Source organism: Gossypium raimondii, chromosome 13, assembly GCF_025698545.1.
Source record: "Gossypium raimondii isolate GPD5lz chromosome 13, ASM2569854v1, whole genome shotgun sequence".
In the NCBI taxonomy this organism is placed as follows: Eukaryota; Viridiplantae; Streptophyta; class Magnoliopsida; order Malvales; family Malvaceae; genus Gossypium; species Gossypium raimondii.
The window spans coordinates 30,008,165-30,061,413 of NC_068577.1; the positions used below are offsets into that span (position 1 = coordinate 30,008,165).

General features: G+C 31.9%; 1 protein-coding gene, 1 long non-coding RNA gene and 1 other non-coding gene across 3 annotated transcripts; 2 read left to right on the forward strand and 1 right to left on the reverse strand.

Moving 5' to 3' along the window:
• Nucleotides 1–6,686: 6,686 nt before the first annotated feature.
• Nucleotides 6,687–16,388, forward strand: LOC105783297 (uncharacterized). The gene is made up of 15 exons (XM_012608671.2): nt 6,687–7,061; nt 7,145–7,375; nt 8,413–8,727; nt 9,435–9,542; nt 10,305–10,491; nt 10,649–10,911; nt 11,658–11,787; nt 13,072–13,124; nt 13,392–13,652; nt 13,727–13,803; nt 14,327–14,418; nt 15,352–15,434; nt 15,670–15,741; nt 15,895–16,020; nt 16,105–16,388. The coding sequence occupies exons 1-15, from the start codon at nt 6,924–6,926 to the stop codon at nt 16,144–16,146; spliced, it is 2,178 nt and encodes a 725-aa protein (XP_012464125.1). The 5' UTR covers nt 6,687–6,923; the 3' UTR covers nt 16,147–16,388.
• Nucleotides 16,389–23,241: 6,853 nt separating this feature from the next.
• LOC105784207 (uncharacterized) lies at nt 23,242–24,520 on the reverse strand. The gene is made up of 2 exons (XR_001130384.2): nt 24,098–24,520; nt 23,242–23,570 (listed from the first exon to the last, which is right to left on the reverse strand). It is a non-coding gene; the product is annotated as an uncharacterized LOC105784207 (long non-coding RNA).
• Nucleotides 24,521–41,297: 16,777 nt separating this feature from the next.
• On the forward strand, nt 41,298–41,492 carry LOC128036487 (U2 spliceosomal RNA). The gene has a single exon (XR_008193282.1). It is a non-coding gene; the product is annotated as a U2 spliceosomal RNA (small nuclear RNA).
• Nucleotides 41,493–53,249: the final 11,757 nt, after the last annotated feature.

A 53,249-nucleotide genomic window follows, 5' to 3' on the forward strand; every position in this document is an offset into this window, starting at 1 on the left:
TACCGAAACATTTCCCAATGAGTCTCTTGTAAAACATGCTTCAAGATTAACTAATTTCCAGCAAAACTCAATATAAAACATAGTCAAAATGGAACAGAACTTGTCAAACATGCAAGATTCATACAAATATTCTAAGACACATATTGAACCATCCAAATCTAAGTTCAAATAAGGCAATTATTGGCATGCATACCACCATATCAAAAATCATAAAATTTTGGTTCAAAGCTATTTAAAACATGTTCAAAACATAGAGATAATCTAATAACCATTAGAAATTTATAGTGATATGAAACAAACATATATGCATTCCTAAGGGTTTGTTTAGTACTGTTTTTAAGAAGTATTTTTGGAACAAAAACATTCTTAAATAATTTGTCTCTTGAGAGAAAAGTACTTTTCCTAAACCAAAAAATGGTCCAAAAGCAATTTTTTCAAAACTGAAAATATTAGCTTCTCCTCAAAAGTTTTTTTTTCCCAAAAGCACTTTTGAGAAGCAATGCTAATGTAACGACCCAATAGTTAGGGTGTCGAAAAATGAAATTTGGGACTCTGTTTCCGTAAAACGAACCCGTAAATATTTTTATTTAAATATTTGTGAGGTTAGTTAGTAGTGAATTAGATTTTGATAAAGTGAATTTTGAGAAATTAAGAATTACTAAGGTATAGGGACTAAATCGCGTAAGGGTTAATAGTTGAATTATAGAATAAAAATTAATAGAGGGACTAAAGTAGTAATTATCCAATTACCTAAGGTTAGTGGACGGCATTAACAAGTATAATATAAATATTATATTAATAATTATTATGAAATGTATATACATATATGTTATTTTATAATAAAAATATAATAAATAAATAATAAAAAGTAAGTGGTAGCATGCAAATTAATAGAAAAGAAGAAAGAAGAGAAAGAAAATAGAAAGAAAAAGGAGTGACCGATAGCACCTTAGGGATTTATAAGTTTCAAGTTTAATTGGTTAGTCAATTTACTCTATTTTTTGTAATTTTATATTTTTAAAATTTTAATGTTTGAAGCTATTTGACCAATGTTGAAATTTTAGCATTGATTAAGAGTTAGATGTTGTTATTGTTGAATAGTTTTAGTATTAGAGATTAAATTGATAGATTTTAAGTTAGAAATAGAAAAGGACTAAGTCGTAGAACAAATTATAAATTTTGAGTAATAAGGACTAAATTGTGAAAAATTCAAAATTTAAGGGTATAATTGAAAATAGGAGTTAAATTTAGCTCAATGTGAAATTGGTATAAAAATATAGGATTAAATGTGGAAGTTAAAAATTAGTCTCAGTTTATGGACTAAATTGGAATTTAAGCAAATATTGTGTAAAAATTGAAATATTCAATGTGGAATTGAATTGTGTAGTATTAATGTATTTAATTGTTTTAATTTCGTACCTAGCGTCGTACTGAAATCCTCGACTAAAAAGGGAATTGATAAAATTAACGTCGAATAGCTTGGAATCAACGGTTTGTGTTTCTATAATCTGAACTAAGTTGTAAATTATTGAATTTTGAATTATTGCATATGGTAAGCATTGGAGGTAAGAATTATGGTGCTTTACAATTGAATTGAATTCATAGTTGATTGAATTGGATTAATTTGGTATATGTTATGAATGTATTGAGTATTTGAAAATTGAAATAAATATATGTTTAAATGTGATATTGTGCAAATATGAGAATTGGATATTGGTTGTCTTTGTAAGTGATATGGAACCCTATTAACTGTTTCGGGCTAAGTCAGATATAGATGACATGCCATAATATAGGAAGAGTTCAGGGATTTCTTCGACTTCGAGTTGATGAGGCACTAGGTGCCAATTTATTTCGGTTTAACTGATGAGACACTCGGTGTCAATTTATATAGCGCTGGGTGCAGTTATTACTTTGGATTTATTCGATGAGGCATTGGGTCCCAAACTGGTTTATTAGTTGAATCTGTGTATCCGTTCGAGTCTGAGTCGTGTTAATAGGGGTAATTAAATAATAAAGTTCTATAGTTGATATTGAAATGACATGGTATATGAAATGGAAATGAGATAGTTGATTGAAAAATGAAATATGAAATATGTTGTGATCAAATGAAATATATGAGTTATGTACTCATGAATTGAATATGGAATGGATAATGTCATTGTATAAGGAAATGTGGATTGATATGTGAAAAGCTATTTATATAGCAAGTGATGTGAATTGAGAGATTTGTTATAAACAATCAAGTATGAAAACATGTACATATTGAGCATAGTATAAAAATGATGTGATGATATGTATGAAATTGAAATGATGATATATTGTAATTGTAAGCTTAGACAATAATGTGATTGTACAATTCAATTTGAGTATTCATGTATCATTATGTCTTTAAATGTTCGGATTATAGGAATATCACTGATTTTACTTGGCGTGCGGTTTTGTTTTTCGTGCGCAGGTTAGGTACTTCTCTTTTGATCACCGACTCAACATCCAACAACGATCCTTGATATCAAGTGTGATAATGTTTACTTTTTGTAATGGCATGCACCTAGGATGTGTTTGGTTGTTAGTGATTTTGTGAATGGGATGTAAATTGAGTTTTAAGTATAATGTTGGTTTGGTATATAAACATATTTTTGTGTTGAAGCCATAAGTTTGGCATGTTGTTTGAACCAAGGCTTCATAGGTGTGTGTGAACTTAAGCTTGATGTTTTTGGTAGATATATGTTAGGCTAAATTGAGTGATTTGGTATGCTTGAAATCTTGATTTGAATGTTGCATTGGTGATATAAATTGTGGTACCAATGAGGGTACATTGGTTAGGCACCTAAGATGATTATTTCGGCATGTTTTAAGTATGTTTGATCGTATTTTGAATAGGTTAAATGATTTGTTTTTGAGTTAGTTAATACCCAAACAAGTAGGAAATGGTAAACTTGTTGTTTAAGGTACATTTTAGGTCTACATGGGAGTGTGACTTGGCGTATGAGACACACAGCTTGGTCACATGGACGTGTGTCGCCTGTTGAGTGCTTATGGTGCAAGTCAGATAGCACACGGTTTGACAAACGGGCTAGGACACGACCGTGTGTCCCTATTTCGATTGTTGCACGGGCGTGTGTCTCAGCCGTGTGAGGCACACGACCTAGCCACACGGCCGTATGACCCCTGTTTTCAAAATTTTGTGAATTTTTCCTTGGGTTTTCAAATGATTTCAAATTGGTCCCGATTTGTTTCTAAAGTATTTTTTAAGGCCTCGAGGGCCCGATTTAAGGATGATATATGTATGTATGAATGGTTTGAGTTATGTTTATGCTATTAAATGAAATTAAATGTAAAAGTTCTGATTGTACGGTAATGCTCGTAACCCTAATCTGTGACGTAGAGGGGTTAGGGGTGTTATAGCTAAACTAAGCCTAAGAGACTGTAATACATCGCATTAGGAGTTGAATTACATATACAATTGTTTCATACTCTTGAATGATCATAATGGTGTATGATGGTGATCTGATGAACAAATCGAGCTCCAATTCAGAAAACCTACGTGTAAAGACAATGGCGCGTTAAACATAATGCTTAGTCAAATAATATGGAAAATCTCTATATACTTACCTTTCAAACTATGGTTTAGACTCCGTACAAAAGACTAATTAAGAATTTAAAACACAACAATGCTAATGACATTCATTTCACGGTTTAGAAAACAATGATCAATTTAGTTTCATATAGTACACACACACAAATATATATATATATATATATATATATATATATATATATATATATAAAAGAGCACTTGACAATTTTAAGAATTCACTCATACAATGATAAAATTAGTTTAAAAGATAAAATGAGTGACCAAAATGAAAACAATTGTTAACGATAGTGCGAAAAATGCAAATTTCTTTTTTTCCAGTGCCTAAAATAAATACTTATGAAAGTTGGATGATTAACTTCGTAGTTTATCTTAAATCCTAATATCGTTTAAATTTTTGTTTAAATATGCCAAAGGTCCCTATACTCTTTCAAAATTAAAAGTTAGCCCATATACTTTAAATTTGAGATATTGAGTCCTGTACTTTTTATTTAAAAATCTTAGTCCCTCCGTCTAATTTAGCCATTAAAGTTAACCATGTCAAAGGTAAAATAAGTTTTTCAACCTTTAACATTTACAATTTTTTTATCAATTTGATCCTTACCAATTAAAAGTACAAAAACATTTAAAAAATATATTTTTCCATATTTTAAATAAAAATATAAAAATTATGAAAAATATAAAAAATCCTGAAAAATAAAAATAAAAATGAAAATGATTTAAAAAAATATTAAACAAAAATTACAAGATTCAATGTTATCTAAATCAGATCGGACCAACCAGCTGAACCGAGAATCGATTGGGGTATCGGTTTGGTGACAGGTAAAAAATGGTTGACCCACAAATAGATATAGATTGGTTGAACCCTGCTAAAAAATCGATTAAATCTACAGTTAAACTGATTTCAAACTAGTTTGACTAATTGATTTCCAGAACGACTAGTCTGACCAATTCAAAGCAAATAAATTACTAAAAATTAAAAATTAAAAATATTCTAAAATTATAAAATCGATTCAATTGACAATTTAATAGATTTTTAGGCTAATTCAACCAACCCATACCATTTTGTGGATCAATCAGTTTTAAAATTTTAAGTTTTTAGCCCTCAACATTTAATTTTTTAATTATCCATACCCTTTAAAAGTACATGCTTTTTAAATTAAAATTTTTTTTTTCTTATTTTAAACAAAATATTTTTAAAAACATATATTTGTTAAAGAAATGAAAAAGAACTCTCTAAAATAAAAAAAAATAATAATAAAGAAAAAAATATAAAAAAGTACAAAATTCAATATTATCTAAACCAGACTGGATTGATTAGATCAATAACTAACTGAGTTATCAGTTCAATGAGAGATAAAAGCTGGTTGACCTGCAAACCAGTACAGATTGGTTGAATCAGGCTAAAAAACCAATTGAAGTGGCATTTGACCAATTTTTATAATTTTTATTTTTTTAATAATTTATTTGCTTTCAATTGATCGAACTGGTCGTTCTGAGAACCAATTGGTCAGACTAGTTTAAAATCGGTTTAATTGTAGGTTCAATCAATTTTTAATTTGGTTCAACTAGCCCGTACTAATTTGCGGGTCAACCTATTTTTTACCTCTAATAGGAGTGATACCCCCATCTGATTCTCAGTCCGATTGGCTAGTCCGATCCAGTTTAGATGAACTTTGAATTCTTTTAAATATTTTTAAAATCATTTTTATTTTTGTTTTTTTAAAAATTTAAAATTTATATTTTATTTTTCAAAAAATATATTTTAATTACTTTTTATTTAAAATAAAGAAAAAATAATATTTAAAAAAAATAACTAATTTTAAAGGTAAGGACCATATTGACAAAAAAATATAAATATTAAGGGCTAAAAAAATTATTTTATCTTTGACACAGTTAATTTTAACTAAAAAAATTAAAGAAAGAGACTAAGACTTTTAAATAAAAAAATACAATGATTCAGTATCTCAAAATTAAAATATAAAGAATATATTTTAAAATTTAAATACTAGGGAGACGTTTTTTGTCCGCTGCCTTGAACCGCTTTATAATATGCAGTTTTGTAGTCGCTTCATATGAGCCATTGTTGTTCAAATGGGCAGTGCTCCATACATTGGTTTATTTTGTAATCTCTTTATAGGTCTTATTTGGGCAGTGGGCAATTGATTGGCTAATTATGCTTAGAAGTCATGCACTGTTTATTTTGTAACAACAAACAATATGTCTGTTTTCTCATATATTATATGCAATTCAGCGTAATTTTAACAATAAAAAAAAACACGATTGTTCCATTAACCACTAACCAAGTTACCAAAACCCAAACCCTAGATCAGTTATCCTACACCCGTCTCCCTTTTACACAAACAACACCTAAGTTTTGGAAACCAAAACCCACTGCATAAATACACACACCACTACCATAGCAACCCAAATCATTCTCCCGCTCTCTCTTTCTAACTTTCCTTAGCATTCCAATTTCCAACCAACACCACCCTTGAATGTGGGGTAACAGGAGGATCGAACTAGGTAAAAAACCGACAATTACCTCTTTTATAGTTATCATCATATTGGCATTTGAAAAATTTCTTATTTAAATTTTCGTTTGATCAAGACATTCTTAACGGAACTTGGGAATCACAATTACATATAGGTATAACATTAGGTGCTTCCATCTCTTTTTCTTCTTTTCTCTGTCGTTTGCTTAAAACAATGAGAGGTTTATTTTTTTTAATTCTTTTTTACCTTAATATGTTGTATATAAAAGATTTAAGATATTTTTATATTATAAATTCATTTAAAAAAGGGGGAAATAGGCTCAAAACATGGCGATGACATGGCAAAAACGTCTGCCATACTGCCAGCTCTGACTTCCATCCATCACTTAACGGGTACTAACGGCCCAGTGATGAAATCGTTACAATTGAAACATACCAAAACGTAAACTTAAGCATAAATACATGACTATTTTTGTAGTTTAAATTAAAACTTGGTTTAGTTGGGCGGTTGGGCTTGGCCACCGATTTTTGCTTATCAGTACTGGAGTAATATATCAGGCTTTCTATTCGGACCTAACCCTGTAAGAACTAAAGATCGGAGATCCAGACCCGATCCGACCTTCCCCTAAAACCCCCCAAAATCTCTTCCTTATTTCTTTCTTGCTGCTACTGTTTCCCTGCACTTTCAGTTTTCAAGCTTCAGCTTTTTTTTTGTTGATTATTGATATTATATATTTTAATTAATTAGGGTTTTCTCCCTCGTTTTTCACTCTATTAACTGAATAAGTTTCTGCGTTCCGGTTCTTTGTTCGGTAAGGACAAAGACTGGAAAGATGGGTGCACAGAAAAAGGGTGCTACTGCTAGGGTTTCAGAAGACCCAGAGGAATTAGCACGTCATCCATTACAAGCCATTCTCTTAGCTGATAGCTTCACCACCAAGTTCCGTCCAATAACTCTCGAACGCCCCAAGGTATCCGTGCAGACATTTTTTTTTTCAAATTTTGTTATATGTTTTGGTTTAATTATAAAAATTACCTACCTCTTTGATTGAAGGTATTGTTGCCTTTAGTAAATATTCCGATGATAAATTATACATTAGCATGGCTTGAATCGGCGGGCGTAGAGGAGGTTTTCGTGTTCTGCTGTGCTCATTCGAAACAAGTGATTGATTACTTGGAGAGTTCCGAATGGTCATCTCAACCAAATTTTTCGGTTACTACAATAGAATCTCACAATTCCATCAGTGCTGGTGATGCTTTGCGTTTGATTTACGAGCGCAATGTGGTAATGGTTTTTATATATTTATATATCTTTCCACTAATTAAAAGTGTGTACGAAGAAATATGTTAATAAGATAATTCATTTACTTGAAATTTATACCGTCTTAGAAGGAGGAACAAGCCTCTAGTTGAATGTTCTTTCTTTTGGTCAATACAATATTGGTGGAGGGGGAGGGGATGACAGGGTTTGAACTCATGTCATGTAGGTGTCAGATGGGGGCTCTAGCCACTGGCTCAAGCAAGTTTTGGCTCCTCTAGTTGAATGTTGAGGTTGAATATTAGTGGGCTGGTTAGTTGGTTTCTTTAGTTTGTAAATACAGGAAATGGGTTGCTTTTTCTTTGTTATTGAATTATTGTGCATTTGGGTACGAACTCCAATTTTTGTAAAATCTACTCTCCCAAAGTTGCTGAAATTAAAATAATCATCTCACCAATTTGTTCAAAGGTGTTTCTCACAAATTGATTATTGAAGTAAATGTTGTAGAAAGCAAATTGGTAGTCCACCAAAACCCACTTGAATAGTCTGTGAAAACCCATGGGAATAGATCAAACTCCAAAGGCTTGTGTTAAAACTAGGAATTGGACTATAGTTACTACTTTGATGTGACTTAAAGATCCAATGAGGTAGTACCAGCTTGCCTCATCTGTCATGTCTTGCTCCTGGGCATTTGTCTTCTAGGCTTAATGGATGGGTGAGTTTTGGAGGAGCATTGAACTGTTGATCTTTGAGCGTCATGGATCACCTCCATTAAAGTTCAAGCTGGTTTCTGCAATTAATTGTTCCTGCAGGAAGTCTTATTTATCTTTTAAATGTGCTTATTTTCAAAATAAAGGAAATGAGGACAACATCACTAGAATTCCTTTTTATTGAACTTTGTTTTCAATATGCTTAAATCTTTTGTAGAGTTCTTGGTTGGGATGCCTTATTCTTTTTTGTAGATTTTTGGCAATTGTAATCTCATGTTTGGAATTTATTTACGACCATCATGGTTTGGAGCTTGTTTCACTCAGTATGCGCTGTTTTTCTCCTTATCTTTTCAGATACATGGAGATTTCGTTCTTATTAGGGGAGATACAGTGAGCAACATGTCGCTTACACAGGCACTTCAAGAACATAAAGACAGAAGGAAAAAAGATGCTAATGCTATAATGACCATGGTTGTTAAACAGTCAAAGCCTTCACCGATCACCCAGCAGTCTCGACTTGGTACTGATGAACTCTTCATGGCTATAAATCCTGTTACAAAACAGCTTCTGTATTATGAGGATAAAGCGGAATATTCAAAGGGTTTTATATCTCTTGATAAAACATTGATAGCTGATAATCCTTCTGTCATTCTGCACAATGACAAACAGGTTTTGTTCTTCAAATCATCTGGTGAAATTATCTGGTTTCTTTTTATATTACCTATTTTGCCATCATTATATATATTCACACGGACACTTAAAAAGGAAGATATTAATATGTTATGATAAATTTCCTTCTTTTGTGGACGTGGTGTAAATCTTTACAAATTTTAGTTGTGTTTCTCGGTATTGAACAGAGATGTTTGTAAATAATTATAAAATAGATGTAATGAGTGTGTACTTTTTCTTGCTTGGCAAGTGATTGATGCCTTAAAACTCTTGCTTGTTTCATTTGATGGGTAGCAGTCAAAATCTCTGTTTTAGTGCTATTATAAACTTGTTTGCTCTTCTCCAAACTCAAATGGCTCTTTACAACATCACTTTGTTCTTCATTTGTTATTTACTCTCAAAATATTTTTGCTTTTTATTTATTGTACGCTGTCTTTATCCTTTTTCTCTGTGTATTCCACTGAAATCATTGATTGTCCATAATCAGAAAGAACTTTAAACCTTGACCTCAACTCTGGGTCCATTATAAGTTTCAAACTTCCTTTTGCTACATGGCTTGAAACCTTTTGCTACTGGTTCAGCAATCTCTTTCAGTTAGTGGCTTGATTAACACATATTGCCTGGATAAATATTAAACATATATGATTTATGCTACTTGTTTTTAGTCGAATGATATTTTACTAAATAATTTGGGTTTGCTCTTGCAGGACTGTTATATTGACATATGCTCTCAAGAAGTACTAAGTCTTTTCACAGACAATTTTGACTATCAACATCTAAGACGTCATTTTGTAAAGGGACTGCTGGTTGATGATGTATGTGTTACATATCATACACTTATATCATGTTGTTTTAAAATATTTTCTTATCACTTTTCACCCTTAATAAAACAAAATTGTGTGCTTGCACATCCAAAGGCAAAGTTTAGATAAAAAAGAAAAAAACTGGGTGGTTTGTCCTTGTACACTCAAATGTGCATTGTCAGTCTTAGCTGACCCTTCTGTCCGAATGATGTAGAATTGTCTGCCAGTCTACGGGAAGCTTTAGTCTAGATCCATGCTTTGGAATTCGCAAGCCAGCCTTTTTTGTTTAGTAACATGCATCATAATTCGTAAAACATTATGCTTTCCTTTAATTGTAATTTAAAAAAAAAAAATTCAAGAAGCTTTGATTATTTCTGTTTCTGGGATAGGTGGTGTTGCATGCGTAATCATCAAAACAATGACTTATCTATTCTTTACAAAATGTAGACATTTGTATTCATTACCCTAAAAATATAAACATCGTAAAAAAATTTACAGGATACTAGTTAGAACATAGAAATTTTGAAAGGAAGTTTGGTTATCCTAGTAAATATACTTATCATATATGCGTATCTTAGCATAATACTGTGCATAACATCCAAAATATAATATAGGACGATGTAGTTGATGATGCTGTTATATGTTATCTAAACTTGACATCTGATAATAAACATAAGAATAGAATTGGAGAAATATTACAATTGCATATTATTACCGGGCTGAATATGATAAGATTTTGTATCATATTGCTTCCACTTTTATTTATGGCTGCAGATCATGGGTTACAAGATATTTACTCATGAAATTCACTCAAGCTATGCTGCTAGGATAGATAACTTTCGAAGTTATGATACCATAAGCAAGGACATAATTCAGAGGTGGACTTATCCATTTGTTCCAGATGTGCTCTGTGGAAGTTCTGCAATAAAGGTTGAGAGGCAGGGAACTTATCGAGCATCTGGTATAGATTGAAACGAACTAATGATTATTACGTATTTCATTGCCATAAAAGTTTCATGCTTTAAACATGTAACATCTCATCATTTATGCTTGTACCTATTTAATTTGTTTAGTTCAGGACTTTCCTTGGAAGTGATTTAATCAATTTTTATTTTCAGATGTCACACTGTCACGTTCTGCACAATTAGGTTCATTCATTTTCATTGGACAAGGCACCAAAATAGGGAATGACACAAAAATCTCTCATTCTGTTATTGGAGAAAGGTGCACTATTGGATCAAATGTCACAATAGAAGGCTCTTATATATGGAATAATGTTACTATTGAAGATGGCTGTCAGTTAAGGAATGCAATAGTATGTGACGGTGTAATACTGAAGTCAGGAGCAGTTTTGCAACCTGGAGTTATTCTATCTTTCAAAGTATGCATCCCTTGGAGCACTTTAGACAATTTTTTAAGTGTCAAATGTTGTCATTATTATTACGGTGATTAGTTTGAATACATGTCTACATGCAGTTATATGAATTTGCATCATGCCTCAAGACACATACTGGTTCAAATATCTATAAATGTGATAGACTAAGATTTTATGATATATTATGGTGACACCACTATGGGTTGTCTCCCAACTAAAGTAACTCAAAGTTGTAAGTTTTCTTGGCGGTTTCTGATTTCTCTCTGGACATGCAGCTTACAATTTCTTGTTACCATTGATAAACAAGTCAACCAGATTTTCTCTTTTGGGATTTGAAATGTTTTACTATTTGCTAAAAAGCTGTATCTCAAACGTTTGTAATTGCTATATGAACAATAGTCATTTCAGTTATTTTTTTCTTTCTTGTACTTGTGCTTCATCCTTATTATACAACTTCCTGTTTTATTACAACCATCATTCCCACATCCCCACCCTACCTGGAGTTCTAGCTACCCCCTTATAGTGTGATCAATTATAAGTCTGTCTTGCAACCTTCCCCATGGTCATCCTCAATCTTCTTTTCAGGTCTTTATCTTAATTGGAGCTGGAAATTTGAAACAGCATACTCAATTTTGAACCTTGTATTTTTCTTATTTATTCCTTAATTACAATATTTTCTCTGGTTAATAATACTTCTTGTATGGCTCAAAGTTATGTTCTTTGCAAGAGATCTGAACATTTCTTTTCTCCAGGTTGTAGTTGGACAACAGTTTGTTGTTCCTGCCTACTCAAAGGTTTCTTTACTTCAACAGCCAACCCAGCAAGATAGTGATGAGGAATTGGAATATGCTGACAGTACTAGTGGCACTGGGGAGCTTCGATGTAAGTTCCTAGAGCTATATGAATTTTTAATATCTGTTTTTTTTTTAAATGTTTCAGGTATTTAGCGAATGTTGTAATATTGCATTCTTCATTTTATTTAAACATAGTATATGAAGGTTGCACCTATTTTTCTTCTTTATATCGTTGATATCCAGGTTAATATATTACATGTCTAGATTCTATGGTAGGATGTAATGAAAGGCTGTACTTTATGCTGTCGAAAGAAGAAGCTTTTGGGAAATCGTGCTAGTTTATGGATTTAGACAAACCAGTCAGAACTAGTTTCTTCTTTGATCTATTCTTTTCTGAGTGCATTTTTGTTAAAAAAATTCTGTCCATGTGCTTTTGTTGTCTTGTGTATCCTGCATATCCTTTTCATCAGTGTATAGAAATATTGGTTAACTTATTTCTTGGAAATAAAATTTTGCAATTACTTGATATCTGGTACGCAACCAGAGCCTTATGTACTTATCTTAACAAAAAAGGATGATAAAAGGTGAAAGTTTTTCAAATTTATTTTAGACCAACTTTTTCATTATTTATCCTCTTTAAAATTCTCTCTTGTATTTATGCCTTTTATGAATGTTCTCTTGAAGGAGAGAAAAAAATAAGAGAGAAGCAATCGATACACATATAACCAAGAGAAGGATACATGTCATGCCAAAGAAATTCTATGTTGAGTAATCATAGTTAGAATATTGTATGTGCTGTGTGCATGCTGTAAATGTGGTGCTTTACGGACGGCAGACTTTGGAATATGCTGATGAGGTTTGGTTGAATTGGAAAAAACTACTGATGGAACAAAAGTCATTTTGGTTAACTTGTGAATGTTTTCATTCTGTCAGATTGCCTCCCCGGTTTCTCTCTCCCAGGACAAAGAATATTTTTCCATATCTTTGAGTAGAGTTGAATCTAATTTTTCTTTCATTTCCTTCATTTGATTTTTAGATGCTATAAGCTTTCTTTTTTTTTTTTTTTCTTTGTTTATACACTACAACATTTCTTGGTTAGCACTCTCTTTCTTTCTCTCTTCCTCTTCTCTTTGCTTTGAAGCTTGTAGAAGCAAAATTTAGCTTTTATGGAAGAGTTCTTTGTATTTCAGCACTTATATAATTGTTTATATGTTATTTTCTTTTTGGTGCATATGGTTTAATGATTGGTAATTTGTGCCTGCAATCTTTGTTCTTTTATTTTTGTGATAAGCTACCATTTTTATCTCTAGGAAAGGGAGATCTTCATTATTATATGTGCTTACAGAAGTTAACAAAGCAATTTTTGGTGCAGCGGATAAATTGAACGGGGACATTGCACCTGATTTATCTGAGACAGCATCTGAGGTTGGTTCTATGGCTTGCTTCTAACATTATTTTATGTTATTGCTGCCACTTTTGCTTGCAAGGTGGTGCAGAGTGAATATGGAGAAAATAAGGACTCGTAAGCAATTCAACATAATTATAAAATAGGAAAAAAAATTATGATATATCTTTGTTGATATAATTAAATAGCATGAGGTTGAGTATGAAATGAATCTTCAGTCTCTCTCTCTCATACTTCTCTGGCAATTAAATAATAATTTGGATGATGCAATTGTTTATGGTTATCAGCTTGGTACTGGCGGAGTTGGTTATATTTGGAAAGTTTTTGAAGGAGCGTATGATGAAGAATGGAGGCATTCAGTTGCACCTATTCCCACAGATAAACTGGTTAAGCTAATGCTAGATAGAGATGAGGATGAGGAACTGTTAACTCAAGATGGGAATGTTATTTCAGCTTCAGGAGAGCTGAAAACTGATTCTGATGGTAATGGTTCTGAAGATGACGATAATGAAGACTCTAGAGATGACTATGTATCCTTTGAGAAAGAGGTAATCTGTGACTATATTCATGGTGATAATATGTAGTATAGAGAACTATTTATAGTTTCCATTCTGATTGGCAGGTTGAAGCTACCTTTTTAAGGGCTGTTCATGAAAATGTCAAAGTAGACCTTGCAGTCTTAGAGGTGAATGCACTTCGGTAAGTTACATTCATTTTAATTCTCCGAGGCCTGAGCAAGCCGGGGCCATTAACCTAGTTGGTGGGCTCCTTGACTGACATTTTTCTTAACCTTTTTTTTTCCTAATTGTAAAAATATATGCTGGCCTTTTTACATTATTTGAAAGTATAGAACCTAAAATCTTCAGCAACAGATACAGTTCATCACATGACTTTTGCTGTTTAACTGTTGCTCTTTTTCCAATTGCTAATAATTGTTTACCACATCCTTCTAATTTATGCTTCATCAGTTTATTCAAATCCAGCCTTGTTTGCTTTATCCCCTTTAGTTTGATGCCTGTTCAGCACCTGAATGGTGCTCAAGAGCATTAGCGAAATTACCACCTATCTCTAGCAGACCATCCTTGATGCTTTCTCCCTACGGAGATCTTCAATCAGCACTTAAATTTTTGCTTCGAAGATATGTTCAAACAGAGCTGCTATTGTATTTCTCAATATGGGCTAATATTTTGCCTCAACCTGTTTCCTGCCATTATTTCTTCAGGTTGTCTTACAACATGGCATCTGTTGACTGTGGTGGAGCAATATTTTACTCAATGATGAAGTTGGCAGTAGAATCTCCACATAATTCTGCAAGTACGTGTGCTGCTTTTTATTATGTTTCCTTTTCATGATTATTCTGGTAGTTATATATTTACACTGCACTGATATGAAGAAACTTTTTTGTTGTTTTACCATGCATCTCTAAATGATTGAATTCAATAAATATTCACATATGCATAGCTGTCACATAAGTGGGCAGTGAGTTTTTGCATCAAGTAAATTCTGATAAACTCTTCAATCTATTGAAGCCCCAAACTTATAGTATTTTCCAAATTATTAGAGCACCATTAGCTAATTCCATCTTGCTATTCTATGTTGAATCTCAGTGATTTGTATTCTTAATCTTTGAATTATGTAGTTCAAAGGTTGCACATCTCTATGGTTCATATATAATTGTCTTATGTCTATTCATGATTTGTTCAAAACGAAGATGGCACTTTAATCTTCTCAGAAGTTCTGTCCAATCTTTATTAATGACCTTAAAGTGCTGTGCTGTTTATTGAGGATTTTTATTGGTCTGCTAGAGTGGCAACACTTGCAGACTGTAGTGTATGTCTTTCAGGAATAAACTTAAGAAAATTATTCTGAAAATGTTGAAGTTGTCTTCCATATGTTAGTGCAATTGTTAGCCAATAAGTGCTAATTCGAGCAGCAACGGACAGGATTGGGTGTTAGATGATTCTCCTAATTCTTATGTATTTTACTTATATGGTCTTTCCTCTGTTACTGTTGAATAATGAATGGTCCAAACATTTAAGCATGTATCTGCATAAACATTTGTGCTTCTGAATTGTTAACGCTACAAGTGTACCTCTTTGCTGCTATTAATCCTCTTATGCTCATTCCCACTGAAAATGGAAAAGTGAAAATACCTATAGATAACTTCATCTTTTATTGTCAAAAATCAATCTCCATGATTAACTTGTTTGTAATCACTAACTAGTTTGTTTTCAATCTATTTTGAAGGTGAATTGCATAGAAATGCTGCGGATATAGTCACAACATGGCAAAAACTTTTGAAGTCTTTCCTGCATGATATAGATGAGGAGGTTTGTATTGTTGATCTGGTGGCAAATTCCATCTGATTAATAAATATCAATTGTAAGCCAAAGGAATAATACTTTTTTTGGACTGCTACATTTAATTTCTTCTATGTATCACTTCATCAGATGGGTGGGGTGACTTGTCTGTTTTTATTACATGTCAAAACTGACATCTCATAGTGGACTTTTTTTGTCTATATTACAATTTTGCGCTAACCTTTCTCTTGTTATTGCCTAACAGATTGAGGTTATCTTGAAATTTGAGGAAATGTGCCTGGAATCGGCCAAGGACTTTGCTGCATTATTTCCACAGGTATTTCTAATGATATGCCTAGATCTAGAGGATGCCTTGATGGGTTCAAGATAAAAACTTGGTGGGGCAATTGTCCGTTGTTTGTGTATAAAGTAGAACGAGATGTGAAGCTTTAGCGAAAAGAAGGATCCTCATTTGATTGTTGTTTCACAGATTTTGCATCTTTTATATGATAAAGAAATTCTACAAGAAGATGCTATTCTAAGGTGGGCGGATGAGAAGGAAGGAGCAGATGAATCGGATAAAGTGTTTCTGAAGCGTTCAGAAAAATTTATACAGGTAAAAAAGGAACTTTAATCTTTTCTATTTGCCACTCGGTGAAATGAAGATTGTTAATATTTGCTCATCTTTCCCCTTTTAAAGTGGTTGAGAGAGGCTGAAGAAGAAGAGGAGGAGGATGAGTGAGACTACTGGTGTATTGGCAGGTATGAAAATATGGTCTGCCTTTGTTTGCAATTTTTGCTTTTCATGTGGCTAATAAAGTATTGAAACGTTTTGATAGTAGTCCATATATTCAGATTTACTTATTGCATTCTTTTTTCCTTTTAGAGTAATAGAATTTCAGTAGACAAGAAGGAGAGTTGTATGGATTAATATTAATTTATTTTAAGTAATATTGTCAAAATGAATTTATATTATCTCAAAAATATTGTTATAATATTCTAATACTGTATGTTATAAAATTTTTAAAATTTCATATGAATAATGTGTAAATTTTTAAAACAATAGTTTAAGGTAAAGGTCATTGTTTTTAAAGATCGTTTAAAATTATATTTTTGCATTATGTTACTGATCGGATTCCGTTTTAAATTTTAAATTTTAAATTTTAAATTTTAAATTAAATATTTAGAAGTCTATAGCTCTCATTTTTAAAAGTTAATTTAATTGAAAATTTTAAAATGTAGTTTAACATATTTTCTAGAAGATCATAATTAATTTTAAACATGTTATATAATTCTTAAATTTTGAAACACTATAACAGTTTTAATAAATTCCGAAAATAATTATGTACTAAATAAATACATATATATATTTATTTATTTATAAAAGTATTATCAAATTTAAATTGTAACCTTTTTTCATTCTTTAGGTCAAAGTAGACGTTGAAAAGTATATGCCAAACATATATTATAATCTTAAAATTATAAACAGTTTTAAGTAATTTTATATCATGTTTAAATAGGTTTTAAACAATTAAATTTTCGCAAGATCTTTAAAATAGTTGTTATTAATTTTATTTTAATTTTGATATTAGCGGTGTAAGTTTTTTGAACATATTTTAAGTTTAGCTATTTTATTTTTGGTATGATTTAAATCAACTATTTTATTTCTAATTGAAAACAAAACTAATTTTAATTATATTATTTAAGAACTTAAATATGTTTTTTTATCATATTATAAAATATTATAATCAGTTTTAAAATGTTTAAAACAATGTTTATAAATTATTTTAAATATGATATTTTTATCATATAAAATTAACATTTTACACATTTTAAAAACTTGTTTTGTAATTCTAATATTAAGCGAATTTTTAAATAAATTTTATTTTAATTTTAATCTTAACTGTTATAAAATTTTAAATAATTTTGAATAAATTATTTTATTTCTAATTTAAAAGAGTTCTAATGTTTAAACTAGATTTTAATTTCAACTTTTAATGCATTAAATTATTATTTAACTTATGATTTTTAATTTTTTAGTTAAAAACATATTTTTACAATTTTGAATAAATTATTCTATTTTTAATTTAAAAGAGTTCTGTATTTTAAATTTACCTTTTAATGCATTAACTTATGAGTTTTAATTTTTAGTTAAAACATATATATTTTAAAAGTAACTGTATAATTTTAAAATGTATTTTAAATTATGGGCCTATATTAGTTTAAGGGATAACGGAATATTTCTCTCTTTACTTCACTAAAACTGTCAATATGATATCTGTTCTTTCAATTTATTCGGTTTGCTACCTGGACGATTTTTTTGTTTATCACTTTGGTACTCGACGATCTCTGACAAAAAAATGGTTTGTGGGCCAACCATGGTCTGCCACGTGGAATTATGCCTGAAAAAGAAAACTCAAGTCAAAGCTAAGGACTTAAAAACAATTATACCAATTACTATTTTAAAGTGAAAAAATAAAGAAATAAAAGAAAATTAGAAAAACAAATATTTGTCGATCTCTTCTTTCTAAAACAAAGCCCTAGCCGCCTCCTTCCACTGTCGGCACTATTACTCACCGGGCGTCTTCTCTGACCAAGAAGTGTTCATGAGCCCAACACCAAATTTCGATTATGTATCAGTTACACATATTGCACACATCATTATTCCTTCAAATTACCACGACATTCTTAGCATTATTTTTGTCATAACATTACTCATACTTTATTATAATAAATCAACCAAATTATACCGTTCTAATCCCTGTGAAGACGATCTCACTTATCACTTTATTACTTGATTTGACGTGTATAATTGCACAATTCACATATTATTTCAAGCGCGACAGAGAGAAAATTTGGGGGAAATATATTTTGATCTCTTTAAGAGTTTCAACAATAATCATAACAAACTTTAATAATGATTATTCTATAAAAACACAAATAGGTATTTTGGATCCTTTTATAATCCTCCTTCAACTACTATTCACTAAGTCAAATTTACCACATATGTTCAAATTATTTCAATTCATATAAATGAATAATTTCCGGAATTTCAATATGCTTCTAGTATTCTAAATCCTTCAATGATTTTGATATAAACTTTACTATATAGTGATTCATAAAAGGTTGTAACAACAACCATTAGACGCAAGTTAAATCTTTTATGAACTATCAGTTTAATAATATATTTAAAGGTTATTGTATCCACCACAAAAGAATATTATATCTTTTCATAATCAATGTCAGGACTTAGCAAAAAATTTCATTTATTCCGCTTTTGGAAAACTACTTCATTTGCACCCTCACTGGCTTTATACCTTTAGATATTTGGACTACTAGTCCAAAAACACCACCAATTTAATTGTACTTAAATTGCATCTTTCTATTTTGACCAATTTATTTCATATCTATATTTCTCAATAGATCAAGATCCTCTTTTTATTTCATTATTTAAACAATAATATTGCATGCAAAACTATTGTCGACTAGTTTTATTATTGGTTCCACATTTTCTCGAATTGACATAACTTATCGAGATATCTTATTTTCACTATTTTAATATTCAGTTTCAGGTATCTGAATCTCTTTTGGAGTTTTAGTTATTAATTATGTATTGGGTCTCTTCTGGAGTACCCGCCTCCACTATATGACCACCTAAAAGAATTTTCATCTTTAGAACCGATCAATCTATTATTTATTCTAACTGATTGTAGGACTTTGATTCAAAATATTAGATGGTATATACATTTGACAATTAACTTGTAATAAAGTGAGTTATCCTTTTGTTGAACTTTTGGTTCAAATTACTCTCTATAAGGATTTAGATAATGATAACTCATTACAAATAGTGATTTCATTCACTATTATTTTTCTCCCTAATATCGGAAAACTATCAAATCAAAATAGTAATCACAAATCATGACATAATTGAATCTCCAAAATATTTAAAGCATCTAATAATACGAGGAGACTTGTAATTAATATATATTCCCAACTTTATTTTAGGATTCATTCATCTTTGTGCGTTGTGGTGGAGCAATTGTAACATATACGCATATACAAAAATTCAAAGATGAGAAATATTTAGCTCTTGACTAAAAACCGACTGTAATGGGGAGTATTTATAACTTATTGGCTTGATCAGTACAACACGTAAATCAACATAATCTCTTGTTGAAATAAGAAGTTTAGTTTTCATTAGTAATGGTTTAGATATTAATCAGATGCGTTCAATCAATAATTTCTCTAAACCATTATGCGCATAAATAACAAGCTTTTACGAAAGTTTTTTAAACTCAATCAATAAAAGACTGAGATATAAACTCATAAGCTTTAGCAATATGAATTGTCTTAATTGCATAATCTAAAATTAATTATTTAAATAAGTAACTTGCAAATGACAGTTGCAAGTTAATAACATATATGTGATTATTTTGTAGATGCATCTACCAAAATCATATAATATCAAAATTATCCATATGGTGGATGAATGAGCCCATATTAATTTAAAAATGCAAGATATTAAATCTCAACTTCACTAATGAGTTTCTAATAATCAATTTTCATTGCGGACAAATAACAAATAATAACTCTTTAAATTAAAGAATCTTACGGTTCTTTAATAAATGTCCATATGAATTCTCAATTAATTTTCACATCATATATGATTTAAGATGGTCTAACTGGTTATGCCAAGTAATAAATACATTTGTATTAGTAAACTTCGGTTTACTTTAACATGCATGTCAATTATACTAACGATGTCAATATAAATTGTGGCAAATTGATAATTTTCTTGTCTTTCCTTTTACTTTGTATCCACATATAAGTACTATTGTGACATTTATTACTGGAAATGTCTAAATTAATATGAAGTTTATAATGTCACTAAGTGAACAAAATAAATATAATTTCCAAACAATTATATGCAATATTCGCTTCAAGGAAAATGCCAAAATTTTCAAATTTCTATTATAATGAATATATTTTAAAACTAATGCATTAACCATCACAAATTTTGTGCTTTTAAGATATTGATATATTAGTTCTTCCGGAACTTTTAACTAATTTTGTACTATCAAATATTGGAATAATATTTGTTTGTTTCAAGACCAAATATGATAATATTTTCTATCGTAATGATAGAATTCATTACTACATTCTCATATACTTTCTCAAAGAATATTAATGAAACAAAATATTTGGGCATACGCCACATATGTGGCTAATAATCTTTCATATCACATTGATAACATAAATTATCTTTACCCTTTGAAGAATTATCTTTAGAACTCTCATTGTTCTCTTATTTATTATTATGTTCCCGCTTTTAGTAGTCCATGATTATATCTTTTATTTTCTATATGTTTGCATTCACTTCGGGGAATGCAATAAATCTAGCAGGACAAACTTCTAAATGCCTCTAATGATTCTTTATTTCATAATCACCATCCAAACATGCGTGAATTTCAAATAAGAATCTATCTGTTCATGTTGTCATAATTAGTCTCCAATTATAATAAACATGATATAATAAATAAATTATAGTAAAATATACTTGAAGATTTTTAACATTATCGTCATCACCCACGTAAGGATTATATAAATTTCTTTGGATAATGATTACCTATAGGGCGCAAGCCTCAATTCAGCAGATTTGGAGTGACCGTATTATAAAATAAAAGAGAACCGTGCTGATAACGTGTTATAAAACAAAAAAGACAGAAAGTAAAGAACAAAAAGAATGAGAAAACAAAGGGAGAGCATATTTTATTGATTTTACAGAACTTATCCAAAGTCTCTATTTATAGGCATAAGAAGTATAAAAGAAGTAGAGATCTAATTCTAATAACTATTAGAATTTAAAGTACATCAAAACTTTATCTTGATCATGATGGACATCTACTTAATAAGATATTCATAATGATTATTAATTTTAAATATTATTGTTTAAAAATATTTTTAAATTATATTTAAATATATAATGTTTGTAATAAATATAATACATTTTAAAATTTTGATTTATTGTATTTAATAATTAAAAATAATATAAATTTTAAAAATAGAAAAATTGTATATGAATAACATTGTCACTCAAAGTAAAGGGATAATTTTACAAGTAAAATAATTTTATTCAAATTATTTTTAAAATGATAATTAAATTTTAATTTTTATGTTAAAATTAAAATTCAAAATAGATAATATTATAGATTTGTTATTAATATTTAAAAATTATGAAATAAAAATGCAGATGAAATTTATAAAGGGATTAATTTAAATATTTTATATAGAAAATAATTTAAATAAGTTTTTGTTACACGTGTAAGAATACTAAAATGCCAAATGGCAAAAAATATAACGTGAATACAAATTTTTTAGTTACTTGTAATATAATATATATTATTAGAGATTTAATCTCTATTCTTTAATTTCTAATATAATTTGGTCCTCATATTTTTATAATATTTTAATTAATCCAAATAATTAGTATCATTGATATGTTATTAATTAGTCCAAATAATTAATATTGTTAACTTTTCGATTACAGATTACGTGATTATATATAACAAGTTTGTGTCGCTTGTTTGACATTAAGGCAATGGTTAAATTTTAATTTTGGCCTTAAACTTTGTAGAAACTTGATATCTAATCTATATATTTTAATTCTTGACATAATTCAATCTCTCTACTTTTACAATATCATTAGTCGGTGTAAATAGTTAATATTGTTAACTATTCCAATCAAAATATTGTTGTCCAATTTTCTCAAAAACACTTTTTTAAGTAGGGGTGAGCAAAACTCAATCCGATTTGAAAAAAAATCAAATTTTGAGTTAACTGATTCGAGTTATTTGAGTTAACTCAAATAAGTAATTCGAGTTTCGAGTTCGAATCAAGTTGAATTTTTCAATTTGTATAACTCAAATAATTAAAATAACAGATTGATGTAGATACCCTTTTGGTCTATGTGAATTTTGAAAATGAGCAAATTGGTCTGTCTCTCAACAAAAATTACAAAAAAAGAAAATTCAAAATAATTTTTAAATTCAAAATATTTATATTTTAAAAAAGTATAATAAACTAAAAAATTCTAAAATAATTTTCTAAAATAATAATTTTGAGGACCTAAATAAGTTAATTAATTATTCAAGTTTATCATACTAAAGTATCTTTTATTATTATTATTATTATTATTATTATTATTATTATTATTTTGCTTTAAATTTTTTTCAAATATATATGATTTCAAATTTATGTGCTCTAACATAAAATTAGTTATCTTGTAACAAAATTTAAATTTAACATGTTTAATTTTTTAATTTAACTTGAACAATTGCACTTGATTCGACTCAAATTTCATTTCACTTTTTTTCAAATATATATGATTTCAAATTTATGTGCTCTAACATAAAATTAGTTATCTTGTAACAAAATTTTAATTTAACATGTTTAATTTTTTAATTTAACTTGAACAATTGCACTTGATTCGACTCAAATTTCATTTCACTCGACTCAATTAGAAAAAAAATTTAAATCGTGTTAGTATGATAAAATAGGACTCGTCAAGTTGAAATTTTTTCACTCGTTTCGATCGAACACTCACCTCTAATTTCAAGAGAAAAAAATTATCATGAGAATTTCGAATGAGTATTTTTAAGAAAGCAATCCTAATAAATATTTCTAATGTTATTGTTGCATGGCTATCAAATGAAATTTTTTTTAGAATTTCAAAAACACCAAAAAATTCAATAAAAGAATTTTAATGGCGCTAACTGGACTTAAAATTTTAAATCCAGAAAGTAGAAATATATATATATATATATAAAAGAAATATATATTCTTAAAAATAAAAGCAAGAGAATAAATTATAAAGGTATAAAATGCATAAAAAATTACAACATATTCTAACCTTTAATTTCTTATTTTAGAACAAATAAAAGCGTGGACTGGAACCATGTTCCATGCTGGGAAGAAAGAACAGAAAGGGGCAGAATTAGATTTTTGTTTCACATCACAGTTCACAACAGCCTAAAACACAAATGGACAACAGAGTAAAAGGGCAAAAGAGATGAGCACTATAATTAAAAAGGTCTTGGCCCAGGCGGCCCGCCGAACATTGGCCCACAGCAGCTTTCAAATATGCAGCAGCAGCACAGAACATAAAAACTGTACCCCCAAAATAAAAGAGGTTAGCAATTTAGTCTCCTAACTTTGAATTGGAAAAGGAAAATGCCGACTTATTATTGAACTACTCAAATACATAAACTAACTTAAACCCAGAAGTCAATACATAAGTTTTAAAATTCGTATTTTTTTTAAATATCTATGGTTTACTTCAAAATTCAAATTAAATTGTTCACTTTTAATTTGGTTAATTTACTCCTAACAAGTTTTAGATTTTTGCATCTAAGTGACACCACGTTGGTTTAAAGTATCTAACAGTAATAGTCTACATTAAATAAACAATTAAATGCTTTTAATCTATTTAAAATTGATGGAGGATTAATAAATTAAAAAGAGAGATACAAAAATGCAAAACTAACATAAGATCAAAAAAGATTTAACAAGGCATGATAAAGAGTTGAAAATGCATACATATATATATATATATATATATATGATCAAAAAAGGCTCCCAAACAATACATTTATATGATCTTTGTAATCACAAGATAGTAAGCCTATCTAACTCACCAAGAAGAAAGAAGACGGCAAATACCACCGCAAAGAAAATCAAAACAGCCACATAAACCGGGAGGCCCCGGCGGTCCTCCTGGAGGTGGTCCCCATCCTGGTGGCGGCATTTTTCTTTTTCTCTTCTTCTGTCTGACTGAATATGCTTTGAGATTATTATTATGTATTTATACACTTAAAATATTGGAAAGAAGCTTAATGGATAAGCAATGTCTGAATGTTGGGATTGGGCTGGTAGGTAAGTTAGTATACTGTACATCCCATCTGCTTTTCTTTCTACTTTCAACCTCTACCCTTCAAACTAGCAATCAGTTTTTGCTGTGCTTTCCAACGTGCCTTCTTCCTTTAGGCCACTGGATTTTTGGTCAACAAGCTCCTCTAAAGTAACTTGTCAGAGTTTGATCCATTGAGGGCATGGGTGAAAGTGATCTTACCGTGTGAATTCTTTGAAACTCTTGGTAGAGTCGACTTTTAAAGCATGGGTTAAAACCAAATATTAGGGAATTTAAATCAACTATGTTCATATTCATTTGTTTATTTTTAAGCTTATTCGTATTCATTAATAATTTTAAAATGTTTGTTCATGTTCTTTTACTTAAAATTATATGTTCATGTTCGTTCGTTTAAGTTAAACGAACATTGATACGAGTCGCAAGGTCTAAAATCAAGCTCATGAATGTGATGGGCTAAAATTTCCTCAAGGCCCAATAATGAGGTCGAAGGCCAAGCAAATCCGAGCAAGATTGAACGGGACCATCCAAAACTTCGTTACCAAGACCCTAAAAAGAAAGTCAAGATTCACTTTCTTGTTTTCAAGAAAATCAAGAAACCGAATCTTGGTCCAATTTGATGTTTCGGACAATTTCAAGAATCAAGAAAATCAAGATTTTAAATCTTGGAAATTTTGATCCAAGAAAACGAATCTTGCAGCCAAGACACATTGGATTTCATGTATGAGCTTGAACAAGCCAATTTCAAGAGCAAACGGATCACAATACCAAGTTCTTGAAAAATGGCCCATTAAGATGTCTACAAGCCCATCCCGAAGTTTGAAAAATAATTTAATTGAATATCAGACTAAATTATCAAAGTGGCCCAAATTGTAAAATATTTAAACTTCAGGCCCAATTTTATTTTAATAAGTGGATCATCATGTAAGAATTCAGGCTAAGGAACCCATTTAATTCCTTTGGTTGAGTTCTCATTAAAAGTCCACACTTAGAATTATTTTGTTTTGTTTTTTTTATTTGATGAGTTGTCATGTTAGTTATTCCATTAGGGTTAGGAAAACTTATTTTGGGGGTCTATAAGTAGCATGGTCGTCCACCCTTATACAAATACAATTGATTTTTGTTAATAATAATTCTCTTTGAGTTTTTCTTCAAGAATTGCTCGAGTTTCTTTTAGAAGCTGTTTTAACAATCTTTTAGGTTGTGGGAATATCTTCAAGCTTTTTCTTACCAAGATCAAGAAAGGGGAATTAGAACCATTGAAAGGAGTTGTGGATTCTTAATGTTTCCAATGCTTCTTAGGACGTCATCTTCTCTGTTCTATCCTTAATTGATTGTTTCTTATTTATTTTAATTTAGTTCTTACTGTTTTGAATTGCTAATTTTATTTACTTTCGTTCTAGATTGAAATTGCTTCAAGAGAGACGTTCTTCTATCTTGTTCCATCAAGAAACACACCAAAACTAGGAGTTTCAATATTTTTCTTGTTGTTTCAAATATTCTTACACAAAACAGTTTGTTTTTGTCTTTAAAACTGCTTCTAACAAATTTGTTTTGTATTTTGTTTTCCAGACCTGGTTGGGGTGTTTTCTTGAGGTCAAAGGACGGTTTCTTTCCATTCAAAAAAACCTAATTCATTCTCTATTGGAATCTTTACTAGCCAGATCATCTTTCTTTTGTTTTAATTTCGTTTGACTCTCTTTTGTGACAACTAATCTGTTTTCGTTGTTTTTCATTTTAGTTTACATTCGTCTATAAATCTAGGACAAATTTGTAACTTAGACAAGCTACGATCTTGTTCTACTCGCGTGTCCTTATTATTTGGTATTAGATTTGGGCGTTTTAGGTGTTCTTTGTGTTCTTATAAATTGATTTCTAGCAAACAACCTCAAAACAAATTTTAGTGGGTAAATATTTTTCAGATGATCTGAAATTTTACATACTATTTCTTGGAACTATTTAAGAATATAAAAAAAATATTTCTCACAAAAAAAGTGATTGAAAAAAAACAGAAAAAAGAAAATACAAAAAAATAAAAAATAAAAAAATTATTATGTGGGTTAAATTTTGTGCCAAAAATTTTCAGATCAGATTTAGATTATTTAGGGAGGCTACAGTTTAATTTTTGTGATATTTGGAAATCGGGAACACCTCTAACGAAGTTTGTCAAGTTGCTTTGCAATTTTTTAAGTTTTTGGGTTTCAACAATTTTCATTGACTCTTAGCCTTAGGTTTTCCTTTGTTTTGGCTTTTTTTTTTTGTTTCTTTACGTATTCTAACACTTTATTGTTTCTTCTGTTAGTAGGTTAAAGCATGTTGCACATTCCTTCCTTCTTGCAACATAGTTCTTTGGTGTCTAGTTGGTTTTGGATTCTTAGTGCTACTAGGTTTGCTTTGTTAGTTTGATTCTAATACATTTTGATTGATTGATCTAGACATTTTTAAAAGACTCACAAGATTAGTTATTACCTCATTGAGAATTTTATTTTATTTTTGAGTGCATAACGGTCAGATTTGTTTAATTTTTTCTTTTTGAGTGTTGTGCTTTTATTTTTCCAAATTTGTCGCAATGTCTCGTAGTGGCAAAGGGAGTGATGACCAGAGTAACACACCACTAGTTCCCATAAAAAATATTGCTGGTTTTGCAACGAAATTACAATGTGACCTTAATGAAGTCAATGATAAGTTCGAACAAAGGTTCGATAGGTTGCAAAGTAATCTAGAGGATAAAGATCCAATCGAAAGACAAAGATATGTTATATTTCAGACAATGAGCAATACCTTGAATTAGTTGCGGACTGAGCAAAGGACTCAAAATTGGGATGCTAATGATGATGTTGAGGTTGAACAGCCTCGTGCTCATAGACATAATGCTAGACGTGTCCCTCGTGCAGATGATGATCCTTTGGTTACTAATGACCGTGGGCAACCTTCTTTGGCAAAACCTAAATTCACAATCCCTCAATTTCGTGGAAAGAATGATCCCGAGGCATACTGTGACTGGGAATAAAAAATAGAGCTTATGTTTCGTTACTATAGATGCTCGGAAGATGAGAGAGTCTCATTGGCAACCCTTGAATTCTCAGACTATGCGTTAAGTTGGTGGACTTAACTTGGAATAAGTTGTCAATGAAACTACGAGAGAGAAATTACCATATGGGATTAGTTGAAACAAGTCATGCGAAAATGCTTTATTCCTTCTCATTACTGTAGGAAGGTCAAAACCAAACTTCGATGACTTGTTCAAGGTAGTAGACCAGTTGATGAGTACTTCAAAGAGAGGGAGATGCTCATGCAACAAGCAAATATGAAAGAGGATGATGAGACCACTATGATACATTTTATTGATGGCTTGAACAAACCTATAGCCAACACTTTGCGGTTGCATACTTACATAGATCTAGAGGAGGCAGTTCACAAAGCCATTGAGGTTTAACAATAATTGAAGGAACAAGGTCTTCGTTCGTTCTCTATTTCACAATATTACAAAGGTAACAGTTCCAATTCTAACTTTAAGCATTCGAAACCACCTTTTAATGCTAACAAGTTCTCTTCAAGTGGTGAGACTAAGAAATCAAATTGGAAGAGTGAGACTCCTACGAAAATGCAAATACCTTCTAAGCAACCCAGTTCAGGTGGTTCAAACATGAAAAAAACTCGTGAGATAGAGTGTTTCAAATGTAAAGGGCATGGGCACTATAGTAGAGATTGCCTTAGCATAAGATTTCTCATTATCAAAGAAAATGGTGAATATACTTTTGATTCAGACAATCCAAATATGGCAGAATTTATAGAGAATATGATCTATGCCAGTGAAATGAATGAGGAGGTCGTAGGACCATCAAATGAGGAGGAGGATTTTGCTAAATCTCATTGCCTAGTAGTGCATCGCACCCTCAACATCCAAATGAGGGATGATCTTAACAGTCAAAGGACTAATATTTTCCATTTTCGGTGTTTTATTAAAGGTAAATTGTGTTCGCTTATTATGGATAGTGGGAGTTGTGTTAATGTTGTTAGTAGCTATATTGTGGACTCTTTGAAATTACCTTGCTTAAAACACCCTAAGCCATACCACCTTCAATGGATTAATGAATCTTTTAAAGTACGAGTTGCAAAATAGTCCTTGATTACATTAAACTTGGCAATTATGAGGATGAGGTATGGTGCGATGTCGTCCCCATACATGTCGCACATTTACTTCTTGGAAGGCCGTAGCAATTTGATCGTGATGTAATACACCATGGAAAACAAAATTGATATTGCCTTATCTTTAAAGGGAAGAAATTTACTTTAGCCCCTTTGAATCCCAACGACGTGTATAAAGATCAAATAAAAATGATGGAATTCTTTGAGGGGGTTAAGGGGATGAATGAAAAACAACCTTTAAAACTAAGTTTGGATTGTATGAATGACTTGTTATACCTTTCGGTCTAACTAATGCACCTAGTACTTTCATGAGATTAATGAATCATGTTTTAAGGCCTTATTTGGGTAAATTTGTGGTAGTATATTTTGATGATATTCTAATTTACTCAATTTCTTTAGATGCTCATGTTTTCCATGTTAAATCTGTTTTGGACATTTTGAGAATTGAAAAATCATTTGCCAATCTTGATAAATAAACTTTTTGTTGTGATAAACTGATCTTTTTAGGGTTTATAGTAAGTGCTTAAGGTATTCATGTTGATGAGGATAAAGTAAAAGAAAGAAGGGAGTGGCCTACTTCTAAATCGATTACCGAGGTAAGATCTTTCCATGGTTTAACAAGTTTTTATAGACGTTTTGTGAAGGATTTCTCCACTATTGCCGCCCCATTAACTGAGGTTATAAAAAAAATAGTGGGTTTCAAGTGGGGTGAAGCTCAAGAAAAGGTTTTTCAAGCCTTAAATGATAAGTTATGTTTTGCTCCAGTTCTTAAATTACCTGATTTTTCTAATACTTTTGAACTTGAATGTGATGCTTCAGGTATTGGAATTGGTGCCATGTTGATGCAAGATAAAAAGCCAATAGCATATTTCAGTGAAAAACAAAATGGGATGCAATTGAACTACTCAACTTACGATAAAGAGTTATTGACATTGGTGCGAGCTCTCTAGGTATGGCAACATTACTTGCTGCCCAATGAGTTCGTTATACATACAGATCATAAGTCCCTTAAATGGCTAAAGGGAAAAAATAAGCTGAGCAAAAGACATGCCCGATTGGTAGAATTTATAGAAGCATTCTCATATGTAATTAACTACAAAATAGGTAAAGAAAATGTAGTTACTGATGCCTTATCTCATAGATATTATATGATAACTACATTAAATACTAAAGTATTAGGATTTGAGCATATAAAATATTTGTACACAAATGATGCTGATTTTGCACATATATTTGCTAATTGTGGGAATAGTGCCTTTGATAAATTTTATCTTGTAGATGGGTTTCTTTTTCGCCTAAACAGGTTATGTGTACCATATTACTCCATGAGATAGTTACTAATTCATGAGGAACATAGTGGAGGCTTAATGTGATACTTTGGTGTCACCAAAACACTAGATATTCTACAAGAACACTTTTATTGGTTGCACATAAAGAATGATGTTGAAAAGGTATGTTCTAAGTGCATTGCTTGTAAACAAGCAAAATCTAAGGTAAATAGATTTCATTCTTGGTTTGGCATAAACTAAAAAGGGTCGAGATAGTATATTTTTTGTTGTTGACAGATTTTTAAAAATGACACTTTATTTCTTGTCACAAAATAGATGATGCTACACATGTGACAGACTTACTATTTAAAGAGGTGATGCGCCTACATAGGATACCTTGTACAATTGTTTCTGATAGAGACGTAAAGTTCCTAAGCCACTTTTGGAATGTATTGTGGGGTAAGCTTAGTACTAAATTATTATATTCCACTACATGTCACCCTTAAACTGAAGGCCAAACTGAGGTAGTAAATCAAGTTTTAAGCGCTTTATTACGAGTTATAGTGGGTAAGAACCTTAAAAATTGGGAAGTCTGTTTGCCATTTGTTGAATTTGCATAAAATTGATCTATTCACTCTACAACTGGCTATTCACCATTTGAACTTGTTTATGATTTTAACCTACTAATTGTACTTGGTCTTGTGTCATTGCCTATAGAAAATATTTCTAGTTTAGGTGGTGAGAAGAAAGCTAGGTTGGTGAAATCAATGCACGAAAAAGCAAAACAATGGATTGCCAAAACAAATAACACACATGCCAACAAAGCTAACAAATGGCATAAACAAGTTATCCTTGAACCCGATGATTGGGTTAGGGCCCATCGGAAAGAGCGATTTCCAAGTAAAATGAGGACTAAATTGGACCCTAAGGGCGATGGTGTGGATCAATGACAACGCCTATCAAATAGATTTGCCTGGTGAGTACAATGTAAGTTCTACTTTTAATATTGTTGACTTATCTCCCTTTGATGTTTCAGACTCGAGGATGAATCTTTTTGAGGAAGAGGGGAATGATATGAGTTGCAAGACCCAAAATCAGACTCATGAATGTAATGTGCTTAAATTTTCTCAAGGCCAAATAATGAGGTCGAAGGCCAAACAAATATGAGCAAGATTGAATGAGACCATCCAAGACTTCGTTACCAAGACCCTAGATGCTCACACGACCAAAAAATAAAATCATGATTCACTTTCTTGTTTTTAAGAAAATCAAGAAATCGAATTTTGGTCCAATTTTGCTGTTTCGGACAATTTCAAGAATCAAGAAAATTAAGATTTTAAATCTTGGAAATCTTGTTCCAAGAAACCTAATCTTGCAGCCAAGGCGCATTGGATTTTATATACAAGCTTGAACGAGCCAATTTCAAAAGCAAATGAATTCCAAAGCCAAGTTCTTGAAAAAACTGGCCCATTAAGATGTCTACAAGCCCATCCTGAAGTTTGGAAGTAATTTAATTGAATATCAGGCCAAATTATTAAAGTTTCCCAAATTGTAAAATATTTAAACTTTAGGTCCAATTTTATTTTAACAGGTGGATCATCATGTAAGAATTCAGCCCGAGGAGCCCATTTAATTCCTTTAGTTGAATTCCCATTAAAAGTCCACACTTAGAATTATTTTGTTTTATTTTTTTTATTTGATGAGTTGTCATGTTATTTATTCTATTAGGCTTAAGAAAACTTATTTTGGGGGCTTATAAGTAGCATGATCGTTTACCCTTATACAAATACAATTGATTTTTGTTAATAATAATTCTCTTTAAGTTATTCTTCAAGAATTGCTCTTGATTTTCCTTTAGAAGCTGTTTTAACAATCTTTTAGATTGTGAGAATCATCTTCAAGTTTTTTCTTGCCAAGATCACTTTTTTGGAGGAGGAATGATACGGAATGAGGCAGATGAATGCAGAAGAAGATCGTAAAGTTTGTTCAATTTGTGGATTTGACTTAAGGCTCTAGAAGTTCTAAAAGAAACTTGGATTTTAAAACAACTTAAAACACAAATGAATCCAAGTCAGATAAAAAAACAAAGAAAACAATTAAAAATAAATAATCAATATGAATAAAATAGAATAATGAGATCAAATATTGTTGCACATTTGCTCTTTGCATAAGCATCTCCATTTCCTTAAAGTACTCATCAACAAATATATTACCTTGAATAAGGCGTCGAAGTTTCGTTTTGACCTCTCTGTAATAATGAGAAGGAACGTAATGGTTTCGCATCATTTGCTTCAACTCGTCCTATGTTTCAATTTCCCTTTTGTAGTTTTTTTGACGATTAATTATAAGTTGAATCCACCAACTTAATGCATAATCTAAAAATCCACGGGTCGCTAGTGAGACTTTTTCCTCTTCCCGACAGTTATAGTAATGAAACATAAGTTCAATTTTTTTTCCTACTCACAATATGCCTTGGGATTATATTGTCCATGAAATTGTGGAATTGAGAACTTTAATTAAGCTAAAAAAAGGTTGCCCACCATCATTATTAACCAAAGTCTCATTATTTGCACGAGAGACACGTCGAGCATTATTTGCATGAAAACGAGACAGATCAACATTATCTCCCCAATTACGATTCAGACTCTCAATTTTGGTAGTTAAATGTTCCAAATTTTTGCTAATCGTGTTTAGAATAGTGTCTCATTGCTGATCTTGAGAAACTTGAACCTCTTGATTCCTTTGCAACTTTCCAATCATAGTATCGCAAATCATTATGAAAGCTTGAAAAAACACAACACTCAATAAACGAAAAAAATAAGCAAACCTCACTATAATGCAATCAAAAATAAAATAAAATTCTCAATGAGGTAAGAATTAATATTATGAGTCATTTAAAAGTGTCTATATCAATCAATTAGAATGTATCAAAATTAAACTAACAAAGCAAACCTAATAGCACATGAGTCCAAAATCGGCTAGACACCAAAAAATTGTGTTGCATGGAGGAAGAAATGTGCAACATGTTTTAACCTACTAACACAAGAAATAATAAAGTGTTAGAATATGTATAGGAACAATAAAAAGAAAAAATAAATGAAAACCTAAGGCTAAGAGTTCATGAAAATACTTGAAACCCGAAAACTCGAAAAATTGCAAAGCAACTTGACAAACTTTGTTTGAGGTGTTCCCGATTTTCAAAAATCATGAAATTTAAACCAGAGCCTCCTAAAATAATGTAGATTTGATCGGGAAAGTTTTGACACAAAATTCAACCCACGAAATAGTTTTTAAAATTTTCTTTTTTTTTGTAATTTTCTATTTTTCCACTTTTTCGATCATTTTTTTGTGAAAAATATTTTTTTATATTTTAAAAGGGTGCTAAGAATCAATACGTAAAATTTTAGATCAATTGAAAAATGTTTACCCACTAAAAAATATTTTTTTTGAAAAAAATTATGGGTAAAAACTGCTTATAGGTTGTTTTACAATAGAAATCAGTTTAAAAATCAACCATAAACACGGAAAATGCCCAAATATCGTACCAAATGATAAGGCACAAGTGTGGAAGTGGATCGTAATGTTTGTTCAAGTTGCGAATTTGATTTAGGTCTCTAGATGTTCTGAAAGAAACTTGGATTTTAAAACAACTTGAAACGCAAATGAATCCAAGTCAGATAAAAAAAAGAAGAAAACAATGAAAATAAATAATCAATATGAATAAAATAGAATAATGAGATCAAATATTAGAATAATAAAGAAGAAAAGAAAGAAGATAGATGGAAAATATAGAACGTGGCGTGTAGAAGTCCTGAGAAGCATTGGGAACAAGAATAATCCACAACTCTCTTTAAGCGGCTCTAATTTCCTCTCCAAGAAAGAAAAATTGGCAAGAAAAAGTTTGAAGATGATCACACAATATGAAAAGATTGTTAAAACTCTTCTAAAAAAAACCTTAAGAGAAATTCTTGAAAAGAAAACTCAAAAAGAATTTATTAACTCAAAAGAAAAGTTGAATAATAATCAATTGTGTGATTTGTGTACAATGCAAAGACCTATATATAGGCTAGCTAAATAAATCTAAATAAAACTCTTAAGTATACTAAACTCTAATTAATCTAAACAAGAAGTAGTTTTAAACTAAACTTTCTTGTTGACATAAAACTTGTAAATAACTTAAACTATTTAATAATTATTAAAGTTCGGAATAATAAAAAAATAAGAGTTGATAAATACAATATTTGACTCATATATAAAAAAAATTTAGCCCAAAACCCGAACTCAATATGATATAAATTCGAATTAATAGCCCGAAACTTATAATTTTCGTTATAATCTCGTCCAGAAATTTTACTTGTGCAGTCTTCACTAAAATGGTTATAACTTGAGCTCCCAAACTTGAAATCGAGTGATTCAAAGTGTGTTTCGAAGCTAAGAGATAGATCTTCGAACGCCATGAGACATCTCAACCTAGAAATGCCTAAATCCCATCCAAAAAGATGTCTCAAGTCTGTTGATTTCCTAAACTTAAAAATTGACTACTTCGGTGAAGGAAATTTAATAAATTTCACCCCATCCGTGCATGTATCAATCTCTTTTTCCTCGAAAAGATTCATCCCCAAAAAGATTAATAAATTTAATCATATCTCGACTTTTTAGGAAGAGTTGGGAAAATGTTAACCTATCCCAACTTTTAGTTTTCGTTGGCAAATATTTTAAATCGATTCTTTACTTCTTTGAATCGATTGTTTTAGAATTGATTAATATTTGTAACAAATTGATTAATATTCATTATTGTTGTTTTAAATCGATTCTTTGCTTCTTTGATTCGATTGCTGGTTGTTTTATTTATTAAATCAATTCTTTGCTCCTTTAATAAATTAATTAACAATGTTCATCATGTAAATTAATTAATAATATTATAAAAAACCATATCCAATTAAACACAAAGATTAAATTTCAAATTCAATCATAATAAATCATTAAAACTTTAATTTATATTTTCAAAAATACCCTTCCAGAATGACAGAATCACCAATAGGGGTGAGCAAAATTCGATTCGATTCGAAAAAATAAAATAAGAAAGTTTGAATTTCGAGTTGTTCGAATCGAGTTATTTGAGTTAATTGAATCAATTCGAATTTTTGTTGAATTTCTAGTTCGAATCGAGTTGAATTTTCGAATTCGAATAACTTGAATAATTCAAATAAACCGAATAAATTATTTTAATAATATAAATTTTAAAGTTATATTATTATTTATTATTATTTTTCATCCCCCCCCCAAAAAAAACCCTTTTGGCTCTTAGTTTCCCCCATTTTCCCCAAATCAAATCTCATTTCATTTCTTCTCCCAAAATCAAACCCCCCGACGCCATTTCCCAAATGAAAATACCTAAATCAAAGTATCAAACCCTCATTCCTTTTTCAGTCTTCTTCTGTTCTTCATCATTCTCAAGGTTTATTCATTTCCTTGTGGGTTGTTTCTCACCCTTTTTCTCTAGGTTGTACTTGTTTCATCAGGTAAATTCTTTTTTTTTGTTCTGTTAATCCGTTTAGGGTTTTTTGAACTTTTTTTTGTTTTTTATTCCCATTTTTACAGCTTTGATTATTCCCTTCTTCCTTTAACCAAATATTTTTTGTTCTATTGATTGTACTACATTCTTAACTTGTGAATTCCATTGGAAAATCTATCTAGGTTTTTCTTAAAATACAATTTCCATTGAATATCTATACATAATTTTATTTTATATATCTAAGCTTAACTAGAAGAACCATTTGAAGTATTTTTTCTTCTTAATTTTTGGTGATTATTTTTTTGTTTTAAGCTTTTAGGGTTGTGTTTAAAATCGACTTTGCTAGAGCTCTTTAACATTGAAAAGACGTGAACTTTTATTTTCCACCATTAATGGCATATGTTGATGTTATTCTGGATTGTGTTGGAGCAGCCTACCTCTAAAAAAACCTTGACTGCTTAAAAGTTGATGGCAGACTTTTCATCATTGGCTCCATATTTGGATTTGTCGTAGAACTAAATATTGCATCTATGTTCGCAAAATGACTTTCAACCCAAGGTATTAATCATGTTCTAAAAAATAATAGACCAGACCCTTTATTGTATAATAATATGTTGCAAGACAATTAAAGTGAGAAGCTTTAAATATGAATGCATTCTTTTAAAGAAAGTCACCTTATCTAAGGGAAGAAACAGGTTGTTGAAAAACACTTATGATGGATGCTCGTGAGAAGGAGTATAAGGCTCTCTTCAACGAATGAATGGCAAAGGGAACGTCATGTAACACCCCAAACCTGACCCAGACATTATGGCCAAATCTAGAGATGTTACGAAGAAGGGCTTTAAAACAAAACTTTCATATTAAAACTTCTTGTATTAATTTTTCTAAAAGAGTCCACCTTTTCGGAAAAACTTATTATTATTCACTTTAATGAAACCATCATTTATTGCCCTTTTAAGTAAAGCATAAATTTGCAGCGGAAGTTTATAAGCCATTATAGTTGAAAATTGAGCTTGTATTTTCAAAAACATTTGTTTGCATAAAGCCGTAGTTTGCCAAACATCCTAGTTTAAAAATCTAAACGCATCCAAAACCAAAATTATAAACAACAGTCCATAGAGTCCCAAAATTACAAAACTCTCAAAGAAAAACCACTGAGCCTCCGTCGTACCAACCCGCCTATATTTAAGGATTACCTGAACATAACAATCAAACAAATGTGAGTTTTCAAAAACTCAGTGTGTAACTAAACAAATTCATACATACACATAAACTCAGATTTCTTAGAATATCAGAACAGAAGCGAACATAAGTCCTTATGTGGGGTATAAAACATACAGATATGCAAAGTCCTACCCCCATCCTCTACACACCATCTCCAACCATCCCAATATACCATGTGGGGTATGAAACACCCACCCATCCCTACACACCACATAGTGTCTTTATGACACTTATCAGAATAGTTTGCAGCCAAGCTGCCAATATATTGGTGAAATGTCACCTCATAGAACACTTCTTCCAAATATAAAAATCCCACCCCATATACAGATACAGAATACTGATATACAGATATAACAGAGTTAACATGACTCGCATGCTTGTATATAGATATCATACATGTTTATACAAAATAGTCAAACATACATATCAGTTTTCCTAAACTCAATCAGTTTATCAGAATAGCAAATCTCATGCACTAGGGTTTGTTTTGCCTTACCGACCCTACGAAAGGCCCACAGTTGATCGGAACAACGTATGTGACCCTAGGGAAAATTTCAAAAATTTGGGCCCACATGCCCAAATTAGCCTTGTCTGTGTGGCTCACACACCCAAATCGACCTAGCTCGTGTGACCCACACGGCCACACACTCACCCGTTACACGACCATGTGTTACACACGATCGACTACACGGTCGAGCACACACTCGTGTGGCGTCGACAGGCCAGTTTATGGGCTTTTACCGAACGTTATTTTCTTGTGTTTTTGTTACACTCCTGATTCATTTTTTATGCGAAAACAATCCCAAGACACCAGAACCTAAAAATCGACATTACACGCCTCAAAATCAGTCTTTAGTCCTTAATTAAACCAAATTAAAGGAATAGACTATAGTGAAACTCAAGTGTTCATTGCTTACCCAACTTTCGGAACGATTCCAATACTAGGATTCCATAGGAGGAGAGTTCCGTTCCTCACGATTCGCTGCCAACAACCCAAAAACAACATTAGCGAAAAGGACAAAATCGATTTAGAACAGCTTAAAAAGTTACCCCCAACTCGTGCAGAGCCCTACTATCTCTACTTACCAAGCTGCACGAAGAGACCATAAATCCAAAACACTGCGATTTGAGAGGAAAATATGACAAAGACCAAGAAGAAAAGAAAAGTAAATTTTGACAGAGGGGAAAAAACCAGAACGTCAGAAATGGGAGGAGTTTTGGGAAAAAATTAAATAAAAAATTAAATCAAAATTTTAACACCCAATCCTAACTCCCCCTATTATCCCACTAACAACCTTATCCCCCAGAATTTGACATACTATCATCTTCAGTCCCACAGAACCTCTTATCAGCCAATAGAAACAAAAATTATCATTCACGCTCATACGAGGATTTGAACACGAAACCTCAGGGCAAGCTAACACCTTAGCACTCAAACCAGCAGGCTTATTCTGATATGAGTTTACCAAGAATATAACATAAGCCCACCTAAAAGAGATAAGGCTAAGACCAAAAATAACATATTTTGTAAAAGTGGGACTTGAACCCAAGACCTTAAGCACACAATCAAAACACTTAACCACTGAAGTAGACACTCATTTATGACAAAATCCATTGAAACAAAGTTAAATAAATCAGGGCGTTACACGTCAAGTAAGTGAAATACTTACTAATAGAACTAGATTGTTGCTGATGGTTTAATATAGATTGATTGTTGTTATTTGGCTATTGGTTTGTGTTGTAACTGAATGTTAGTTTCTTATTTGACATCTTCATTGTTTGCTCAACCAATAATTAATGGATGTATTGATGAAAATTTTGATTTAGCTTAACTTATGGTTCTTTGGCTATTACTGAAATATTCTTTCCACGTGTTCATGTTGTTTCTCATCTAACTCATTTAAATAGAAAAGTTACATTGTTATTTTTGCACTTGTTAATGCAGTTGAATTTTAAACCAGAAGACCTAATGATGAGGCACTCAGTTCGAATGATGATGGATAAGGCTTACTGCATATTATGTGTGTATATATATGTTATAGCAGCTGATGAATGCAATTGTCCCAGAATTTTTTGATGTCATGGGGAATAGGTTGACAACATGTTGGCAACACATTCACTGAATGTAATTACCTAGTGATATAATGGACAACGAGCTGACAACATGTTCTCACGTGTTGACTGCTTCTATTAGGATTTTGTATATAAACTAATAAGTGCATTATTCAGTGGTAATTTTGTATTAATATGATCAGTTTATGTTAATTACTTGTTCAATTAATATCATCTCAAACTTGTACAAACCTAACACATACAAATTTTATCATATTTCACCAAAATAGGCTTTTCAAAAGTCAAGAAAAAAGTCGTAAAAAACATGGGACCTAAGCCAACTATGTAAAGTGTTGGCGTAGATGAAGTCTATCCTAACATTATTAAGGTTGGCATAGAGCGGTCTATCTCAACTCTTTAAAAGTCAGTATATGAATGCTTTATTCCAACCCTTTTTAGGTCGCCTATTTCCTCATATCCTTTTTCAAAGCTTGGCCTTGACTAGGTCTTTGCCAACCCTTCAATAAAGGTTGGCCTATGTTGAATTATGCCGATGCTTTTTCCAAAGCGTTGCGGTACCTATGCCAACCGTGCTAACAACAACGTTTTTGGAAGCGTAGAGAGAATCGTCAAGATGGCCTATGCTAACTTTTTTTGCGTCGTCCTAAGTAAAAAAAAGTGTCGTCGTAGGCCTATTTTGTTGTAGTGGTATAGTAAGAAATTAATACGATGTTCATTTATGAAAGTGCTTTGGTTAATTAATTGGTTGGGTTAAATTGCATGTGAACGTAACATTGAGTTTGGCGGAGAATTAAATCAATTGGAAATTTGTTACATAACGATTTAATTGTGACATTTCGTACCTGGGCTTAGTGATCGGGTCGGGTATAGAGTGTTACAAGTCAAATTAGTGTCATTCCAAGGATACGACGAAGACATCACGAGAATGGGTGGGGGAGATTGTTACGGGTCACGAATCAAAGCCCGTGACGAACGTGTACAGAATGTCCCATGGAGGTCAATTGATGAAATAGGATCATTTGCTCAGTTAAACTGGCCTGATTCGTGGAATGGTGAAGCCCATCTACTTAAAGCCTTGGTGGCCCAATGAAACACTAATAAAAGTTGAGTTACCATGGTTAATGTAAATCTTAATGGATAAGATTGTATAGAGTTCAAATCCCTTATGACTCTCATCTTGTAGATAGACACTAATCTCAACCGTTGATATAATTCAATTTATACCGTTGGATCAGTGTGAGCTCAACTATAAATAAAGACCTTCCCCTCATTTGTAATCACTTCATCCCATTGTACTTTATTCTTGAGTTAAAAAATATATTTGAGAGCATTTACTCAAACATTTGGTGTGCATTACTTTCTTGTGACTTTTCTATTTTATTCAAGTTCATTTGTCTTTGAGTGGCTTTTGTTTTATTTTGGTGCCTCAAAGAATTTCCTTTGTAAATTCTCATTTTCAAGAGTTAAGTTGACTTAGGCAGATTTGAAGCAAAGAAATTGCCTAAGGCCGCGCGGTTTGCTAAACTAAAGTTCTAGTCCCGTGACACATGCACAAAAGTATAATAATAACAGAAATTATTTTTAATATATTATTTTTCAATTATTTTGTTTCTTTATTTATATTATTTGTAAATATTTTAAAATTAACAATAATATTAATATAAATTAATTTAATATAATTTAATTATAGAAGGTGATGCACGAGATAGAAAACTAGTATAAAATATTTAAAAGTGCAAACAAATATAAAAAATAGAAAACTATAAAAATTTTATAAATGCCACAAAAATGATAGAAATTACTAAAGCTGTAAAAAATTAATAAAATAATAAAAATAGAAATTACAAAAAAAATATAAAAATATGAAAAAATATTTAAAAATATAGAACCTATTCTATTTTAGTGGATTTGTGCTCGTTACCTTTGAAACTTGGAATAGAATCCCACCGTTGCACTTCATGGAGTGATCTTTGACCGAATAGGAAACTTAAGCTACATAGATTATCGGGTTTTCATGCATTCTATGGTGCAAAATTTGTTGCTTTAAATGCATTCGAAGTAGCTTAACTTGATTATCTCTAGACTTGCCATTTTCTACAGTATTGTCATTTTAAAATAATTTTTACAATTTTTACAATTTTTTCGTAAATTTTTTTATATTTTTTAAATATTTTAGTAAATTTTAATATTTTTCCAAATTTGTTTTTTTTTTACAATTTTTATAATCTAATATAATTTTTTTGTCATTTAAAAAGTGGCTAAGCCACCTGCACCAACCTCTACAGCATCCTGCATAGTTACACAACATCACACACCAACCATGCCAGCTATCATGCCTACAAATTTCCGCTATAAACGAGCTGCGATAGAAAAAGCACATGAAGTTAGCAATAGATGTACATATACTAACTGGACGCTTGAGACTTGAAAGAAAAACGTCACTCTTAGTTCTTGCTTTTCATATAAACTCATAAGTCCACCGTTTGCTTATGTACATCTTTCTTCTGTTGAATTCTCTTATTTTCTTCACCATATACCTTATGAAGTTAAAAATGCTCGAACCAGAAATGGAAGGAAGAGATTTGTCCCATATGAAAATTGCCAGTATAATCCAAGTTGTTCGCCATTAGCTTTTAGAAGCAGCTTACAAACAATACATCGTCTAAATCCCACATCCTGAAGATACAAAGCGACGAGGCGAGCAGCAGCTATAAAAGAAGCCGGCTTGGACAATACAAAGCATACCTTTCTCGGCCTTTTGGCTAAGATCAAGTGTAGTATCTGTTCTTATCAGTTTAATATCTGATACGTGGGCCATTGGCCCACATGATATTAAATTTATTTTTTGAGGGGGCGGTTCATCACAGTAGCTTGCTACTGGGGCTTTAGAGCGTCGGCTGTGCGTTGCACTATAGTTTGGGCCTGGCGCACCCCAACCAATTTGAAGTATAAAAACTATGTTGTATCATCTGCTGTTCCGTTCCAGAATGTAAAATTCAGATAACAAGGGCGTTAAATTACGGTATTGCGTTTGTAAGCGTAGCCTTTGCTTGGGAAGAAAATATAATAGAGGAGCAAGTGGGAGAAGGTGAAATCATCGTTTGCCACTGCTTCAGCACATTCTTTATAGACTTTTAGAATAAAAGACATTCAATAACGAACTGGAATATCTGTAAACTTATATACCATCCGATTTGAATCTCAAGTCTTTATAGAAGTTTGTGTGTTTATGACAAGTTTGTGCCTAAGAGTCTTCACTAGTTCCCTAATGTTATATGCAAACATTGGAGTATTAATTCAGCGAAAAGAAATTATTTTGGGATGTTGAATATGTTGCTATATGTCGATACAGGATATCAATATGAGATTGGAGAAAGAGGAGGGGATGGTGACGAGAAAGGTCAGTTTATCCATGCTGTGATTGAGAGCCGGAAAAGTAGGAGAGTGGATGGGAGAATCGAAGGGAAGGATGGTGACTTGGCCTTTTAGGCTTTGTTGGAAGGAAAAGAGAGACCCTTTCTATGTTGTGCTTTGAGGGTATGTATAGGAGAGGTGATGGTTCTCGAGTGGTCTCCTCTTGAGGGGAGTCCAACCGTTAATAACAGATGGCGTAATAGAGGACTCGACCGGGTGGTCAATGATGGATGGTTCCTTCCATAGGGGCATAGCCAGTCACTTAGTGATCATATGGACGGTACAAGGTGGGGGGCTATTATCAAGTGTCTCTGGCTGGTTCTCGTATTGCCACGTGACCCCATCAGGGTAGGGGCATAACAATAATCCTTTACCCCAGTCAAGAGGTAGGTCATAAAGTTACTATGCCTTAAGACCATTTGTAAGTTGCCCCCGTGGGTGGTAGCTTTTGAAAACGAAGCAACAAGACAAATGATGTAACCTCCCCAATCGGCCTAGGCGTCAAACCCGAATTCAGAAGATTATATTAGTCACTGAAGTGACCCAAAGAGCTATCAAAATTTAGGAAACAATAATTTTAAAGATTTTTTTTAAATTTAGTAGAAAATTTAGTTTAAATATCAATTTATCATGCTTCGAAATTATAATTAGAGTATAGCAATGAAAAATGATAATTACTAATATTTTTAATAAAACTGGGGTTCATGCATAACTATTTAATAATTAAAAATCCTAAAACTTAATTAAATGTCATGCGATATAAAAAGTTCCATGCCATAGTTCGAAATAAAATAATATGGTTTTTGAATAGTAATAAATAATAAATAATAACTCTAATGTGTTTTTAGTAAAAACAAAGGTGAGACCCTCCGGATGTCGTGCCCGCATCCTAACCTGGTAGGCTATCTGAAAAGATAAAAAATAAAATGGAGTGAGCTGCGTTCCATTACAGGATAATCAGTGCAATCGATTAGCATATAAAATCACATCATATAACATAATTCACAATAACAAATTCACTATGTAGGAATAATAGATCAATTTAATTATGTATAAATGTATACACATATATCATATCGTATCAGCGATTTCATAACTTCAAGCACATATTTCACGAGTGCAAATAGGTTCAGTTTAACAGATAGGATCATACCCCACTGCTACACACCATAAGAGTTCCTCAGAACTCGTCCATCCCTACATATTGTGTTGTGGGTTTAAACCATAAAGTTACAGGTTAATACACTGCTAGATAGTTGTGAATGCACAAGATAGTTGCAGATAAAAGCTACCAGATAATTGCAGATTAAGAGGCTTCCTGATTTTCCTCCTTTCAAAACATCCCATCCTATGCAAAATATGACATGCTTATAATAGATTAAAAATGGATACGAACAACATGCTTATAATAGATTAAATATGTCAGCCATACTTATGTTCTCACCTAATCGTTATAGTAGCCAAAATGCATTCTTTTCAAAGATCCAATTTAACGGTATCATAAGGTATGTTGTCCTAACAAACTCAAAAACAGATACAATAAGCATATTTATTCACAATTATTGCAAATATATATAGTTGTAATGCTAATTTAGCCAATAAGATCATGAAATATAGCATTATTCATATTATCAATGACTAATTTAAACAAATCATAAAATTTTGTGCAAAATTGTAATTTCTAAGAAGCAAGGGAGACACAATCGTGTGATCGGCCTGTGTGGGAAGCCCTGGACCGGTTGAGGAGGTACACGACGTGTGGCTAGGCCATGTGAGAGACTGTGACTGTGTGGCATTTGAAAATTCAACCTACAGGGGAGACGCGACTGTGTGGCAGGCTATGTGGAGGGTCCTAGGCTGTGTGAGAAGTGAATTCCTAGAGTTTCAAGGTGAACATGATCGTGTGAAGGGGCCACACAGGTGGCCTACACACCCATGTGACTGGCTGTGTGGTATATTCTAGGCTCGATTTTGCCTCAATTTTTTCGTGAAAGAACACACATCTATTACTGGAAGACCGAGCGATAATCCTCACGTCCAAAACTAATCCAGAATACCTACAACAAGTCTTTCATCCAAAAATTACGTAAGAATTAGAGATTGTTTTCAAGATTTAACAAAATTATCCGGATTGTAGGAAAGACTCGAAAAAGATTCGTTATTTTAGATGAAAGATTAACATTGAATGTAATTACTATGAGAATTTGGGATTACCTCTCGGATTGAATTGAAGCTTACCAATTCTTGACAAGATTAATGATAAAATCGATGGTGCTATACTAAATCGATATAAAGAACGGGTTGAACAAAGATTTATTTCAACTTCAGGATCAAAACTAAATTCCAGCAACGGTGAGAAAAAAAATCGTGAAAAGGGATGATGAAAAGAAATATGAAGAGAAATATGGAAGAAGAGAAAATAAATCAATTTTGATTTGGAAAAAGAAATTGGTTTTCAAGTTCAATTAGGAAAAATGGCTGAATCTTTAAGGCTTCAAAACTTTAAGGGATGTTAGGTAATTTCCCCTAGCTACCGAAAAAAAAAAGAATTGGAAGGGGAAATGGCATTATTCAAACTTGAGTAGTAAAAGAGATGGATGTTTTAACCAATTGGGCTACTACCCATTCTTGGTATGTTATAAAACTATTTAATTGGGCTACTACCCATTCTTGGTATGTTATAAAACTATTTAATATATATCCTAGTTTGATTTTGGTCATAGGTTGCTAAAAATAGAAAAGAAAATGGGAGGAGTGTGGTTTGAACCTTGGACCTCTAAGGGAATACACTAGCTATATAACCATAAGACTAAGCCATTTCTAGGTAATTTATTTCTTCTAACCCTATATATTTTGGGGTGTTACAAATGATGCAATTATTAGCCCTATAATCCTAGATTATATAATGCCTTGCGAGACAATTGAAATTCATGTAGACTCCTTTTAACAATGTGTTGATGGATCCCAAAAAAGGTATATATAGGGGCTTTTGGTGGGATCCACATTGAGGCCAACATTCATGTCTATAATAATTGCCTTCTCTTTCCTTGTAAAAAAAAAGTTTTAAATTGACCTTGCCTGAGACAAAAAGCAATAGTAAGATTTTTGAGTTGTGAGTAAGGTCAATTTGGTTTAAGGAAAATTTTCTTCTATTTCTTACAAAAATTGTGGTAATTTGTGAATATTTGGAATTGTTCTTGCATCATAGGCATTGCAAATGTTCGTAGGTATTTAAAATTACGCTAATGCTGAAGGTAAAACGACCATTCAAAATAAAGCTTGCCTTGAAGGGGATAGCAACCATTCAAGATTATGGAAATGTAATAAGATGAGTAGCCCTTTGATGAATAAACCTTTAGTGGAAGGGTGTGAGAGCAGTAACTTGGGTGGTTTCGTAAGAGGGTAGCGTGGGAAGGTATCGTTTGGGGTGGAGGGTACTCGTGAGAGGTAGTCGTAGGAGGGTACACTCACAAGAAGGTATCGTGAAAGGGTACTCATGGGAAGGTACTATTGGAGGGTACCGTGGAAGGGTACTCGTGGGAGGGTATCATGGAAGGGTACTTGCAAGAGGGTACTCTCGTAAGAAGGTATCATGAAAGGGTACTCGTAAGAGGGTACTCTGTATTGATTTTTGAAGATATGCCTCACTTTTGCAGAACCGTTGAATGGTTCATAGAAGGACTTGAAAATTGATGTTTGAAGTCAAATGTCTTACTCCCATACATGAGGGGAGGCTTACAGGGGGTCTTGCTCTTACAAAAGGGGGAAGGCCTACAAGATATCTTGCCCCCACACACAGGTGAAGGCTTATAGAGGATCTTACTCCCACACATGGGGGGAGGTTTACGAGAAGAATCATATGTCGATCGCACTACTGTCGGCTCTTGTAACCAAAAATTACGTGGAGAGGGAATCCTACCACGTCGAATCACATTCGTTGGCCAAATTTACTCGCCTTGGATTTACGTGATTAATGTCATGTTTAGCTTTCCTATATTGCGTAAAACTTAAAAAAATGAAAAATCAATAAAAATGACAGTAAAAAATTTCTTACGCAAATAAAACTGATTTATCATTTGACGAATATGTAGAATTTTAAATATAATATAATGAAGGCAGTGAATGTGACCACTTTTGGGAACCCTTCATGGGTTCCCGTTCTCAAACTTTTAGCTTTTTTTTTGTATATGTGAATATATATACGCATGGGGATGTTACATCATCTTGGGCACTACTACTCTTTTTTATTTAATAAATCTCTAATATACACATGATGCATACGAGGGCATTTCATGGGAGCTATCTGTGGGTACTTTCTCTTACCACCATATATATATTTTATGCATATATACATACACACGGGGAAACCCCTCGTGGGTTTTCCTTTCTTTACCTTATATTTTATTTTAACAAGTAAAATATTTACATGCTTGGGGATGTGGAACACTTCCGTGGAGTTCAAACCCTACGAAAATTACATCTTCAATATATAATTTTTTATAACACACGTGCATTGCGAGGTGGGAACTCGTTCAACCAATTTGATTTTATTTATCAGTGCTACTATTAATATGTATATATATACGAGGAGCAAATGGTGGGTTCATGGCCCACTTTTTCTTAATAAAAATGAATATATATATATATATATGTGAGGGATGGTAATCTCCAATTCTTCTACTTTCATTCCTCTTTTTTCTAATAGTTGTTACCATTACATGTCTTGCAACTCGGTTTGAATGGCGACCCAACTTGGGAACCCGAACAGCTCGCCTCTCCCACGCCTACGGCTCACAATCTCTTTTTTTGTTTGACATCCACAACTTACCTTCTTTCGCGTCCACAACTTGTCTTTTCCCGCGTCCACAATTGACCATCCCCTTGTCCGCTTGACGTCCACAACTCGCCTTTTCCCACGTCCACGACTTGTCATCCCTTGTCCGCCGAATGGTTACATCTCGTCATCTCATTATTCGTACATCTCATTATCCGTTAGTCTAGGAGGGATAACGTATCCTCATGCATGACACCTAGTTATCCCCTAGTACGTCCTATCAAAGAACCATGTGTTATAAATACAAGAAATAATCCAAGAGGGAAGGGAAGACTCAGAGAACCATCAACAATTGGTGCAGTAAGCGTGGAAAATTTTTTTATCTTCAAAGTAAACTAGATAATCTAAGATGGCTCACCCAAATGAGGGATTCCCAAACCACCCACCTTCAAACTGAGAAGAGAGACCAGATATCTATAACCATCCCTAAGAGTCAAACCGTTTTGCTGGCTGGTTTACTGACCAACTATAGAACCTAGGTAACTCCAACCAAGGAGTGGTACTTATGGTTTTTTTTTGTCTTAGATTGGTATCCGAAATTTTTTTCCGTAAACTAAATCAATACCTAAGTCTAACGCTATTAAATTTAAGACACGTGGCGGAATAAGATTGTGAAATGTGGCATAAATGACATCATCATGTCATAATCTAAATTTAAAAAAAAACATATTTTTTCTTTTGACTTTTCTACCCTATTTTTTTGTTATTCCTTTTCCCCCTTTCTTTCTTCTTCTTCTACTTCCCTCAACGCAAGTTGTTACCTTCATCGCCGTTGGCGGTTGGCCTCCTTTTCAACTTAAAAATGGCACCTGAGTGACAATCAACGATTTTTTGTCTTCTCCAACTTAATCTCCTTCCTTTTTCAGACTTTTCAAATCTCTTTCATTTCTCTTTTTCTTAGATTTTCAAATCTAAAAAACTTTCAATTTTTTAACCAAAAGCTTCTTCTCTATTTTTTTTTGTTTAATCGAAACCCTTTTCAATATATGTTTGGAAAAGAGAACATTTTGTGTTTATAGATAATGAGGATAGGTTTTCTTTTAGGCAAACATGAAACATGTTTCAAAAAGGGTTTTGAAGGTTTAATTGAATAATTGAATGGGGATTGAGTTAGGGTTTAAGGGTTGTTGTAGGGTGTTGTAAAAGAAGCTAATAGGGTGAATTTAAGGGTTTTGGTGTTCGGATTTGAGGGTTTAACGGGGAGAGAAAAGGGAGGTGAAGATTGGGCATTAATGTTTCATGGATGAAGGTTTATTTCTGAATTATTTGAACCATTGTAATCATGGAAAGTAACCTGAAAAAAGGGAAATAATAATCATTACTTATTTGTACTTTATGAAAGCAAATGGCCATGATTAAAGCTCAAACAGGGGTGAAGAAAAACATCAGGAAACTGAACAAGAGTATAATCAAGCATGGGTCAAACCAGATTGTTCATGTAGTTCTTTTTGCATTGTTTTTCTTCTTTGTTGTCTACATATGGTCCAAAGAATCCAGGAGATAAAGTTTGCGAGACTGGAGGATACATTGTTGAATGGAAATCGAATTTTTTTCCAGCAAAGTTGGTTGTGAAGAAGGCATGTTTGGTTAAGGAAGGGATGTGAACTGGGTTTTTATTTTTATTTTGGTCCAAAACTCATTGTAATAATATCTTGAAATTAGATTTTGTTCTTTCTTGAAACAAATAATACTTTGAAGAAGCCATTTAGTATCTATCAAAATTGGTTTTTTTTTTGCAAATTTAAGAAGAAATCTTCATCGATCGATTTGGTCCCCCATCTTTTTTCTTACTGCTTCCTACCCACATTTGTTTTTCAATTCTTTTTCCCCATTGCTTAAGTCCGGACCAATACATAGAAGAAAGGAGACCATATTTGATGAAGAGTGTTGAAGGAGAAAGAATAAAGGAAAAATTAGAATCTCTAACTATAACAGCTTGTTTTCTAGTGGTGTCGGAAACAATAGTTTTGGGACCACAATTTTGACGTGTTAGTCTGTAAATATTAACTATTTAATATTTATGAGGTCATTAAGGTCTTATTAAAATTTTATTAAGAAATTTTAATGTTTGGATAGTTAATTATGGAAAAAGGACTAATTTGTAAAAGATGTAAAACTTAGTCGCTATTGAATTTTATTAATCAAATAGCTTAATTAGTGTTTGAAAGAGGCCTTATATGGTAATTAGACCCTAATAAACCATCATGGATGGTTGGTTACCAGGTTTTATTACATTTTATATGTTTTATGCTTTAGTTTAATTAATTAAAGTAATAAAATAAATAAAACTAATAAGACAAAAGTAAAAATTAAGCTTTCATCCTCTTCAATTTTCATTCCCATGGCCGAAACCACCATTTTCATATCTTGGAAGCTTCAGCCAAGCTAAAATCCTTGCATGGTAAGCCATTTTTCACCCATTTCTTGTAATTTTTATGTTTTTGAGATCATTGCATCTAGGTCCAGCTAACCCGTACCTCTGTTTTTGAAATTGTTAAATGTTTTAGAATGTGCCATGGATGAGTTTGAGGTTTTTGTGGTAGTTATTGATAGACTATTAAGCTTGGTTGTTAAATAGGACTATTTTATAAATTAGTTTTTATTTTATTTTAATGTTTAAGGACTAAATTATTTAAATGGTAAAATCTCAAGGTATTATTGTGGAATTATGGTATATAGAAGGCTATATAGGGACCTTAAATATTTTATTGGTATGGGTCATGTTCAAATAAGGTTAATTTTGTAATTTTTGGGTTTAGGAATTAAATTGAATAAAGTGTAAAATTTTGGGGCAATTGTGAAAAATTGTAAATAGTGAAGGATAAGTACTGGAATGAATTATGCATGAAATTTAAGCTAATAAAGTGAAATTAAACTATTTTAAAGATCAATAACAAGTAAATAACCGAGGAAAAGGGAAAGTTGCTGAGTAGTTCCTGAACTTTGCTATTACTGCAATTTAGCCCTAGTAAGTTTATTTGGTTTAGTTTAATTTATTTTGAAATGTATATTGAATGGTGAATTGGTTTCTGAATTTTTAATTGAATGTTCGATGTTAACTTAGAGTGAATTGTAGTAGAAAATTGTTTGGAACACTATTTAGCGATGATATCTCTTGAGCCATATGAATGTAGGATAGAGTACGATTGTCATGCCAATAGTTTATAATATGCACTGTATAAGATTGATATGTGACGAGGTGATGAATCCTGACTTGTGTTTATACACTGAGTATACCAAAGTTCAACATTTGTTGTGAACTATCATATTATATTACAGTGATTTTGGCGTGTTACCGAGGCAAATGTAAAGCCTTCGGGCTTTTCACTTGGTGCCCATGCGTATTTTTGGAGGGATGTTAGCCTTTGGGTTAGGCACTTGGTGCCAAGGTGTGTTTTCGGTTGGATTGTCTCGCTTGAGCGTTTGGCGTGTTTCATATGGATAATTGTGTACTCATATTTGTATATCGCTCATCGGGCCATGTTTTTAGTATTAAATAACTTGTTAGTGAATTTGTCGAAAGATTGTTCTTGAATTCTTGATAGCCTTGTGACTTGATATTAAATGATTTCGTATAACTATATTTAAATGTATCTCATAGTCTTTTGTGTATAAGCTCACCTATTATGGATTGTGGTTGACAGGAAGCACTGACTATTAATCTTGTTATTAAAATTTTTATGTTATTTAGGTAAGCTTTGTCGTTTTAACCGTCTAACTTACTAAGTTATATAAAAGCTTACTCGTGTTATTTATCTTATTTCCTTGTAGATATCATTTCTTGAAAAGCGAACGATCGGATCAACTTGAAGAAATCACACTATCCGAAAATCTTTTGGTAGTTTTTGAATGTTCACTTTTGGTTATATGGCATGTAATAGGTGACTTGTAAATATGTTGGTTACTTGTTACTCGTGGAGTTTGTCAAACTTGAATGATTTTTGTCTTGGATGGATTTTAGTACATGTGAATAGGTATTTGATGTTTGGTTTGTAAAGGTTCATAAGTATGTGATTTTGGTCATATTGTTCTATGTTAGTAGTAAATGACTATCTTATAGTGAAATGGATTTGAATGTTGTGGATAAATGGTAAATTTGGCATGTGTTAAAATGTGATCATGTAAACCTTGAAATGCAACTTGATTGGATATTTGAATTGTGGTGTCAATGATGGCACATTAGTTAGGCACATAGGTTGAATGATTTGGTATGTTTTGGGTCTATTTGAATGTGTTTTGGAGGCTTGTAAACATGTGTATTTGGTTTGTCTTGGAACCTAAGAAATAGGTTATGTTTTGACTTGTTTTTGAAGCTATTTAAGACACACACAGCCTGGGACACAGGTTGTCACACGACTATATGTCACACACGACCTACCCACATGGTCGTATGTCTTTTTTGTTTTTAGGTTCAGGTTTCACACGGTCTGTCACACGGGCTGCAACACAGCCGTGTGACCCTATACTACATGGCATCAATATGTTACATGGTTTGGTAGCATGGGCATGTGGAGTGGCCATATGGGCGAGTGGAATAGCCACACGGCCGTGTGATTTTAATTCGAATATCCACACGGCCTTTGACATGACCGTGTGAAATTATTTCAAAAGTTACACGGCTTGTCACACGGTTGACCACATGGCCTGAGCTTTGTCATACGACCATGTGACCCCTGTTTTAAAAAATTGTCAATTTTTCCAAAATTTTTTGATTTGTTTCAAAATGATCCCCAAATGTTTCTAAACTATTTTTAGGGCCCCGTAGGCTCGGTTTAAGGCCCATAAGTGTATTTTTACATTGATTTATATGAGTTATTGAATGTAATTATTAGTTTTACATTATTGTTTCTTTTTGAAGTTAAATGTTTTGAATTGTACTGTAACACTCTGTAACCCTAATCTAGTGACAAAGACGGATTAGGGGTGTTACACTAGCATTGAAAATGATATTTGGTGAATAAGGGTTTTTGTTTCTTAAGAAACAAACAAAATAAATAAATAGAAGAGAAGGGTTTTAAGGTTAAGGAAGGAAAAGACTTGTGGAAAAAATTGTTGACTGTTGCTGCCAAACAAGATGCTACGTGGCACCGCGTGATTTGCCAGCATTGTCACATCATCAAAAAACTAATGGCATTAGACTCAGGTACTAATTTAGCTGACGGAAAAAAAGTTTGGGTACCAATCTAGGACACAAAAAAAAACCATAAGTACCAATTTGGAAGAAGAAGACAAGTTCAAGTACCAAGTTTATATTTAACCCAAAGAAAATTAACCCATTAAAATCTCAAAAAAATATAAAAGAAAAATAAAATCCTAAATATGGATTGAACAAACCATATATATATATATATATATATATATGACATTAAAAATTTGGACATAGAAATTTAGAAAAGTATGAGTGAATTGTGCAAGATAAACATATCAAGCTCACAACACTATTAAATAAGAAATCAAACAACATACATGACCCAACCATGCATGAACTTGTTGATCGTTATGAAAGATCTCAAAGAAAGCATTCGTAGGGAGAAACTATAAAAACCAACAAATGAAAATCAGAATAAAAAATGCAGGGAATGAAGTATACAACAAAAAAAAGGGGAAAATGAATGATGGAGATAGAACTGTTCTGTTCTTGGTTGGAACAAGCGAATTCAATCTATGCTCACCGCATCATTGTTGATATAGGATATCAATGAGGTTGGAAAAAGTGGAGGACGAGGAAGGACAATTCACCCACGCTAGGGCTGAGAGTTGAAAAAGTAGGAGAGTGGAAAAGAGAATCGAGGGGAGAGGATGATGGCTTGACTTTTTAGGCTTTATTATAAGGAGAGAACCCCTTTCTATGTTGTGCTTTAGGGGTATTTATAAGAAAGGTGATGGTTTCTGAGTAGTTCCCTCTTGAAGAGAGTGCATCCATTAATAATAGATGGCTTAACAGAGGACTCGACTGGGTGGTTAAGGATGGACGATTCTTTCTTTAGGAAGGATGGTCGGTCACTTACTGACCATGTAGACTGTACAAGGTGGAGGGTTGCTCACGGGTCTTTCTGGTTGGTTTTCGTGTTGCCATGTGCCCCCATCGAGGTAGGGGTATAACACTATATAATGAGGGTTTTCTTTAGTTCTTCTTAATCATTTACCCCATTTAGTTACTTCTTTAAACTATGACCCTTATTCTAAATTGGCCTTCAAACTTCAAAATATTTTAATTACATACTCAAACTACCGAGGTTATATCAGTCATGTTCTTTCATTATTGAAACCGTTAATTTAACCATTAAATGACACATAAGATTTTATATGGTTGAATAACAGTTTCAATAATGAAAGGATATGATTGATATAAGATCAATAATTTGAAGATGTAAGTAGAACATTTTAAAGTTTTGGGAGCAATTTAGAATGAGGGTCATAATTTGGGGATGTTTGGTGCAATTAA

Bases quoted from the DNA above. Each gene is read 5' to 3' on its own strand.
- LOC105783297 (XM_012608671.2), top strand. From the start codon at position 6,924: ATGGGTGCACAGAAAAAGGGTGCTACTGCTAGGGTTTCAGAAGACCCA. The intron at 13,125-13,391 runs GTTGGTTCTATG...TATGGTTATCAG, and splicing joins TATCTGAGACAGCATCTGAG to CTTGGTACTGGCGGAGTTGG. The intron at 15,435-15,669 runs GTTTGTATTGTT...ATTGCCTAACAG, and splicing joins TGCATGATATAGATGAGGAG to ATTGAGGTTATCTTGAAATT.